Source organism: Juglans microcarpa x Juglans regia, chromosome 5D (genome assembly GCF_004785595.1).
Source record: "Juglans microcarpa x Juglans regia isolate MS1-56 chromosome 5D, Jm3101_v1.0, whole genome shotgun sequence".
Lineage (NCBI taxonomy): Eukaryota > Viridiplantae > Streptophyta > Magnoliopsida > Fagales > Juglandaceae > Juglans > Juglans microcarpa x Juglans regia.
The window spans coordinates 34,526,727-34,587,674 of NC_054602.1; the positions used below are offsets into that span (position 1 = coordinate 34,526,727).

Below are 60,948 nucleotides of genomic sequence, written 5' to 3' on the forward strand. Positions count from 1 at the left end.
GCGGTTGATATTAGGTCATTCTTGTGGGCGGATGTTTTCAAAGGTAAGTATGTTAGGGATAAGCATTTATCCGTTTCGGCGCCTAAAAAGGGCACTCGTGTTTGGAAGTCCATTGTCAATAGTATTCCGGATGTGTTACATAATTCAAAATGGCTTGTGAGGGAGGGTAATCTCTCTTTCTGGTATGATAATTGGGAAGAGGGTGGTCCCCTCCATGTTCACTATCTGGTTATTGATTATCCTATAATGAAGATTAAAGATTGTTGCATTGAGAATGGTTGGGGATATCTCTCTCTTAGAAAGGCTTGTAGGTCAACAAAAAACTAATGATGTGTACCAGCTTTTGGCAAGAAGGAAGGAGGGGCACGATGTGTTAGTTTGGTTAAAGGAGAATGATGGTAGTTTTTCTACTAAAAGTGCTTGGGATTGCATTAGGATTCAGGCGCCTCCTCTTACTTGGGCCCATTGGATTTGGCACAATAATATCCCTAAAAAAATGTTTATTATGATGTGGAAGGCCTCCAATAATTGCCTGAGTGTGGATGCTAAGACTAAAATGGCTGGGATTCCGATGGTGTCTAAGTGTAATTGTTGTGCTTCAGGACATTTGGAGGATCTTAATCATATTCTTTGTACTGGTTATTTTGCTAGACAACTCTAGCGTATGGTGGTCGTTTAGTTAGGTGTGCATATGGGTGTTTTTCGTACTTGGCAGGAACAAATTGATTTCTGGTTCCGTCGGGCTGTTAAATCTTCTCAAGTTAGGACTATTTTTGGATTGCTACCTTCCATTGCTTCTTGGAAGCTTTGGGAGGGGCATTGTAAAGCTAGGTATGATGGTCATTTGGATATAGTTGAGACAGTTTGGCATGCTATTAAAAGTTGGATTTGTAGAATCATGCACTTGAATAAGAATCATATGAGACTTCCTAGTCAAGATGTTGCCATTTTGAAGAGATTGGATATCTCAGTTTTACTTCCTAAAGTTAAGAAGGTCTCTGTGGTGAAGTGGACCCCGCCCCAACGGGATAGGGTCAAGCTTAATACTGATGGGAGTAGTATGGGTAATCCTGGTTCAGCTGGGGCTGGGGGTGTCATTCGTGATGTCGGTGGTAAGATGTGTGCGGCTTTTTCTGTTTCCTTAGGTTAGGGCTCTAATAATTTTGCTGAACTGAAAAGTTTGTTGGAAAGTGACAGGAGGTGTTGCCAACTTGGTTTCTTTCGGGTGGATATAGAGATAGACTCTCAAATTCTAGTTAACTGGATTAAAAAGGGAAATTGTCACCTTTGGTATCTTGAGGATTATTGGGACGAGCCTCAAGTTTGTCTTGACTGCCTGGATTATAGAGTAAGTCATGTATTTCGTGAGGGTAATGTCGTTGCTGATTTCCTTGCTGAACTTGGAGCTGAGGGTTTGAATATGGATTGGTTTGAGGATCGAGGTACTTTGCCTGGAAAGTTAAGAGGTTTTCTATGCATGGATAAAATTGGCCTTCCCTACTTGCGTATATTGTAGTGAGGTATTTTCTTATTACAGTTGCCCTTTCTTTATTACTCTATTATCCGTTTGAGCTGATTTTTTCTTGCAGGTGGTCTTTTAGGTTGATTGTCTTGAGTTTTATGTATTTTCTTTTCAACTTGAAATTTAGTTTGATGTCTAGGGTTTTTTTTATGCCTGGATTTTGGTCTTTTTTTGAATATGTGTAACCCCCAGGTTTCTGGTTTGTAACCACGGTTTTCCTCTGCTACAAGTTAGGGCTTTTTAATAAAATTGGGGTACCGTCCTCTTCTTAAAAAAAAAAAAAAGTTTGCCTCTCGTGGATAGTAAACAACCTTTCCACCCAACTGTTTTCTTCCTGATTTTGTTCAAAATAGAGTCAAAAACATATATGTGAGGTTTTTTATAGGAGGGGAGCACCAAGATAAACAATAGAAAATTTACCCTCATTAAAATCCCTGGCAACTTTAATGATATTTTTCCTAGTGTTTGGGGCATTTTTATGCACCATAAACGCAACGAGTGATTGATCTTTTGGTCCGAGATGTTCTCAAATTGAGAAATGAAAACCATAAGATTTTGGAGGCTTTGTTGGAGCCATTTGTGAAAACTAAAAAATCATCAATAAAGAGGATGTGAGTGATAGGTTGGCAGCTAGGAGGTATAACATAAGGAGCAGTATGGCCATTAATCATCAACTGATGGAGACCCTACTTAACGGCTCTTCACTAAGAATAAAAAAAAAATAGAATAAATGGTCCCTTTGTCTAAGTCCTTTGCTAACTGTAAAATAGCCGACATGAGTACCATTGAGGCAGATGGAAAAAGTAGACTCCAAAAAACAAGCCTGAAAAAGAGAGAGTGCATAAGCATTGAAACCAAACGTTCAACGTTAAAATGTTTTATTTATAATATTTTTTTTCATTCATCTACATCAAAATGATTAAATATAACCCATTTAAATAAAGTTTGATGTTAGTGTCAAACAAATTTAATATTATTATCAATTGCAATCAAATGATGGATACCTTAATAAATGGCACCAAATGTTGGAAAAATTAGATCACGATACATAGCAAAAGCTGATGCAATTGTTTCACTATGAAAAAATTCATAGTGGCTGGACTTACAAATTTACGAAAGAGGAACGGGTGTCCACACTCCTTAATTACTTATATTATTCAAATATAAATATATGAGAAATAATATTTATAGTTATAAAATATACAAGAATAGTGCATTTTATTTGTAAAAAAAAATTAATTTTTTAATGATATATCTTACTCTTTTTCAAAATAAGTGAGAGACGCTTATACAACTCATGACTGTACTTAGCATTAGTATATTTAGATGGTTATGCTTGTAAATTCAGCTCAAGTTCGTAAGAAATCTTCATCGCGTTTATATAATCAAGTCGGTGGGAAAATATAGAGAGAGAGAGGAGCGGATTGAAGTTTTGCAGGGGAGGTAACCAAAAGAATTCTTCTAAGAGCAGGTACGTACAAGTTAAAGAACCTTTATGATCATTCATCCTTCTCCTTTGTTTTCTGTGTTCTTCTTTTACAACGTCAACCATTATGGGGAACTATCTAAAGCTTAAAAAAAATGTCCTCAAATCGCTATAAAAAAAAAAAAAAAAATGGAAATGCAACTTACTCTTGCTTATTCCAGTCCCTAATATTACACAGCTTATCCTCTAAGAGAATAGACCTAAAAAAAAAAATTGAAAAAATAAAAACAAATTGAATTGGTTGGTCTGTTTTCCTTCTATTGCAAAGTTAGTAATCCTCAGAAAAGAATGACTCGAGGAACGTGTTTCGCCCTTCCGAGCGTTGTGTCTGATCCATGTAGGCAGCTTGATTTTGGTTTGTGTAACCTGAAAATGGGACACCTCCTTGGCCCTGCAACATTTGTAAGGTATATGTTGATTGACTTGCAGATGTTGGCAACCTTGTGTTCTGGAAAGAATCGGAGTAACTAGTCTGGTTAATATGGGTGGGCATGGCTGAGGGCCTTATGGGCATGGGTACGTAGCTGCTGCTATTGGCATTGGATTGAGGTCTATTCACAGCATAATTGCCACTGCCACGAGCTGCCGGAACATCATGATTGTGTTTCCCTTCATAAGTGGTGATCACCGCCCTCATGTCTTGAGATGCTCTCTCAACATGTTTCCTCACTGGACAGCCTATGAATGTACATTTGTAGTAGCTCCTACAGATATAGAGAGACAAATTGCAAGAGTTAACAGCCAAGTTCAAACAGTTCCCTTTTAATTAAACCATCATGAAATGATCAACAAGATTATAGTAATCCTTAAAGAAAAACTCTATTTGCAAGCTGACGGTGGAGTTTAACTTGTATAGCAAATCAATTTTTTTCATGTCAGGCGCAGAAGATCATCGTAGCAATTCAATATATATATATATATATATATATATATATATATATATATATATATATATATATATATATATATATATATATATACCTTGGATTTGGATTTCCCTTGACTACTTTCTGTCCATATTTCCTCCATCTGTACCCATCATCAAGAATATCAATTTCACTTGTTGTTTGAACTACAACTCTAGGTTCTCTCACAGTCCTACTCCCAGAAGCTGAAATCCCCTCGTTTTCATTTTCTCTCTTCCTGCAAAATAGAGATGATCATTAGTATCATGTAGAACCGAATCCAAAATTTCATCTTCAAAAACAAATTCAAGACCAACAGACTAATTACCATCTTTTGGCCTCAGGCTCATTCTCATCGTCATCTCCAGCCGAATTACTCGTTGGAGACCTTTGATCAAACTCGTCCTCTCCAACTGAGGCTGAAGAATCCTCCTCATGTGCTGTGACAGACGCCATTTGTGTATTTCCAACTGTTACAGCTGAATGATCAGGAATTCCCATATTAGTGCAGGATGAAGATTGGATTGATTGAGAAGATGATCTCCTATTGAACTGAGGCTTGGGATGATTATGGCTTCCTTTGTATACTATTTCAGTAATCTGTCCATCCAAAGATGTCTCAACTTTTTTCTTCATGGGACAGCCTCGAAACGAGCACTTGTAATAACTACGCGGGTTTTCACTTCCTTTCACATTTTTTTGTCCATATTTCCTCCAGTTGTATCCATCATCTGTTTTCCTTTGCTCTCTGATATATTGAGGTGGTCGAGTATATTGATCGTGGCTGGACAAAGGAGCGGAACTACTCTGCATTTTTTCTTGGGTTGTAGCCATTTCTGAAGTTCTGAAGCTCTTCATGGGTGCAAACTCTGATTTTACTTCAACTATCTCCAATGAAAATTCAGTTTGATTTGTAGGTTTGTTGAAATTCCATGCTTCCTGTTGTCTTTTCATGGATTCCTCCTGTTCAAGGAGAATCGTGTTTAGTTCTCAAGAAACAAAGATGAATTTCCATCATGAATGCATAGAAGGATCTGAAACAGTTGGTAAACTTGTTTAGTGTCATACTCGACCAGAAACAAAGATGAATTTCCTGTAATCCATGTTGTCTTTTCATGGATAAGAAACACTCGACAAGAAACAAAGATGAATTTCCATCATGAATATAACATATTGACAAGAAACCAAGTTTGTTTCTACTTTTCGGTAGGAGAATGACATAACTCCACATACGACATGTAATGATGTAAATAATGTTTTTTTAATAGAATTACAATATATATTACATTCTCATCGAACTTATTCTTGCCTATAAACCATTAATAGGATCAATTTTTATTTTTAAAATAAAAAAAATTAATTTAAAATTGATAGATAATAACACATTAGCTCAACATGATAAAAATTAGTGAATTTGAAAAATAACAATTTATTTTTAAAAAAATAAAAAAGTCATCTCAGATCTCAAATGGGCGATCAAGCAAAAGATGTGGCCTTGAAAATAGTGAATCACAAGGAAACCTGTATCGTCGTTTGAACTTCATAGATCGAGTGAAATATAAAAAATGTAATGAAGCTTTAAGTTCGTCACGAATATAATCTATCCTGGTGACAGCAAACTAAAAGTCGCCTTAAAAAGTACTTTCCCAAAGGTCAGTTTGGAGATTCGATTCGTACGATGCTATCGCGACAAGAACTTCTCGCCTTTTTAACAGCCGAAAAGATTGACCGAGTCGTCCATTCGTCTTATCGTAACCCGCTCTATACGAAGTTTCTTATAGTCGTGAGCAGTGACGCCTGGACAATCTAAAAGTCGCCTCAATAACCTGATATACGCGCAACAAAACGGATTCCAGATTTCAATGGATGGCCATATTAATTGCACTTTTCAATTTGTGTATATATATATATAAGACATCCAAAACAGCGTCACTTTGGCATTTTTCAGTTGTCGCCTTCCGGAATTAACAAATGGAAGAAATTCGCGGTGTTCGTCTTTCGAGCAGAAAAATAATAAGAGAAATAGGAGAAAAATAAAAGTCAAAGGTTGTTCTAAATTCCCCCCCCCCCCCCCCCAAAAAAAAAAAAACAAAAAAATAAAAAAAAATAAAACTATACGAAAGAACCAAATTGAAATGAGTTTATGTCACATACCACTGCGAAAGAAGACTGGAAGATGGATGATGATATTGCAGCAGGCTTTGTTTCTGGTTGAAAAGAGAAATCAGAACTAAATTTGTTTTCCTCCTTCATTCCTAGCTGCTGGTTGTGATTAGCAGAATCGCTCATGTAGTGGAATGCTTGACCAGCAAAAGCCCCAGTAGTCGGAGATGGCAGATTCTGCGCAAGAAAATCACATTAATAAAGACCCATCATTCAGTTAAGGAATCTGCAGGATAGATAGATATCATGTATAATACAACCTAGCTAGGAACTAGTCATAACTAAGCAATGATTTTTTAGCTCAAAACTTACAGCATAATTCATGGAAGAAAACAGAGGCGAGCTCAAGAAATCAGTTGGGCTTAAACCAGGTGGGATAGCCAGATAAGAAGAGGGAGAAACTGGAGGAGGCGATAGAGGCAATGAAGAAGGTGGGAATGATCTGAACTTGGGTATTTCACTGCCATTGCCATTTCTATCAGAATATCCCCAGCTTACTGCTGTGTTATTATTCAGTACCCTATCTTGGCTTTTACTGTCCATGTTGTTTTTCTTCTTGTTGGAGGTCATGAATTTGGTTTTGAAAGAGAGAAAGAAGTTGGGAGTCAGAATTTATAGGAGTTTTAAAACTGTCTGAGAAAAGACAAGGATTAAGAAGGGGATCAACTGGTACATGTATATGTTTCTTGGTTTTTTTTCCTTATTTTTGCTAAAGAAACACCACACGCCATGCATCTTCGAAGAAAGTAAAGAAGTTTGACCGTAGAAAACCATCACCAGTCAGTCAAAGCTTGTGGGTTTGACTTGACTCGGTCGCAAATGTAGATTGGAGGCGGCTAAGCCAGCATCATTGTCTGGCCACGTGTTCGAGAATCTGCTTGCCATTTGCTCGGTTATAAGCATGATATGAATCCATTATTTATTGGGCCGCCTTATTTAACCTTAGCCCGTCGATTTAAAGACTTTAGTCAAAGCCCAAAATCTGACTATTTTTACTTCTAGAGAGATTTTTTTTATGAGCTGTCATAGTTAAATGTGGTTGCCGTCAAGATGAGGCTGAGAGTTGAACTGGTCTAGCGGAGCGTGGCGGTCACTCACTAGGTGGTAAGGGTTGCCGGTGGTCATGGGTGGACGGTGGCACCACCAATAGTAAGGACTGTGTGGTCAATTGATGGACCAAAAACTCTAGCTCTAGCCTTCATTAAGTTGAAGAAAAGGGAAGAAGATTCTGTACCAATTTGTACTCTGGAAGTCGAGAGTCTGTTTGAAAACACAAATATTTATTCACAAATTATTCACTTCTATTCTCACAATTATTTACAGATGATCTAAGATACTCTTAGCTCTGATTTGGATTGAGAGTTCAACTCAACTCATCTCATCTCGTATGATAAAGTGATCTTCAATCCAAACAGCAATTACTTCCTCTTCAGAGATGTTTTCACATGGATTTACTAAGGACAAAAGAGGTGTTATGTTTTTCACTTTTCAGTCTGATTTTGCAGATGAAAGAGGAAACTCATTTACAAATCAACTCATCTCAATCTCAATCTCAATCATCTCAATCTCAATCTCAATCTCAATCTCAATCTCAATCCAAACGGGGTCTTAATCCGCCCAGCCCAGCAACCTTGCTTGACTTCCGGTGAGACCTACTGGACATGTTAGTCTTATTTAATTTTTTCTAACCTACTCTTGTTGAATAGATTTTTGTGACCCCGTCATATATGAAAGCGACAAAGCTTTTGCTTGCTTAAAGGGCAAGAAGGCTAGATGGTGTTTCTACATGGGCCGCTAAAAACATGATGGATCACCATCAATTGTAGCAAAGCCCTCGTAGTACGTCGAAAGTTAAGCTCGAGGAACAGGCACATCTCAAAACCAGTGTACACTATATTTAGCCCTTTGGCCCAAAGACTCCGGGAAATTTAACAGTGCCTAGCCTGATCAATGGCAGCTAGGACTTACCCCATACAATTCCTTGTTTTTTGTTTTTTTTTTCTCAGGTACTCAGCTTTCGAGTTAATCCAAACAACACAAAATCGGTTCTTACATTCTTAAACGGAATTAGTAACGTTGTAATACCAAGAGAGAAACAATTACAACGATATATTTTCTAGGCCTTTTGGTGACTGTCACCTTGCTTCAAAGAGCCGCCGAAGATTTCCAATAAGCTATGGACAGCAACTTTTGCATGGAAACTTCTCAACCTCAAGCTCAAGGACATTCAGAAAACCCTATTGCACCATATCTTCCAACCTTAGTTTCCAACACTGGGGATCTAATTCAGCCTGTCAATCATTAGCAAATCAAGTTCAATACCATAATCAAGTAAATTTAATTAACTTAAAATGGGAATCAACCTCATGACCAGTAAACAGACATACCTCAAACACTTTATTTCTCCAGTGGAATGCACAACCGCGAGCTTCCAAATGTTCAAAAAGCCGTTGTGGTAACATGGATTTAAAGGACGCATGGAGCTTCACTTTTGTCAGTCCTCCACAAGCCAACAAGGCAGCTGCCAGCCCCCTGGCTGTCAAACCTTTCAAGTGCAAAATGGTCAAGCTCTGTAGGCAGCTGATGCTGGCAAGAGACAAGAGCCCCACATCTGTAACTGAGCTATACGACAAATTTATCTATATGGAAAGGAAAAAAACAATTAGTCCTAGATATTGATATTTTCTCCTAATTCATTAGGTCCCAACATAAAAGCGAGAGAGGAAGAGTACCTGCTTGAGGTTTTGAGATGAGTAAGCAAGTGAAATCATCCCCGCATCATCAATTTCATAACATTGCTTTACGTCTAACTTGGTTAGTTGCTTGCATCCTGCAGCAATTGCTGCTACCCCTAATGATGTGATATGACATCCTCGACTTTCAATTGTGTTTAGTTTTGAGCATTTTGAGAACGAGACGAAGGAACTATCAGTAATTTCTTTACAGTACGCTATGTTTATCATCTCGATGCCAGGGCATCCTTGAGCAATTGCTAAAATCCCTAAATCAGTTATCCCTGTGCACCTGAACAAAATAGTAAATCCATTCAATCAATTATCAAGGTTTTCTATCAAATGAAATGTACAAATAATTTGGTGAAAAGATTTTTCCTAGGTATGGGGACACAAAATTGTACCAATTCAAAATGAAACTCATGGATTACAAGTTACAAACCTGTACAAATCCAGTTCCTTAAGTCCTGCACATGACATGCCAACATGGGAAAGTCCCTCATCAGTTATGTTTAGACAAATCCCAAGTTTTAAGCTGGAGAGTTTGCAACAAGTGGAGATGGATTTCAAACCTGTAAAAGGAACAAACATAACAACATAAGTATTTGACTCAGTAGAGTAGCACTGTTCTACACGAGATAGGAGCAGGGGGAAAACCTTCATCATCAATTTCATTATCTGTTAAGTCAAGTTCCTCAAGAGAACGGCATCGTCCAATTAAGACAAATACTTCTCTAGGAACAAGGGTACATGATTCCATTCTGAGAGATCTAAGTGATGTGCAAGAATTTGCAATGTGGGAAATAGATACATCAGTTATCTTACGACAACATGTGATATCTAGCTTCTTCAAGTCTTTCTGTTTTGTTACAAGGTAGGACAGGCCATAATCTGTCACTCCTGAACATTTACTTAAGCTGAGATCCCTCAGTGATACACACCAATCTCCAATGGCCCTCAGTCCATCACAGGTAACCGAGCAACCGTCTAATTTGATTGATTGCAACATGGAAAGCTTGTTCAAACTATCAGCAAGATCGAGATTAACCTAAATACCACCACCATGAATTGTCAATGACGAGATAAGACAAAAAATAAAATAATAAAAAAAAAGCTTTAGCTGCCAGAAAGACGTAAAGAAGTGTAGAGACTTACAGAGGAACCATATGCTAAGGTAAGTTGTTCTAGACATCTAGTACAACTGAATACAGAAGACAAGCCAAAAGGAGTAATCTTCTGACAACTTGACATATCAAGTTTCTGTTAAAAAAAGTAAAAACTGAATTTGTCAAATGGATAACCCGCAAGAAACAAAAATAACTTAATGAAAAGTAGGAAGTAGAACCCATGGCTAAAAAGGATTTTTGTTTCATTGAGATCATATATATTTATAAATATTATACAATACACATGTACTTATATTTATAACACCATGTAGATTATACTGCAAACTCTGCTCCTCAAAATGCACCTTGAAAGATTGCAAGACGTGGATCGGTAAAGGGGGACAAAACTACAAGTAGCATTAAATTTATATTCTCCGACCTCATACCCATACAATTTTTTAAGAAACACATTTCTGATTATGATATCTTTGTTATTGATACAAGAAAAGAAATAAGAATAAAGGACACCAGCTAACAATGAATAAATAAAATACCTTTAGCGACTTGCACCCATGCTTAAGGACTGCAAGGTTGTTGTCATCAATACCAAAGCATCCTTCTAATGTCAAATCTTCGAGATGCTGCAGATTCAAGATGCATGGTAAACACTTATCGGTGATCTGCAAGACACCAAAACCGATAAATAATAATCCAAAACACATTCCAACAGTCCAAGAACGGCTTAATCGTCTTCAGCCCAAATTGACATCATTAATACGAATACACTCGAATTGAACAAAGACCATCTCTATATTTATTCATTTCCCCCCTCGAATAAATAGCACCACTTCAATTCATTCCAAAGAAACACACAAGCATGCGTGCAAGACAGAATAATATGAAAAATGACAAAACAAAAAGAAGAGTGGCAGTTGAAGAATTACCGGCAAGTAAGAAAGATCCAAAACACGAATATCTTTACACTTGATAGCAACCAAGCCGACACCCAAATCGCCAACACCCACGCACCACTTCAAGTTCAATAGCCTCAGCTTCCTACATCCCACCGCGATGCATCCGACCCCTATGTCGGTCAGCATCTTGCACCTCCCCATCCACAGCCTCTCCAGGTTCTTCGCCTCCGCCACAACCGCCGCCGACCCGTCCCTCAGCTCGGTCGCGTTCGACAGGTCCATCTCCACCAGATTCTCGCACCTCAGTGCCAGACTCAACAGCCCGGCGCCCGTGAAGAACTTGGACCGGGAGAGATCGATGGAGCGGAGTGTGGTCCCGCACATGCCAGCTATCACAGCCAGCGAACCATCGGTGACCCGCCGGCACAGCGAGAGATCCATGTGGGTCACGTGCGGGTACCTTTTCAGGACCTTGGGTAGGTGCTCGGAACGTAGCGGCTTCAAGGTTCGACGGTGCCTGGCTTCGATGGCGTAGAAAGATTTACATACTAAAGAAAACGACTTCTTGTCAAGCGGGTTTGGTCCGAGGAATTCAAGGATGGACAACACGATCTCCTCAGAAAGGAGATCGAAGTAGCTGTTGAGCGCCTGAGGAAACCTTTGTTTCTTCATGGTTTTACGAGGAACAGCAGGTTGGTTCCTCGGTTCGAGAAGGTTGTGAAGACGATGATGCTTGTTTTGGGGATTTTGAAGAAAGGCGAAGACGATTGTGTATTTGGCTTAGGTTGGATCTGGGGATTAGAGAGCTAACCGTTAACAGAAATTATGGGTTTTTTTCTTCTGTTTTTTTGGTTCGGTGATGGTAGATTTTGTGAGCGAGGGAAGGAGTACTGAGGAAGAAGGAATATACCCAAATTACGTTATTACCCTTTATGTACCTTATTTCCAGCTTCCTTTGATTGCATTTCTTTTTCCCTTGATAGTCTATAATACCCCCCACGTGTTTACGAATCTCATAAATAAATATAAAAAAATTATATTCATTATTTTTATACATTATATATATTTTTCTTATTAAATATATAATATATAGATGATGAATAAAAAAAATTAATTAATTTTAAAAAAAATAAAACTAAAAAAAATTAAAAAATAAAAATAAACTTAATGTATGATTTATAAAAATAATGAGTAACTAACCACAATAATATATATTTATCCCAAGTCTTTTTTAAGAGCAAGTTTGGGATTTTATTTTATATTGTAATTAGATAGGATTGAGCTTTTTTCGGCCATCTCAGTTAAATTTTTTTAATTTTAAGGTTTGTATTTTTATTGAAATTGATGAATTACAAATTATAAAGTTAAAAATAAATAATTGTATTAAAAATTATTGTCGTATCTTCTTCTATAAAGTATGCGTCAAAATTAATGATAGAGCTAGAAAATCTAATCAACTTTTCGTTTTTGTACATTTGGAAAAGTTGGGGGCCTTTTCGTCATTTAGCAGAGACAAAGAAGAGCCCGTACGGGAAAGGACGATAAGGACGAGCGTATAGGAGAGTCGTTGACAGAAGGGTACTTTTGGCATTGAGAAGGTCGCTTTCTTTCCAACTTCATATGGGGGAGGACTATGTGAGGAAGGACAGATTCATGTGCGGACCTGTACGAAACGTATTGACAAAATTACTTTTATATATATATATATATTATACTATCAAATAAATCTGAAGAGCTTTTTTCATGTTTTTAATTTAATTAAGTTTTCCAATTTTATAAAATTTATTTATAATATGTGGCTTTTAAATAATATAAATATTATATTTATGTTATATTTTAGAATAATATTACAAATTCATCCAAATAATATGAAGAATTAAAGAGAAATAGTAATTTGAAATGGAACTGTTTAATTTGAATAAAAATTAGAAAGATGGACAAAAAAAGAAAGATATTGGGTTGGATACTGCCGTACTTATAGGTGTGGCCCAGCGAGCAGCGTATATGGTACCAGCCTTACTCAGATAAGAACGGATTGGACAGAGCAGAAAAAGCAAAGCTCTCTCCTATCATTATTCTGAGAGAGAGAGAGAGAGAGAGAGTCAAAAAAGGAGTTTGGGCAAGTAGAGGAGGTGATGCAGAAGGTGGTAAGCAGGGGAGTTGGCAACTGGGTCACTGTTTTGTGTACAAAAAGATGTCGTGAATTGTGGAATATTCCCTAAAAAAACAAAGAGGGTTTTGGGTGGAGGTGGTTTCCTTTCTGGATGGATATGCACAGTACAGTGTCGTGGAGGGCGGTGTCCTGTTCTTTGTAGCTGTGCCATGTGCGATATGAAAGGATTGGAATCCAAAAATATGATCAGATTTTATTCATGTGCTGGTGGAGGTCCTGCGCGGCTGCCGCCGCCGCCTCCTCCTCCTATTCCCAGCAAGTTTGTAATATCTCATTTCATTTTATTATTATAATTTTATCAAATTTTTGTATAATTTAATTTTTTTAAATTTTAAAATAAAAATAATATTAAAATATATATTCTTATAATATTTTATTTAATTATTATTTAAAATATCTTATCTCATTTAAAAAATATAATTTGTGATGTGTGAGATGATTGATAGAATTTTTCTAAAAAAAATAATACACAATGTTCTTATTAACTCTTAAAAAGAAGTAAAAAGATTACCATGTTGATATATATATATATATATATATATATATATATATATTGGTTAGTAATCACATCCATAAGTGTTAATCATTTCCATTTCCCTCTAATGTTAATTTTATAGTTTAAAAACTATATGTAATAGTTATTAAAAGTTATAACGAAGATATGAAAAACCTTTAAACACTCCTCGAGAGAGTGATGACAAAATAATTTTATAGTTTAAATATTTGTTTTTTTTTATATGAATAGACAGAAATATATAAATGAGAATTACGCACTTCATTTAATTATTTTTTCCAACTTGTTGATCATTCAACGTTAACAGATTCCATGTTGATAAGACGTGCCAAATTTGTTTTCTTAAAAGAAGAAATTCTCGACTAATTATTAATTTATTTCTATTATATATATATATAGGTCAATGAAGACTGGCATCAAAATCTACTCTTTTTTTTTTTTATGAAAAATTCTATTAATCAATCACTATTTATCGATTCACACTTTATATCTTATAAAAATATTCTTATATTATATGAAAAAATTATAAATATAAAGTATAAAAATGAATAATAACTTATATATAATATTTATTTTCTTTTATACTAATTTATAAAAGAATAATAATATTCAGCACGAACTACTTTTTAAGTAATATACAATTTCATACACTCTGAATATAAAATCTCCTACACTCTTTCTTTCGTTTTTTTTTGAGATAAAATCTCATACACTCTTGAGGTATCACAAGAGCTGTGTAAAGAGTTATAAAAAAATATTATAGGTATATATCCGTTTTAGATATACAAAATCATTATTATTTTTTAAAACTCTTACATGAAATATAATAAACAATTTAACTTTTTCAAATTCTAAAATAAAAATTATATTCTAACAATATTTTATTCAACTTTTAACAAAATATCTAATCTCATCTTATTTAAACTGAGTAACTAAACGAGGCTTATTTTCTATTAGGAAGAGGTGCCTTTTGGTTAGTTTTGAAGATATAATTAATAGTTGTTCAAATTCGCCTGAGCTGTAATGTCATTTGTTTAAAAAAACAGTATATAGCTGGGACTAATTCTATTAGTTGGTCAATTTATAATAAATTATAAATATATGCCGCATGAAGAAGTCTATTGCTATATGAATGTGGCTTAAACCTAATCCTCCTTTAATTATTTAAGTCAAGCTGTACGGCAAGGTTGTTTATTTTGTGATGATTATCAAATTGGCAAAAGAAAAACAGTAGAATAGAATCACACAAATATGTGACGTTTTCTGGTCTTGGAAAATAATTAAACAAATCAGATAGATACAATACTGCCACGTACTGGGCCGATGATTATAAGTTTGAATGTCTCCAATGGTCTTAATAATTTGTTGAATAAGCAAGCATTTACGTACAATGAATGAATGCTTTTTTTAAAAAAAATAATAAATAAATGAATGAAACATCCGTGATAAGATCAGGTAGTCACCTCTCAAACTGCAAATTAATTTCATACACTGGATTATATATAGTATCAGTTACATGCGTGCGTGATGATTTGGCTATATATATATATATATATATCCACCTACCCATTGATCTTGGCGAGGTAAAATTTTTCTTTTCTTTTCCTTTTTTAGTAGTTTCAAAGCAATTACAATGATGTAAAATGGAAAGATTAGGTACTGCATGCGGGATTATTTTAAATTAATCAATCCCACTCCCGGCCACAGCCACAGCCACGGCCACGGCCACAGCCACGGATAAGAACGAACGGCTTGAAAAACAGAAAGAGAAAAAGAGGCAAAAAGATAACACCCGGTACTTATTCTGAGAGATTCAGAAAAGGGTTGCACGGGAACAATTGGGACGTTGCCATTTTGGTGGATGAGGTCTGCAACTCATGGAGTTTGCAACTGTTTTGTGTTCTAAAACATTGTTTTTGGAGTACTGGAAGTTTCTTGATTATATTAGTGTTGCGAATGTCCTTTGGGTATTATTTTTGGAGTAGATGTGCCATGCATCAATGTATGCTGTGGATGAGAGGAATGGAATCGCTTCTGCTGGTGGAGGCCATAAATCTTCTGGTTTTGAGTGCTTGTTCTGCTGCTGGAATTTCTTGGTTTTTCTAGCGAAACAAAGAATTTTCTGGACCCAAATTTGAAATTAAAAAAAGGGTCTTTAATTATCCATTATAGGATGGATATACCTACGTACGTACGAGAGTGCTTAAAGGATACACGTTCAATGATTAATAAAAGGAATGTGTGAATGGAGTTCTAACATCATGGCCGTAAAGAGTGTTTGCCAAACAATGATAGCAAAATAAATGCAAAACAATGTAAAAAGAAATGCTCGATCTCTCTGTTTTTTTTGTTTACTTATTTTTGTAATGAAGATATGTTGACCTTGAGAAGAGCTAAACCCTATATAGCCATTAATTCAACGTGATAAGATTGACTTGTTCAGAGAGAGAGAGAAGAAAAGAAAATAACAGACAAATATCATCTTCAGAAACAAAAGGACCTAGCTGATACTTTAAGCATCTATATATTGCCTTACAATTGCATGATATCATTCAGCATAGGACAGTGAAGATCCAAACATAGTCCAGCAAATGCAGTTGCTATGTGACTATCATATGGATAATCTACAGGAATAAGATTTATGTGAGTAATCACGAGAAAAAGACTTTCACCATTTCATATTGAATGTGAATCTTCAGGCGATCCTATCAACCATTTAATCAGCAAAAACAGCTTCTCAAAGTGAAAAAGGTGTTTCCGGACAAGGTACACATATAAAGTATAGAGTAACGCAGCCAATGTCGACACCAAAAAGGATAACAAAATCAACTTCCAGAAATCCTGAAAAACAAGGCAATAACACAAATGGAGTTAAGTTAATCCCAAGCATTAAGGAAGCTTCTATTATAGTACATGCTGCAAAAAGCAATGTTTTGAATTTCGTTTCGTACCGGCTGGTACGGCAGCCGGGTGGTACAGAAAAATATATTGTTTTGTACCAATCAAAATTTCGGCCGATGCAAAATATATATGTGATAAAAAGACATCAGAAATTTATTAATAAACGACTACTGCATTATCAGAGTTAAATTGCCTTGTAGAGAAACTGAGACAGAAAATCAGATCGCACGATAGCCAAAAGATTCACAACAGTACTAATAGCCATTCTCTCTCACTTCACACACACACAACCTGAACTCTTAGATGGAAAGGATGTTTTTAAGTGCTTATTGAGGAGAAGCATGAAATGACCATATTCTAATGCTATTCTATAAAGTAATGAGCCAAAACTAAATTCTAATTAAGGTCACCTTTGGATTCGAGATAATGATTCCCATGACATAAGACATCAAATCCAGAGTAGACTGCAGCGAGTTCTGAACACCTCCCACAACACAACGATCAGATTCAGGAACATGATCCTACAGAGGAAAAGGAAAATGAGCGAGAAGACTTAAAAGTAGAAATTATCAGGAAGAGAATAATAGGATATGTTAAAAAGCGTTGACAAAAATGCATAACTAACTGCCAACTCATCAAGAGGGAGGAGACGTAGAAAATGTTTTATGAGGGGTATAGTACTGCCTTTATCTTACCTGCATTTGTTGGATTACAGCCAAGTCAAACGTCCACAATCCAAGCCGAGATGTTGCTACGCCAGCCATCAGCAAATATGCAGATAACAGGCTTTTATGGACTAATATTGAGGCAACACATACTAGGAGGAAGGTCCACTGCGTGAAAATTACAGGAACACCATAAAACTTAAGAGTAATTCTATGTATAACCGTGAAGTGCATAAACGCCGCATAATCGCTTTGAAAAAAATAATAGTAAACGTATTTTCTAACTATTGAATGACCTATCGATTTCCCTACTGAAGTTTTTACCTGAGACCATATAGACCAGAGTCCAGTTCTAAGTGTTGAAATCCGACTCTGTAAGACTGGGTACACAAATGTTGCACCTATTCCAATCATGGCACTTATTCCGCGCGCTATCCCAATAACAAATGCAGGTACACCTTCCCATTCTAAAGCAGCTGTCATCAAAGTCCCAAAGCTGGAAAGTTAAAATCAGTTAGTGTTTATTCAATACTTAAGATCCAGAACCTAAGCCTTTAGGACACTCTGATAAAAATATACATGAGACTCTAGAGAGGAATTTGAAAGCAATTTGAAGAAAAAAAGTAAAGCTGGAAAGTTATGTATTTCCTTGAACTAGCTTCCAAACAAATCCCACAACATAGTTATTTGTATGTAAATATTCATGTAGAAGCTGCTGATGGGTTATCACCTGAGGACGGTGAAATATAACAGAGCCAGAGCCAGTCCAGGGAGCACAACATCTTGTTGGAAATAAACTTTCCATGCATCAAACCAAGGGACCCATTCAAATATATTCATTAGCCAGGTTTTTCGTGGTAATGCAGAATTGCCTTCATCATTAGAAAGCAAGCTTTCTCTCTCCTGGGAAGTTGATGAACTCTCTCCCACAACACTCGAGGAAAGCCTTGAGATCCTCCTTTGGCTGCTTTCACCTAAAGCTGGTATCCCATTATATACAGAGATAAAAAGCCAATATTCTACCCAGACAGATATAGCATTCCAGAGTGCCAAAGTCAAAGCAGATGCTGTTAGCGATACGAAGCTGATAATGAAGCCAGTTATAACAGGAGCAAATAGCTTGCTTATTAAATCAATTCGTCTGATAATTGAATTGATGTTAGTCAGAATTTCTGGAGGACGACCTTCTGATATCACGACCACCCTGTACATTAGAAATAAATATAGTTTAATCACATAGAGGTATGAGCCTTTTGCAACATTGCTAATTTCTTATGTACTGTAAAGCCTATATTCAATTACCATTCCCTTTCAATCAAAATGGTACCAGCAAGAGTTGAAAGCACTGCAACTGCTCCAGAGATGTTGGTTAGTACCACAAGTGAGATGAATGCTGTAAAATTCGAGGATTTCAAGGTTGAGAATTCCACTAACGCTATCACTGTAGCTCCAGCAATTATGAAAGAGAGATTCTGCGCTGCCAACCAAAGTCGGAGAACCTGCCAATAGAAAATTAAGACATAAATCCATATAAATCACCAAGTTTAAACTATTGAATGGTAGTTTCTTCATGTCACATCCCTTAGACAAAGACAAGGTCGTTCAAGCAAATCAAATGGTGGACAGCTTATCTGACTTATTTGTTCTGTTTCTTTGTTTAAAATTCTAATTCATAAGGGATAAAGATCTAAGAAGCATTGAGAAGAGACCGGTGGAATTTTAAGATGCTACAAATTAATAAATTGAAGCATAAGACCTGGAGATTGTCTCTGACCCACCCAATTTTCTCCCTTCTCACTCAGAACTTTGATAATCAAGTCCACCCAGTAGTCATGAAGAGCGTTGATGATCAAGGATTAAAAAGAATATTATAATCCACCCCAACTAAGAAATTATCCACTAACACATTTTCATGTGCTGCAATAACATAAAGAGCTGGGAAGGAGCGTCTGAAAGGCATTGTAAGCAGCCTAAATATGCCAAAAAAGGAACTTGCAAACCATCTCAAATATCCTTATTGAAGTTAGTCCTCGTTATAAATTGTTAAGAAGCACTAAATACAAGTTGGAATTTTGCGCTGAGGGTGAAGAGAATCCATAAGCACTTTTCACTGTGCATATTTTGTTTTTATTTATGTTCAGCAATCACAAATCTTAATTTATTTTCAAATTTCCAAATAACAGATGGTGAGCAAACCTTCACATACGTCAACCTATCCACCCATTGTCCGACAATGGGACCGAAGAGTGCAGTAGAGGCAGATTCTACCACACCATAGATAGCAGCAAAGAGTAAAGAGTCAGGCCAAATGCTGATCATGTATAAACCAACCGAAAATTCCCACATCCTGCAAAAAGGAGAGACCTCAATAACAACTTAATCCCAAACAGTAGATATAGGGGAAGCACAGGGGGGTGAAAAGCAACCCAATTTTTCATTGTTGAACAAGGATAGGCAGAGTATCAAAAGACTATGGCCTTCATCATCCATAAAATCAGTGTGCCTGAATAGGTTAGAAGGTTTATAATCCATGAATTCAGGTTGATCTCTACGACAAATGTATAGGGGAAAAATAAATTCGGGTTGACTTGTTGAAAACAAATCGCTTTGAACAGTAAATGAATTAGTATAAAGGGGAAAAAGGGCAAAAGCTATCCATAATCAATGTTAGAATGGCCTAATCTGTAAAATCCACTCAGACTTTTAAAAAAATCTACAGTTTTGGGAAAATAAAAGAGAAAATGGCTAATTATTAAACCTTATAGACGAAAAAATTGCCACACGGAACAAACGAAATGCGAATAGTAAAAAAAAAAAAAAAACCCTTCGGGTAACCTAACCACACATCAATCTATCGTGAATAACTTCAAATTCATGAACCTCAGCAAAGTCAATGATCATGGCGCAAGAGACAAACCTGGCACCCCATCTGGCCAAAAAGTGGCCAACGTACAAGTAAGTTAAAAGAGAAGGAAGAGAATCGTCTTGAGAAGAGGGTTGTTGATCTTGCTGGCCAAGAAGCGGCTCTCTCACCATCAGTACTTCTTCTATCTCCTCAGCAGACTCTTTCTTTCTACCTCGGATTATGTTCATTTGTCAATGTCCTTCTATGGATATAATTATTATGACAACTACAATCATGAATGCGAGTTGTATATCATGAGCTCTATTTTGATTATTATGATAATAACGATGATGATATGATTGCAGGTATTCATCATCATCATCATCATCATCTTAAAAAAACAGCCATATGAGTTGTGGCTTATGCACAACCTCTGAACAATATGGCCACTGATACTGCAGACTTGCTGTTTAGATTCTCTTTTTCTTTCATTTTCTTCTCCAAAATATATAAAAATGTTAAATAGAAATCAAAGCAGCGGCTAAAGTCTTATGAGTTAAAGAAAGAAGTTCAGACGTTGCAATCCATCTACAACTCATGTACGAGTCAGAAGCGTATGTTAATTTATATGAAATGATACATACATACCTACTACATACATAATTTCGTATAAAATAGGAGAGAGTATATGATTTTATTAGGTTTTGTAAACAAATAATACTATTAAAAAGATATTTCCGAGTGACTTTTTTTTTATAAAATAAAAATTATAAATAATAAAGGGAAGTGCCTTTACAACAGCTGAAAACAACCAAACATTAAAGTTAAGGGCCCGACCAAAACACGTACCATGTGAGTGCTGAATCTTAAAACAAGACCTTCGCTATCAAGTGTCAGATCAAGACTTGATTTATAGTCGACGTAATAACTACAAAATAAATCATTGTCAAACTTGGATTTGTTTTATTGTGTGTGAGGTAAGACCTATTTCAATTAGACCTTCTCTGTCAGGTGTCAGATCAACTGTTGGTTTTCTAAATAAAAAAATAAAAAATAAAAATAAAAACATATATAATCAAACTTTGATTTGTTTTTGAGCAGTAGCACGAGAACTGTTCCGATAAGAATATAAATATTTTTTATTTTTATTTTTTTTCATTCGTTTCTTTTTGTATATCTTTAAACATTTTTTTAAATAATCACAATATTACTAAAATAATATTTTCTCAATCATTAAGTAAAAAAAAATAAAAAATTGCCGAATTCAATGGGAACCCAACATTGCCTAGCATTTTTGTTTGTTTTTTGGTGAGTAAGGTAATAACTGTTTCACTCACCTTAAAAAAAATGTTATATCATGAATAATCCCAAATCAAGAAATCAAGATCCATGATGGCAAATCAACTAATCCCCAAATCCAATGTAAAAACAAAACAAAAAAAAAACTAGTCCCCAAATCCATATTCACACACGACACTAATCATCCCACAAATCCAAATCAACACATTGTGCTAATTGGGATCTTAATGGATTTTTTTGTATTTATATCATTGTTACCGATAAGAATTTGAGAAAAATAAAAGAAGCACAATGAATTAGATTTTTTTTTTTGTATTTATATAATTATTACGGGGGAGCAAAACCCGAGTGGGTGGCTACCAAGGTTTGAAAAAACAATTCAATTCATATCGATTCAAATTGAATCGGTTAGAAACCAAACCAGGTTTAGTAAAAAATTTTAATCGTTCACTGAATCGCTTCATTTGATCGATTTATGTCAATTCAGACTAATTTTAGCCAATATTATACCAATTCCAATCGATTCAAAATTATATTTATTTTTAAGTTGTCTAACAACCAAATGTTTTAATTCGTGCACAAAAATATGATAGAACTAAATATATATTAACTTCTTCATCATTGTATTCAATAAGAATCGCAGGAATGTTGAAAGATAAAACATATAGTTCTTTATTTCTTTTAGTTGAATAAAAAAATTATGACATGAATGAGTGTTAATGCCAAAAAGTGCACAACAGATTGGAAGGGAGGAAAGAGTCATCCTTGACCCATGAGATTATTTGAATGTCGATATGGTGTACGTCGCATTCTTCCATATGATAAATAATAAATAAACAAATAAAAATAAATAAAAGAGAGAGTGAGATATATGTGGTTCGGCATAAAAGCCTACGTCCATAGGTTGTTGGGGCAAAATTCACTATAACAGGTGATGATTTTACAACGCCTCATGGCCTCACATATCGCTCAATTTAACGAGAGAATTTAGTTTCAAGATAATCTCTCTAGAGAATTGGTAGAGAGTGCATGGAGAGAGCCTCCCAAGTTTGTGGAGGAGTTGCTCCTTATATAAAGGTTATTTCCTTGGAGTGATAAAGTCTAACTTTACCTGTGATACATTTTTCTTTTAGGAGTCTGAGTCAACTTCTTTGCTTTACCTCTTTTATACATTATCTCTTGGCTTTATCTATTCCCTTAGTAATAGGTTTCTAAAGGGTTTGGCCCAGTCAATTTTGTCCCTAACAAATGCCCTCGATTCTTAAGGTCAACTTGTTTATCAAGAAGGTCTTAAGAATCTTCAAGTCAATCGTGGTGGAGGTAACCTGCAGAAAAAGAAATTCTAGTAGCTAGTTCGTAATTTTTCATTGTTATGCATCGGAGATCTTCATGAGTGGTCCTCAAGAATAACTTGTAAAATTTATAGTGAGGATGGGCCTTTGTGAAGCATGTTTGTAAGAACATTTGGTAGTGATTGTATGTGAATGTTTATCGTTAGTAAAGTGCGTATATTTTCATGCCCGGTGATCTTTTTGGATTTTCAATGGTCTCAGTGGATTTTGCCCCATGCTGTGATTTTTTTTGTTAGTGTTTTTTTCGTTTTGATGTGGATGTAAAAGTTTGTTTGTACTAACCCGCGCTTAAGTGGTCAGGGTGCCTGTCGACTCATTCCTGAGGATACCCACGAGAGGCAATTTATAGAGATTGGAGGCTTATTCCTGAAGGCAACCCGCTAATGGCAGTTATAACGAGTGGAGGCACTCAGATGTGAGTGTAGCGGGAGAATGCCTCGATAACTACGAGGGGGGGGGGGGTGCTCTCCCTGTGTAGCCATGGCGAATAGGAGTAATGGGAGATGCTATCGACCGCGTAACCTTGGCGAGTGGAATGTAGCAGGAGATGCTCTCAACCGCGTAACTCTTGGTGATGGGTGTAATGGGAGAAATGTTTGACCGTATAGTCTTGGCGAATAGGTGTAGTAGGAGATGTCATCGACCACATAACCTTGGCAAGTGGAGTGTAGTAGGAAATTTCCTCGATCGCGTAACTCTTGGCGATGGGTGTAACGGGAGAGATGCTTGACTGTGTAGCCGTGGCAAACATGTGTAGCGGGAGATGCCCTCGATCGCGTAACCTTGGCGAGTGGAGTGTAGCAGGAGATGCCCTCGACCACGTAACTCTTGGCCATGGGTGTAAAGGGAGAGATGCTCGACCATGTAGTCTTGGCAAGGAAAGTGTGGTGGGAGGATGACTCTACCGCGTTGATGTTAAAGTTGAGCTCAACTACTTTGTTGTAGTAGGAGATAAAATGCGACCGCACTCTGTGGCGGGAGGTAGAGCTCTCTTTGTACCAAAATAAAAACCAAACATGTTAGATTAAATAATTCAAATCAGAAGTTTAAGGTTTGCAAACATTAGTTATCTCGCTTGAGTGTGGCGAAGGCTGGTGACACACGGGCGATACCCGCGAGCAGCCATACTTTGGCATTGATGAAGGCGTGGGATGCTCGCGATACAGCAAAAAGGCCCGGGATGCTCGTGATACCGAACGACCTATTTTGTTGAAGATAAATTGAGATGCATCAGTGGAACCCAAGATCCGCTTCATTGTTGGTATTTCATGCCATGCGATTCATTTCTAGTGAAGTATATTCCCACGACATGTAGCAGCCAAGTTTCTTGTGGAACCTTGAAGAGCTTTGTGGGAAAAGTCTTTCAAAAAAATCAACTTCGTTAATAAAAATAAAATAACAAATTTGAAAGAGACAAACATGGGTAATTTGACTGTTGCATCCAATTATTCATTGACTGAAGTTGTTCGCTACCGAGTGATTTTTTTTTCACTACATCTCTGAATAAAATTCATGTCTATATGGCTGGAAAATAGTGTGTATGGCGAGAGACACTTTGTGTTATGCGTACTGGCGAGGAAGGCTCTATGCAGTGCGTAATTGGTGAGAAGTATCCCATAATTAAGCAATTGGCAAGCAGCACCTTGTGGCAAGGAACTGCATATGGAAGCAACTCTTAGAGGCTAGAACCGATGGCGAGAAGCTTCCGTGGCAAGCACTAGTACTGCATGTGGCGAGGAGCACTGACAAACTATGTGGCGAGCAAACTCAGTGGGTGACTACTTTGTTCTGAGCTGCACCTCATTGACGTCTGCAACTTGCAACTTGCCTGAGTGGTTCAGTGATTAGACCTTCACGGCGAGTTATAGTTAAGCGAGCTGCCCGTGGTGCTACTGGCGAGAACAGTGAGGGACTTTGGCGAGCAGCACCATGAGGTGTTTAGACCTCCTTGCTGGCGAGACAAATATCCGGCGAAGTAGGTGGTGGTTGAGCTGGTTCCCTCAGGCAGCTTGCCGTCGTGCTCCCAGCATTCGCACGGTGCACAGCCATCATGGTGTGTTGCTGCGGCAACGACAGGTTGAGAGGAAAGCCACTGTAGTCGGGAATCGTCGCTCCAGTGACAAAAGAGGTCAGCGAAATTGACGATGGTCAGCAACAAGCTCATCAGCGCATGGTTTTGGTGGTTCTTTTGGTGGCTCACATCCAGTGGCATCCTCTACCCACTGCACTATGCAAGGATGTACCTTACCCATGCACCTCCTCCGTCTGCAACGTCGTTGACTTCATGCGTCGAAGAACCACTCCACCGGCAACAGAAATTGCCAGTAGTGCGAGTGGTAGCTGGTGGTGACCTGCTGGCTCACGAACGCTAGTGTGGGAGCCTCCAGCCACTAGTTGAGATCTGCCTGCACTGTGCAAGGCATGCACAGTGCGCCGCTCCAATAAGCGTCCAATGGGGGCTCTGTTGTCGTAGCATCCCCTGCCATGTGGGGTGGCTGGCAACAAACCCCGTCGTACTTTGGGGGTGGTGGCTGGGTTACGGGTCCTACTATTTGCACACAAAAAACTGGGTGCACCTTGTGCACCCGCTACCCACACTGTGCATGCCATGCACTTCACCGGTTTCATTCATTCATTAATTTTTATTTTATTTTATTTTATCTTTGTAGAAATGCGTTAATGAAATAAACAAATAATAAAAAAATAATTGATTTGATGGGGAAAACTTATCTAGCATTTGGAGACAATCTCGTGAGCCAAGGAGTTTGAACTTTTGTAAATGATCTTGCTAGTCGTGAGTCAGAGAATATCCTTCTCCCAATTTCGGTATAGAGAATTAGTCGATCCCACAGACGGCGCCAACTGTTAATGCTAAAAATTGCACAACAGACCGGAATGGAGGAAAGAGTCATCCCCGACCCATGAGATGATTTGGATGTCGATACAGTGCTCTTTGCATTCCTCTATATGATAAATAATAAATAAGCAAATAAAAATAAATAAATAAAAGACAAAAATTTACGTGGTTCGGCATAAAAGTCTACGTCTACGGGTTGTTGGGAACAAAATCCACTATAACAGAAGATGATTTTACAATGTCTCATGACCTCACATATCGCTCAATACAATGGGAGAATTTAGTCTCAAGAGAGTCCCTCTAGAGAATTGGTGGAGAGTGCAAGAAGAGAGCCATTCAAATTTGTGGAGGAGTTGCTCCTTATATAGAGGTTATTTCCTTGAAGTGATAGAGTCAAACTTGAATTATAATACCTTTTCATTTTAGGAGTTTGAGCCAACTTCTTTGCTTTACATATTTCCTATCTTATCTCTTGAATTTATCTCTTCCCTTAGTGATAGATTTTCAAAGGGTTTACCCAATCAATTTAGCCCCTAATAATGAGTATTTTATATTAAATTTGTGATTGTGCATAGAATACTACATGTAGTATATCTCACAATCATCATTGCTCGATTATGACATGAATAACTTAATAGTAGATCTTCTTTGTGTATGAGACAAAAAAATCTCAACAATTGAGGTTAAATACATAAAATTATATGTTTATTAAAACTATTTTGATTCATATTGTATGAGGATTTTCTCCTCAAGACCCAAAAGGTCCTATCAAGCCCGGTCCAGGATATAAGGCCACAAATTCAGCCCATTAGGAGAATCCTATGTACATGACCTGTTGGAGGGATGGTGCTACAAAGAATGAGACTCATCGATCTGAGGCCCCTTCGGGTAGTGTCCAGTCATCGAGTGTCTGCCCACACGACAGGCGTAACACAAGGAGAACCGTTGATCTACTGACAAAGAAGGTATGAACAGACCAGGAGAAGGGCAAACTAAGAGGAGAAGGTTGGAGAACTACGCAGCATTAATGACACCACCACTCGGACAACGCGCTACATTAATGATGTCGTCACAGAGCCACGCCACATTAATGACATAGTCGCAAAGCCACACCGTATTTAAAGATTTTGACAAAAAAAAAATAGTACGAGGAACCCAAACTTCATGAAAGCAGGCATGATCTACTCTTCAATCATGTAGTATAAATAGATGATCTCAGGTACGAGGTGTTGTGAAAAACGATGACAATAAAGTGAATAGAGACACAGGAAAAACAAGCAATCACACACGACACAGTATTTACGTGGTTCGGCAAATTGCCTACATCCACGGGAGCTGCAGAGGATTTTATTTCTTGAGGAATCACAATACAATAGTGTAGAACGGCTACTGTTCACTCTGGTACTGTACAAGTCAAAAAACAACTCAATATATATGTTGTACGGCGGAAACCCTAAATTCAGCAGAATTAATGATGTTCGCTCGAGCGGCGTGTCGAGCCCGTGTCGAGCGAACCTGTTTCCCGCAATCGCTCGAGCCGTGAGTCGAGCGGCTCCTTAAGCGAAGCTCTCTGACTTCCCTCTGCTCGAGCCGTGAGTCGAGCGGTCATCGAGAGAACCTCTCTGACTTGCTTTTGCTCGAGCGGTTTGTCGAGCTCTCTTCGAGCGAAGCTCTCTGACTTGTATTCGCTCGAGCGGCTAGACGCTTCGCTCGAGCGGCGTGAACCAGACTCCAAATACTCAACACGAGGATACTCTCTAATTCTAAAACTCTTACTTATTTACTACACTCCAGGAATATTTACTAACTTTGCCATCGGATGTTCCCCGGTCCTAAGGCAATCCTCTCAGAGCCAGGGCTCGTTTTTTAAAATCTGAGTCGTCGGAGCTTAGCCCAAAGATGTGTAAAATATGACATTAACACATATCATATTTTTATTTAAACTAGTCAATAAATTTATACTTTATACTCTTTTATACATGATATTAAATACTTGAATTGTATATTACATATGATTTTTAATACTTTTTATCAATATTGAAATAACCGATTCAAAATTATTATGAATCGTCCTTACCCGATTTCGATTTTTCGAGCCTTGCCTGCTACCCTTGTTGTGTCTTATTATAGTATCTAAACCAATATCTAACCCAAAGTTTTGAAATCCGTTTCATGACCATTCTGATTTAGTCACTCGGAATATTTCGATACTGGTATGTTTTGGTGTATCGTCTCGGAATAGACATTAAATGTATAAATTATAGATATATATATTATATTCTAAAATAATATTAATACACATCTTAAAAACATACACAATAATATTTTTTAATACAAATTTTAAAAACACATACGTAAAACACACATATTTATTGATATATTTATTTTATTTTTAAAACTATAATACATAAACACATAAATTTAACCTTTGTGACTTTTTGTCCCAATTTTAACAGGTTTGCCAGGCTACTAGATGTTAGATGGAGCTAATTGGAACTTGGTCCATTAGATTAGTTGTTACATACATGGATGATAACATTGACAAGTCAAACGTCAAATTTGAGGAGTATTTTCAATATTTTGGCCTTTTTGGAAATTTCTAGGAGTCTCGGGAAGGGAGAGATCCAAAGATGAGAGTAGTTGACTGGAGCATAAAAATACAATTTTGTCCCTCATTCTTCAACTAATTTACAAAAGGACATTAATTTAACTTCATTCCTGCATTCAACATAATTTTGGACTGAAATGTCAATTCCAGCCAGAATACCAAAATCCGACCGAATTTTGAGCCAATACGAAATAGTGACCTATCCCATGCCTATTACTGTTTTGGTATGAAAAAATTTCAGCCATTCCGACCGAAACAAAATGGATTTCAAAACTTTGATCGAATCTCCTTGCCCCCGCCCATCCCCTAGCAAGACAGACAGACTGGACAAGCAAGTTCGGGTGACCTACCCCGCACTCCCAATTATAATCAAGCACAAAAGCCACGAACTACATATACTTTGGTGCATCTTAATGCCTAGCATGGTTTGCATTTGTTAGGTACTCATTTATTACGTGGTAAAATAGAGTGGAGGAAAATAGACAGGCTGCAAAGGGCTTCAAAGATTTAAAAAAAAAACTAGAAAAATTGGTTTTTGATGATGATAAGCAATTGTACAGTACAATATGTGGGAAAAAACAAATACAAAAACAATCGAACAGAAAAAGTACAAAATCTCGTACAGGCACGTTCAAGTTGAACGGAGAACGGCACAGCTCCAAACAGACCCTACAGAACCAAAAGAAGAAAAAAAATATATTAATCAGCCCAGAAATGCTTAACTGAACAGAAGTTATAAGCGATTAACTCACCCCCCATCTAACTACATATTGTTTTTTTCATGAGTTATAAACTCCATTAAAAAGCTTAAAAGACGTAACGCAGATACCCCCATCTAATGATATGTATGGGCACAAACACACATTCCACCAATAATATGGCAATCCACGACTTCTCTGACTAACTACAACACACTACTGAATATGTAGAACAAATGGTTTTGAGCTCAACGACTACAATCTACTTGACCCTTTCATCTGTTCTACTCGTACAAGCTTTTGTTTTTTCTTTTTTGTCGAAATACAAACAAGTAAATCACAGCTTATCATTAGGGCACTGCTATTCTAAATTCTCTGTCAACCTATTTTCATTTAAGTTGAGCACGGACATCCGTAAGTCCCTGCGTTTACCATTTTTGTTTTCATTTTCACCTTCCTGGTGTCAGTGTAGTTGGTCAACAAACCTATTCTGCTCACTCATCAAATCCCACTCCATTAGCTCGCCCTTCACATGAAAGCATTTCTTTATAAATCTACCCGTCTTCAGCAACTCTTATCTCACAATCATCCTTTTACATGTATGTTCATTGCAGTGATGAACTATTCATTAACTTCTCAGCATTTCTACCATGAACAGGGCTTCTCTTATAGCTAACATATATCCAGTCTCATGTAGAAAAGGAAAGCTTCAATTGATCATTACAACATATATAGAACACTTGGCTAGGTCAGTAATTAGAAGGAAGCATGCCTCAAATTTGGTCAGGAGTATTCAAAATTCAAACCCAATTCCAATTAGGGATATATATTATATAACCTTTGAGAACCCCCCACCACATAATGATCTTAATGAACATATTCAACTACTCTGTGATTTGTGAACCTGGGAGGCACATTATGTCAACTACAATATATACAGTGAAGTGCATTGCCCAATTCATTCGCTAAAGTATCCAACCTGTAACGTTTTACCATGCCATTTCCCTTTTTCACTAAATTGTAACATCAGTGAGGTAAGAGAGAGGTTTAGGGTTAAAAGATGATAGATGATTACGAAAAACAAAGAGAGAAAAAAAAAGTAACAACATTTTCACGAGAACCTAAATTCAGGAAATCAATTTGTAGAAAATAGATCACACTAAGTTATTTTTAATACAGGGCACTTAAAATCCCATTGCAGCAAAATCAAATATTTGTTCAGTTGCCTAATTAATAATTAAGTAAACCAGCGTAACAATCCAAGTGCCCAACCAAATGTTCTGCAGCATGACAGTCTCATTATATCCATATTGCACTTTAAGGAAGAATATTGCAACATGTGAGTTTATACTTAAATCTTTCCACCTAGAACAAGGAAACTTGCCCCATCAAGATCTACCACCACACATTTGCATGAGGACGTTGCCCAGGGGGAATCCTAAGAATAACCATTTCTTTGGACAAGTTGCCTCTGACTGAATTATCGAGTAGAAAAGGCATGCTAGTCAAACACAGAACCTTAAGCACAACTTACTGCCAAATAATTACATATTTGCATGTGATTCCGCAACAATGATTCTAACATAATCAGAGACAAAAGCATATTAAGTGACAGCTGACAAACCAAGATAAACTAGTGATCTTTCTACAAGAATATATGATCACTTTACCAAATTAAGTACAAAGACACGAGAGAAATTTAAAACAATAAGGCCGATAGCAATAAGGTCACCAACTCACATTAGATTGCTTTGGACATGGAGCCTCATAGGGTCTACTTAAGAATCAACCTTTAATTCATCCGAATCCGAATCACTGGCATTATAACCTACGATATGCCATCATACCAACAGATAACTTATTAAAAAAAAAAAAACACAAAAATAACAACAGAGATAAGAAAAAGGGGAGAGACGGAAGTTCAACCTGGGCGCTTATCACTAACTTTCCAAACCGAAGAGCGAGTTCTCGATGCCCTTGTTATCCAAACTCTTCCCTGCAATTCAGAGAAATTAGACAATTCTTGGAGTGGAAAATGCTAGTTAGCATAACATTGACAACCTTTTGACCGGATTTTTAAATTTTATTATTATTTTTTATTATTTTTTAACTTTTAAATTTAAATTTTATTTTTATTTTTCTTCCAATATTTGAATTTTATTAATTAAAGAAAAATCTATCCAACTGACTTTACTTCTGAAAAGAATCGAAATCTACAAAAGAATATACAAATTGGTAAATTCAGTCAAATGGATTGTCATTTGTTATGCACAGTAGCATGATCCGGAAAGGATACTAAGTTAATCCACGGAGAGTACGCGGTAGAGAGACAACAGTTGTAGTAAATCCAATCTCCAACAAATCATGGCTTGAAACCCATGTTACTCATCCAACAGTCTATATGTATGCACGCGCGCGCACACAGAGACGCAAAATTATCTAATACAAGAATCCGAACTATTCAGATAAAGCTAATCCCACCAAACCCTAAACCCCCAAAAACCAAAATAAGAATAATTCTCCGACAATAAGAACTCAGAGAAGAGGGAATAAGAGAAAGAGAATGGACCTTTTGGGCATCTCTAGGGACGCCATAACCGCTATAATACATTTGGCCCACCAATATCTGCATGTTGATATCCCCAGCTTTGGCATCCTTGAGCGTGTCCTTGAACCACCGCTTCACGCACTCCGATACCACCTCCGACAGCGGCAGCCTGTTATTACTACTATTGCTACTATCGTTGTTGTTGCTACTCTCCATCTCCAACTGCTCACTCTCTCTGCGGCGTCGTTCCGGTGGGTCTCTGGGTTTTAGTGCGCTGCGACGCGAACTTCGTGAGCCGGTGAAACCTGATCGAAAAGGAACCGATTTCGCCATAGAAAATGAGAGACAAAAGTTAGACTACTTTTTTCTTAAAAAAGAAAAAAATTGCATAAGTAGAGAGTGTGCCCAAAAAACTTGATAATAAAGATAATATGCAGAGAGGAAATATGGCTGAATCGTTAACCTGTGGGAGCACTATCTGGAGGACATGTTTGGTTACAGGGAAAATTTTCTGTAAAGTGGAGGATCTTTGAAAGTTTGAGGAGGGTCTACGAAGAAGGGGAACGGAAAGTATGGAACTCTGAATGAAAGAAATTTGGCAAAGCGCCCTTTGTTTTGAGGGGACAAAAAAGAGACAGGTATAACTAAAGAAAGTAGAAAATGCCGTCGTTTCTCCTTTACTTTCCTAGTGGGAAATGTAGTTCGCGGTTGCCTTATTTTGGTAAATATGATATTAAATAATTGCAAAACTATTTATCATGGATGATGAGAATACGACAATTAAAATAATAGTGGATGTTATTTTTCATGTTAAATTACATACATAGTCAATGAAAGAAAATGTTATGTATAACACTGTCTCATTTTTTTACATTTTGTTAGTGTGATACCATCTATCTATTATTTGCTAATCACTAACGAGTAATAGGTTGGAGTACTTTAGAATACCATATTACACAACGCTTACACACTGACCACTGCAACTATTATTTATTTTACCAAATTAGGAAAAATCATATTGTTTTAAAATGAGGGAGAGCAACTCAATGCCGAATTACCAGTTTTTGTTATTTCTTTTGAGCTGATCGTTTGAAAACTATAAGATGAGAAAATTAGAATCACGATGCTGTCCAGGATATGAACTCAATGAAAGTGGATATGAACTAAAGCAACCTTTCCAATGCTCCAAATTGTACAACATTATGGAAAGGTAAAAAATTCAATTAAAAAGAATCCACTCATAATTTTATATTTCAAAACCTACTTATCTTATATCCTATCCCAAGTCCTACATAATAATAAACAAATACCTGCCAGTTTCTCAATGGAATTTGACATGCGCACAAAAAAGTTAGTCAAGCACTCCAAATTTGGCTACAGCTATTCCCACATGAGCATAGAGTTAGAACAAATTGTACACAGAAGAATCAACAGTACTAATAGATTTGTACTTGTCGAATATTTTCACACCTCAATTGGGCTGAATTGAACACAAATAAATGGCCAATCATATATTGGCCCAATACTACCAAGGAAAAAATGGGGTCCAGACAAGCACTACATACAGTATTACAAAATTTTATCAACATACACTACGTATCAAGATTATGCCACTCCAACACAATTTTACACCAGCCAAACGCATAAATGATTATACTCAGAATTCTGTTGGTAGAGCACTTGCACACTGAACCTCAGCCGTCATTCTTTAAAGAACACTCGACTCCATACTGATTTTCAGTAGGAAGAGCATGGGTACAGGCCGCTGAATACATCTTCAATGGGAGAGAGGCAAACAAAGAAGTGGGCAGGGAAGGGACTGCTGATGAGGGGAGTATTATACATGAATGTGGAGCAGGAAGAAAGAATGCACCAGAGAATAGAAATTTTCTATTAACTACAGGCGAGAGAATAATATCTCTCAAACCATTTCAAGGTGATGAGCAAAGTAGTAAAATGCCGTAGTATCATACACCTAGCTTTTTCAAGCATCACTCCAATTATCCGTGTCGTCATCTTCATCACTTCCGGCAAATGCCTATTTAAAGAGCCACAGTTTTAATATAGTGCACAAACACCAAAATAAAAAAAATAAAAAATAAAAAAAAACCAGAGAGGGAGAGAGAGAGAGAGACCTGGCGTATTGTCTTTGCTTTCTCCAAGATGGCAGCAACCCTCAGATTGGTTTGCGGACCATGCATGCTGGGTCTTGTCACCACCGCTGGCTTCAAGTTGAAGGACTGAGAAAGCAAACAAGCTCAATCCTCGGTTCATTGAATTGCACAAAAGAGGAAAAGAAAGAGAGGGAAGGGTGTGATGTAAAATACATATAAAACATCTGTTGAATCTAACCTTCGTTCGTATCTGTTCTAGCAAGGAATCTCTTTCATCTATCTTTCGTTCAACACGAGGCCGAACCCGTTCAGCTACCTTTCTCAACTGCAAAAGGTTTAATATCCATAAAGCAATTACTCTCTAAGCAATAAATGAGCAACAAAAAATGTGGAAGATATGGATATCAGAATCGTCATTACCTTGCTCTTGTCATGAGCAGCAACGGCATCAATGAGAGGTTTTGGAGGACGAGGAAGCTTAGTTGCTAGATTTCCATTTGGCTTTCCCACTTCAACGCCTTCTACTTGGGGGGTTTCTCCATCTGAAGTCAATAAAGCACGCTGATGCTGTTCTGCTTCCACAGTTGGTGGTGGCATAGACATGTCAAAAGGATTTTGCAATTCTTCTTCTGAAAAATAGTGCAGAGTGGGTTGAAGTTCTTTATCCACTGACCCTGTTTCTGGTCCTAATTGTTGGGAAGGCTCAATTGGTTTCTCTAGCGAAGATTCAGGATCATGTCTAAAAGTTGTGTATTCAATGGTTGGCATTGGTGTGGATGGGATTGAACTAAGGTGAGCCTTCTCTCCATCCAAGGCAAGGAAACCATATTCAGGTCTCTCATTAGGCTTTGAAGGTGATGTTAAAAATGGGGTTTGTGTCCCCCCTAAAGAGAGGTAATTGGATTGACTATCTGCATCACTAGCTATCGTTTGCAATTGCAAAGAGAATGGGATCAGCTGTGCCAAATTGTCCACTGATTGTTCAGAAACTTGTTGGGATTTCTCATCTTCTACGGTCATGATGGGAAAATATGGGTTCTGATGCTGCAAAATCCGTGTCTGGGATGCTGGAAAACCAAATTGAGCTTTCTCATCAGCAAATGGCTGTAAGGGTGGGAATGAATGCTGACTAGCTTCAATTGAATATCTTGGAGATGCTAGAGAAGCAATTTGAGTCTTTCCCATCCTCCATTGCATAGGAGGTAGAGGTGGCAATGGTGGCACCTCCTCAAGATTTACGTGAGCTGCCTGAGATAGCAGGCCAAAGCTAGGAAGGGCAGACTCCAGTGGATCCATTGCTAGCTTAGAAACACCAAGTTCCAGGCCAGCTGACCGCACCAAGAATTCTGATTCTGAAGGTTGGCATGGAAGGTATTCAGAATGAGATTCAGGAGGAGGAGGATCAACGCACTTTTCTAAGTGATGTAAAGATTGTAATTGTTCACATCTTTCATGATCTGTGTGATTCTGAGATTGTAGCTGCCCAGATTGAAGTCTTGAAGAGTTACAAGTTGCTTCATATTCTTGCAAACTTGCCTCATCAGATTCAAATTGCAATGAATTCGCTTTAGGATCCCCTGGCCCTGGGAGGCCACCAATAGGTAAACACACCTCAGCTTCACTATTCTCTAGAAGATGACTTTGATGGGGAGAATTTGATTCTAAATATTGATCACCGGGTGCTGAATATGTTGGGGCTGGGGTGGCACCTTTGTCACACGAAGTATATTGGGTTTCTTCAGCCAGAGATGATTCATCATCACCAGCAACTGTTTTTAAATTGCAATGGTCAGAAGAGACTAATTTGCATGGCATATCTGCAGGAGAAACTTCCAGCAGATTCACTTTGTCTTGTGCCTCAGTTTCTGTACGATTTTCTGGAGAATCTACCTCCTTACAATCTGTGCCTTTCAGATGGGGATTGGGAAATTCAGAAAGAGGTTCTTGCAATTTTATATGATTCCTGGAAGAAGAACCGGCTAGATCAGGACATGGATGAATGAAGTCATCCGAATCATTGTCTGCACCAGTAACGGCAGCAGCAGACAAAGACACATCTGCTATAACTTGTTCAGTTTCTACAGAATCCAAGTTTATATGATCCTCATGGCATGTGTAATTTGGAAAAGTATATGGAAGTTTGAGGGAACAGCATCACCTCCCACTGCATCCACACAGCAGGTGGATGTACCCATTTCCTCACCATCTGCTGCCCTTGGAATCTTATCAAAATCTGATTGCTCATCAGTATATGGATCATCCAATTCTACAGAAGCAAGTTCAAGTTCTGGAACAATATTTGTTAAATCAGAGAGTTTCTGCTGCTCTAAGTTGTTTGACTTTTGAGTTTCCACCAGAGCAGTTGAGCTTTCCAAGTTAATTCCATTTTCCGTACGAGCATTATCTGCTTTGGAAACTAGTTTATATGGCTCTATACCATCTGAAGAACAAATGGTTGGTATAACATCTGAATGCACTTCTACTTCTGGCAAGAATGAGCAAAGTTGCTTCTTTTCTGTAGGCAAAACACTTAAATTAGGCGAAACACTTAAATTTGTTGTGACAATCTTTCCATCAACCAAATTTTCAGAATACTCTTCATCTGCGGATTCTGTTTGAAGCACTTCATTAGGAAAACGATCAGTTCCTTTATTTTCAGGAGTAATCCCTAAAACATCAGACAAATGCAGCAAAACATTAGAAACAGCATTTGGATCTTCACCATCCAGATGATTTTCAGCAGAACCCACAAAATGAATATCATTCAGAGTCTTGGAGGGACCGTCAGAGCCAAAAGCTTTACCATCGGCTCGATTAGCCCCATTTTCATCTGTGTATGATAACCTCGAACCAACCTTAATAGAATCAGAGGTTGCTTCCTCTACTTCAGGACCCACTAAGACATCTAGTGGTGAGTGTACTCCATGATCTGAAGGCAGCAGGGCAGGACTGGAATCTGTAAGACATGAACTACATGATGCTTCTCCAAGATCAGGGGTCTTGTCTTCCTCAATGCCTGTATCATATGGCACTACAAGCTCATGCGATCTGGTTCCCTGAGACTCATCTGTTAGCCGGCTGGATGGCCTATCCACACCCTTAGCTGCACCAGGTTCTGAAGGCCTATCCACACCCTTAGCTGCACCAGGTTCTGAAGACAAGAATACTTTAGCTGCTCCATCACCGCCAGACGTTGCATTCTCAGCCGAACTGCTTAACGTATCAGAGTCGGAAAAACTGGATCTGTTACATTTGAATGAACCATTCCCATAATCTGATCCAGGGGAGTTTCCAAATGATTGAGAATCAGAAGAGTGAGCTCGGAACTCCAGATTTTCTTCATCTCCATTAGAATTTCTCCCACGGTTTTTGGCAATCAAGAGGCCGTTATTCTTAGTTCTATACTCATTTTCGGTTTCCATTTCTGAATCCATAGTGGTAAGAGCATCCATGTAATTGTCTATCTCACTGGTCAAATCTTCAGAATGGTATCCATCTGCAATGCCTTCTGTTTTGAGTTCACCATCAACTGCTAGTTCCTCTACAAATACTACCTTATGGAGGGTGGAAGAAGAAATATCATTCGCATCACGATCAGCTGGTTCAGGCACCTTCTTGATTTTTCCACCAATGACATCCCCATTAAACTTCTCCCTGTATGGTATTGAAACTACTTCCTTTTCATTAGGGGAGGAACATGCACTTCCCTCTCCTTGGGATGACTTCTTTGCAGGACTAACCACACTGATTTCAAGTATTTCAAGCCCTGGTTCACTAGAATTATCCAGTGTCAATTTCAAGGGTGAAGGGACAGAAATTTCATGAACAACCTTCTGCTTTGGAGTGGAAGGCTCCAGGAATTTCTCCATGTAACTTTTCCCAGCTTTTGAGTCAAATGGAGATCCATTCAAATGCCTTCTCTTTAGTTTCACAAGGCGTGAAGGGTTACCATAACCATTCTCAACACGCTCCTCCAGAAACAACTGTTGCAATCTGCACTATTTGAAAGCAACTTAAGTCACCAATAAATCATCTATACTTAAATAATATGACATGAAATACCACAAGACAGCCAGAATACACCAATATGAGATCAGAGTCCTCACTTGGCATGTGACGGGGGTTGTACTTCAGGTGTTTCTCCATTTCTCCAGCGTGATCCTTTTTTCTACAGAAGTAAGATGAAATTACGTCTTAAACATTGTAATTACATGAGCTCTTATTTCACAGTTATGAGTTCTATATCAGCAAATGAAGCAGCCGATATGTTGATCACAACACCAAAAACAATCATCAGTGAAAAAAGAAGTTTCACGGCCAGTGTCTTAATTAAGAAGAAACAATGATGGGTGGAACAAAATCTTAGCCATTCTTTGCACAATACCAAGTGAATGTCACACTTCCAAAAGGGAGTCTAAAGGTTGCATCTCAAAGCTGATTTCTGAGGCCTCATCAAAAGCCCTATTACTCAAAACCAAAAAGCACTGCAAGTCTCCCTCTTTTTTTTTTTCTTTTTTTTTTTTAACTGCAAGTCAGCTAACTGAACAGAAACAATATGTGGATGGTTATTAATTATTTATAAGAAATCAGGGAAAAATCAGATTATGGAGCCATATGTAATACCACAGATTTAGTATAAGAAGGTGACAAATGAGATCTCACATTGCTTGGGAGGAAAAAGTTCTTACAACTTATAATGACTCTAACTAAGGGGCTCCAACTCTAAACTTGATTAGTCCTATCGGAGTATAGACTCATATGTGTCTTGGACTTTCCTTGAGTCCTCACAAATGGCATATGAGCCATCCCGACCAGAAGTATAAGACTTGAACTATGCCACCCACAACGAAATAGCTTGACAAGAATATTTGGGATTTAACCCAGATTTAGGTCTTGTTTGGATAGTGAGATGAGATGAAACGATCTGTGAATAGTAGTAAAATGGTTTGTGAATATTAGTGAAATATTTGAGTTAATATGTTTTATGGGGTTTTGGAAAAGGAGAGAAAAAATTGAATAAAAATATTATAAAATTAAAAATTATTTTTTAATATTATTTTTGTTTTGAAATTTGAAAAAATTGAATTATTTTTTATATTTTGTTTGGGAAAGTTGTAATAATTAGATGAAGAAGTTAACCCATAGGAGTTGGCTCAAGTGGTAAAGGCCTTGGGCTTGGGGGTATGCTCCCCCCCCCCCCCCCCGGGTCTAAAATTCAAATCTCCTTGGGTGCAAATAATCTCTAGGAGTCATCGGACTGAGGGATTTTCCCCTTGAATTACCCGAGATGCACTTGCGGGAAACTCCTTGCCGAGTGCCTGTGCACCCCCGGGATTAGTCGGGACACTGTTCTTGGACACCCGGTGCCAATAAAAAAAGTTTGATAAGACTTTTTTGCAACAACTACAATCCTCAAAAAAGTCTTATCAAACTTTTTTTACTAGCACCGGGTGTCCAAGAATAGCATCCTGGATTGGGGGATTTTTTCCTTAAATTACCCGAGATGCACTTGCGGAAAACTCCTTGCCGAATGTATACGCACCCCCGAGATTAGTTGGGAAGCTGTTCTTGGACACCCGATACCAATAAAAAAAGTTATTAGATGAAGAAATTGAAGATTTGTAATTGAAAAATATTTGTATTTGTGGTGTTTGAATATTGAGATGAGATGAGATGGGAGGACTTGGGAGGACTTTGCTATCCAAACCAGGCCTTAGTATAAAATGATTCTAAGAGACTCCAAATGTAATCTTCACTTGTTCTTTTTTAACATAGGCTTAGATGTAGCTTCAGTCCTCCTTGGGCTGTGATACATAACCCCATGAATGTTATAAATGGGAAAACAGCAAAAGGATATATCATGACTTCTTTGCCATAGGTCCCAAGTAGATTCCCCCAATCCATAGCGAATTTACATGGCAGCAAACAGATTGGCCTGTAAAAAGTAAGGGCCAATGAAGGTAAAAAGTGGAGAAAAAAGGCCTATTTTGTGTTGCACACAGGTAGACATCACCATGAGAAGTAGGGTGCCACATATAAAACAATCCACAAATTTTCACAAGAGTTGTCCATAATATGATGATCATCTTATCACGGAAATACCTTCACTTTGCGGATTCTTTTTTCCCTCTGACCTTCTGTTTTTGCTGCTCCAAAGGATGCTGACTCCACTTTAAAGAATGATGGATCAGTATAACGCTTTAAGCAGGCTCCAGCCCCCGCAACATCAAACCTGTTAGAAGCCATCTGAACATCTTAAAATTTTAAATTTATAAAATAAATCCTTTAACTTTCTGTTGCAACCACGAATAAAAAACGAAGTCAAAACAAATTGGGCAACCATACTTATCCAGCAGAAATAACCGGGGAGGGCCCCTGCATTCTTCATAAGAGTCCATCACAAAGCGAGGCAAGTCACCCCGAGTTACCAGATTCTGTTCCACATGCAGATTAGGATGCCAATCCACACCTGCAACAGAACATGTATTTATCTATCATTGCACTTTGATCATGCATTCTAGGAGCTAATCTTCTAAAACATGAGAATTCAGGGGTTTTCAAGACTCAAAACTCATTAATAACTTGTGAAGAACCAAACTAGACAAATGCATGAAATGGTATAGCTGTGACTGACTTAGAACATAAACAAATCTTTGGTCTGTTATAGGTCTTCATATTGCAGCATGATATGAGTCCTATCTTGATAACGCGAAATCATAATGCCTGTGTATGCATGCCTAATGATCAAACAAAAATCTACTAGCATTTTTACTTGCTCAAGTCTATTTCTTCTTTCAATCAAACTGACTGGGTTCCATTGACTTGTCAAACGGACAATCTCCAGCAGTCTAACACATATCCAACTGTATTGAACCATTTTACCATAAAGGAGGCCACGGAATTAATATTCTCCAGTAAAAAGGTAATTATAGAAGAGTCCTCTCTTTGCTAAATTCAGGGAGATGATTAGCCATACAGACAAGAAGCCAGGAGGCAGAACAGATATAGCTCTGCAGTTCAGAGACCTCTCTTCCAAAAGCAAACACCGATATTCTAGGACCTAAGATAGCCATTTAAAAAGCATATATCCAGCCACTTTTCAGCAATCGCCATCTAGCATATAACAGAACAATAGAACTAATAGTTTTGATACTCAAGAAATAGAGACAAACATGAATTAGTACCTTATTACTTTAAGAAACATGTTTAAGTATGTTTGATTCATACTTGTAAGCATATAAACATGCACACACTTCAAACTGTTTTATTATTATTATTATTATTATTATTATTATTATATGCAGAATGGGGGAAATCACTGCAAAAAATTTCCAGGCCCTAATAACTGGCTTCAAAAGAATAATTTTAGAAGGCAAAAAAAATTATTGGCATCTGTTTTCTGTCAATATATTAACGTTTTACAGCATCACAATAAGAGCAAGAAATAAGGTCCAACTAATTGTCACCAAAAGTAAACTCAAATCTCATACAAATTTAGCATGAAAAAATAAAACAAAAGTAACTATTTGGCACAAAATCTAACCTGCATTCGAAAAGAATAATGAATGACTTGTTTGTGACAGAAACGCCTTCTCAATGGAAGGAACTTCTGCCTCAAGCTGTTGAACCCGAACCATAAGACCATGGCCTCTTGCAGCAGTTGCCATTACTTCTTCATGCAAGTCATGGAATATCTCAGCAGCAAACCTTTTAGCAACCACAGGAAAAACAAGTAACTACATGTAGCTATTATGTGAGAGCTTTAGATGGTAATAAGAGAATCAAAACATGGTCATAGGGAGATGAGGGTTTGCGTCACATAGGACAAATGAAAGTGCCCTTCTTTATTTCAACTAAGAAACACCTTTGTTTCATCTCATTCAAGTTCATTTGCCAATTAGAACAGCCTACCTCAAGCCCAATATTATAAAGCTGTTACTCAACAATCTTAATAAATCAGAGTCAGCTCATGCCAATAAAAATTTAAAAAAAAGCGCATGAAGATCAACCAAAAAAACAGATTAGAAACTCAATTTTGCCAAAAAAAAAAAACATTCTTTTGAGTTTAGCAGCAAATTCAAGAAACACAAGAAATTGTCCGTCCACGAATCAAACTTCCATAGCTCTAGAGGATTCAACCTTAGTTCCAAAAAAATAAAAATAAAAACCAATTCAGCATCTAACTCAAATACTTGAAGGCAAAATTCAAAATCTCAATCCTGATCATTTTGCATTCTGCTCACTTCCAAACTGAAATACCTAATCCTACTAAAGAATCACAGATTATTAAAATAAATCAACAATCTCACACGGCGATGCTCTAGTATAAAATAAATTTAATTAAATCACAAGTCACTCAGTTGCAATTTTAAGTTGGAAACTCAACAATCTCCATTCCATAAGGTCAATCGGATCATAAGCTTGAATCAAAGTCAAAATTCCAAACAACCTCCCCCCCCCCCCCCCCCCCCCCCCCCCCCCCCCCCCCCCCCCCCCCCCACCTCCCGCGAAAAAAAAAACCGACGCGCGCTCGAATCATCAACACAGGAAAACATTCTGAAACCTCAAATTCAAAACCTAGTGGCCCAGCATTTCTTCCCATCACCGCAACTCACAGCCAAAACCACTTAAATAAAAAAATACACACAACAGAAAAGAAGAAGCGCAAGAACTAAAAGGAGAAAAGGAACTCACTCGGCAAGGTCACCGAGCTGGCGCAAGACACCGACGAGGCCGGCCATGGCCACGCCTTCCAAGAGAGCCTCTGGATCATCTCTATCGGCCGCTCCGTAGAGCTCTGGATCCGCCAAGCTGTACTCGTCCCTAATCTGGTACCTCGTCAACGGCATTTCTCCTGCTTCTTCTTCTTCTTCTTCGTCCCCAAATTCAAAACCCTAATACACAGGTATATGCATTTCCACCTCGAGAGTAGCTTAGCGTTAGAGATACCAGATTTTCTTCTTGGGGTTGAGGAAAAACGAGTGAATTAGTCGTCGAAAGAATGAATGTGCTCGGTGCTCAGAGCATCGGAGACGTGGAGAGAGAGAGAGAGAGAGAGAGAGAGAGAGGGTATTTTCGAAACGGTGCGTATTTTAATATCTCAGAGATTGTGCGGTGTGCCGGTTTATAATGCGCTCGTCTCGTCGTATTGGATCGTGTTATTTCTAGTTTCTACTCTAATTTTTAATTTCTTATGTTTCTTACAAAGGTTGCAATCGTGTGTTTCCGTGACCATTTGATGCGAAAAAACTTTCTTCGAGTTCTTTTCATAGTCCTCAATTCAATTCTTGTAAATAAATTGAGACCAAAAAAAATTAATTTTTTTAATAATAGAATATATTTCTTTTTTAAAATGAGTATGCAAAATTTCACAATTTAAAAGTTTATTTAACATTACTCTTATCCATAATTTAATAAAAAAATAATACTAATATATAAACATAATGTAATAGGAACATAATGTGAATATAAGATATAATATCTATTATCTTTTAGTAATTTTAAATAAAGTATTAAAGTGCACAAGTCTCACACATTCAATTAAAAAAAATTAAGGTTCACTGCTAAAAAGTGAGCATTTTCATGTAGATTTTAAATTTGTCTAATTTTTTTAAAGAGAGTGCACGAGACTTGTACACCTTAAAATTGTACATCATTTTTCATTATTTTCATTAATGTTGCAAAATGAGTTTAAATTAAACTCACAAATGATATTAATTTATTTCAAATTAAAACACATCTCATCCATCTTGGTTTGAAATATAATAAATTTAGTAAGAAAATAAATAAATAATATTTCCCAAATATTTTTAATAATCATCATAACCAAAATACATAAAAGAGAGGGCAATTTCATTCTCTAAAAATTTGTGGTTTGACTCTTTATTTGCTGCGAAGTGTATGATGCCGCTAAGAAGATAACAAGTTTTTCATTTGTAAGTGTTAAATCACCGATTATCCAAACAAAGTCTAAACAAATAAGAAGCTAACAAACATAAACAATTTGTTATTGAGAAAAGATATTTACAACTATGAATTGTGCAATCGTCGCTTAATCGTTTTGAAAAAAGTAAATAAAATATGAGATTCATACAAAAAAAATTAATTTTTTAATATTAGACTTCAATTATTTTTAAAATGATTACACGGCGGTTACATAATTTACAATTGTATATAGAATTATTCTTTATTATTAAGTTTCACGTATCAAAGTTGCTAAATCACAAAAGTAATATAACATTTTAATTAGTAGGTTAAGTATGATGAATCCAAGAAGTTATTTAATAATATCAAGAAAAGCAATGGTGGTCAACAACATCAAGAGTTTGAGTGGTTAGCATGGACCTGAAAGCAGGAGATTATAGCCAAGTGGCCTATTATTATTATTATTTTAACTAGAGCACCGATGACCAAACACCACCAATTAACGAACGAAGCAATAACTGTAGCTGATATGATAATTTGGGAGATATTGACCGTTGAGGAAACGTAAACGGTCGGGGTAGTGGGACCCAGTACAGTAGTATGACATATTTTGGATAATCGCTGTCATGGTCCACATGTAGTATGAACTATGAATACGTCTGTCTTCTTACGTATTTGGAAGGACACGGGTATCACAATTAACGTGGGTACATGCAGCGGAAGAGATGGGAGCGGCGGAGGTAAAGGGGTTTGAGGTCAAAAATCACAAATACAAGGGAAAAGTAAAACCCCTCCTTGTCAAACCAAAAGCAAAAGCAAAACATTATCAGTTAGCAGCACACCTTAGATATGGGAACTTCAACCTCAACGAAAAATTCTATTCATCATCTCTATATATTATATATCACACTTTTTTTTTAATTTTTTTCTCTTATTAAATATGTAATATATAGATAATGAGTAGAATATTTTAATAAATTTAAAAAGAATAGAATAAAAAAAATTTAAAAATATAAACAAATATAGTGTATAATACGTAAGAATAATGAGTAGCAAAACTCCCTCAACGTATTATAAAGATAAATTGAAATGCAGTCATAGCTAATGCTCATTGCAAAATAGGAATTGGAGTCGTTGCACGTAATTGGAAAGGTATTGGCCACAATGAGGATGAACAAAAGTTTATTCCCTTGAGCAATGCTACATACTGTCCTCAAATGGGGATTGCATTGCAAGTCTAGTTAATTTTATTTTTAAATTTTTTTTAAATTATAATAATATCATTATCAAAATGGTATTTTTTCTATTTAATAAAGAGCTTGCACATACAATTTCCATTTGAAGTCTGCAAATATAATTTCTCTATTTCCTTACCCTCTTATTGCATAAGCTTTTGGGGCTCTCCAAACTATCATTTTTGCTCTTGATTTGGGATTATCAAATATTATACTTGAAGGGGATTCACTTTAGGTGACTCATGCTATAGAAACCAAGATGAAGGGTGAACTAGTGCAGGCATGGTGATAGGTGATATTAAGCAAAAGCTCAAGAATTTCTCCTAAAGGACTGTGAACCACATACTTTGGCTAAAAATGTAGTAGCACTTAGGCTAAAAATGCTTTACATGTTTTATGATGTAATTGTGGACTTGGAGGATTGCCCTCCATGTATTCTTTCTTTCCTATAAAGGAAATGATCATTAAAACAATCTTTTTCTAAAAGAAAAAAGAAAAAATCTAGAACCGTAGTCTGTACAGACCCTATTTTGAAACTTGATTTTATTTTAGAACGAAATAAAAAATATCAATTTATAATTTCTTTTATAATTATTTTACAATTCTATGTTAAATAATGAGTAGTTTTATAAAATTGAAATGCATTTTTAATGGAACGGCATATATGTTTCATTTTTACGGACCCTCACGATACGCTTCGTTTCATTTCACAAGTCTTTCTTCACACCTTCATTTCATATTTTTTTTTTTAATAATTGTAAAATGAATTATAAAATAGTTATAAAAGAATTTAAGAGTATCGTTACCCATCTCAATAAATGATCGATCAACCCGTTCCAATAAAAAAACCAATTGGCTCTAGTCCATATGGATTGGTAAGATTGATCTCGATTTGTTTTGTTAGTACACCCTTATCATTGTCTGTTATATACTTAAAAGTACTAAATTTTAGATTAATGCTTAACCACGAAAGAGCTAGTAAAATCATCAACAAATCTATCTGAGACTCTCATGCACCTGAAATAAGTTGTAAAATTTTCAAATAACCATCAACTCCTAAAAATCCAACCAAAACCCAAGACCCTTTCATTCCCATTTCATGAGGTATTATACAAACCAAATCTACATAAAGTCTTCAAATGAAAATTACTCATACAAGATTATACAGTTATGTTAAAAAAAATATATAATTACAAAAATATCATTTTTAAAATAATATTTTTTTTCCTTCTATCTCATTTGTTAATGGGACTGTACATTCAATCTCTTACTAAAGATTGCAAATAGAATTTCTTAAAAATATTTTAAAAAAAATTTATTTCTTGAAATAATTTCCCTAACCCTAGAAAGTTTGAAAATCCCCATGCATGGTCCCTACAAAAATCTAAAAGAAGATACATATAGGGGATTTTTCCCTAAAACTTAAAAATTGAATAGTTTCTTATTAAAATTTTAGATGCAAAAATTATAAAAGGAAAAGGTTGAGTGCTCAAAGTCAGTCAACAATATATTCCTTTTCTCCGGTTATTATCCTTTTGTCCCTTCAACGCATTTCTTTCTAAAATCATGACCCATTAGAGCCTCTCATTTCTTTTCCCTTCTCAACCTGCTTCCCCTTTTCTGTGGGGAAAAAGCTGATCTCCCATGGTCGGCTGACTCGGCTCAAGCTTCTCCCATCCTTCTCCTTCCACTCATCAAATTAAGACTAATCTCCTCTCTCTCCTCTTATTCTCCCTTCTCGATCTCCTTACTTTTTCCCCCCATCATTTTCTTAGTTTTCTCGAATAAAACCACCAACCATAACATTTACAAGTACCCCCACAAATAAAACCACCGCCTCCCACTTTTCCATGCATGGACGGTCGATTAAGCCGCTCTCATTCCACATAAGCGTGGCCGCCTCTATACTGCCTCCACCTTTGTACTTTTTCAGCCCTTTAATTAAAGAGCTAACCTCCTCCTTAATTTGGGACTAGCTTCTCTTCTTTTCTCGTCCCGAATTTTTATGTTTTATTTTATTTGACTTTTGTGTTTTCTTTATGGTTGGGGGAGATTATATTTGCAGTACTTTTTTAAAGAATAATATTAGGTACAAATGAGCACACCACCGATATTGCGGCATCAGGATATGTCATGCAATTGTTAAATTATAAAATAAATAATAAAATCTATTAATTTTCATCGGTTTAACTTTAGACAAATAGTAATTTTATATGATATTAGAGTAAAAGTCTTAAGTTTAAATTCTGAATCTACACTCTATCTCATTTTATTAAATATTTCACGTATTGAATTATCTATTGAAGGAGAGTCTGGTCCACACATGAAAGAAAGTATTAAGATATAAAATAAATAATAAAATCTATTAATTTTTATAAATTTAAATTTTTGAGACAAGTGATGATTTTATAATAATTTCAAATAGGACATCATTCTATCGACACGTGCGGCGCAAGCTCTATCACTTTCATTAGCTTGCACCCGGCCCCTCCAAAGGCGTTCCAAGTCTCACATTCTCCGTCCTCTTGCGTGAGACTAGGTGTCTTTCTTGTTGGAAGCTTTCTCCCTAATCTGTGGGTGTGAAAGAGGAGATTCCGTACTCAAACATCTCGAAACAAAAAAAATCTTAATACTCATTCTATTATAGTGAGTTTAGATCCAAACTCATTTCAACTCATTTCAACTTATTATTATAATTTTTTTAAATCTCAATATAAAATATAATAAGTAATTTAACTTTTTCAAATTTTAAAATAATAATAATATTAAAAAATAATATTTTAACAATATTTTATCATCTCAACTCAACTCAATTTAACATCTAAACGCAGCCTTATTGTTGGATCCTCACTCAATAGAAAATTCTATCCTCAAGATGACCTATTTCTCGACTTTAAACTCGAGAAATATGGGGACTAGAATCGTTGCATTTTATTTTTTTTATTTTTGTTTCTTTCCTTTTAAAAAACAAATGCTGTACTGTAATGTATGCCATTCCCTTTCTATTGTAGTTTCAATATTAGCTAATTTTGTTCACATTAAATAAAGTTTATCATTCATATCTAAAGTCTGAACTTCCATAAAAGAGGAGCAATCAATGTTACTTTTCTCTTACTGTCATTTTTAGCTACACTTACTGATATAGTATACTTTAAATATTGGTTTTATATTCATTTACTTAATTGGTATATGCTTAAAATATATCATATAGTATACGTGATTGGAAGTAACAAAATGTAAGATAAAAATAATATTTTTCATAAAAGATTACTGGATAACCGCTAGCTTGCTACTGTTAGGGTGGATTCTAGACGTACGCTTCATTGGGTATCTACAGAACCAGAAAAGTTTACAACTGAGGTCACAATGGACTTTGTTTATGATGTTACCATGATGATGATAGTACCTGAATTTCTTTCCCCCATTTTGTTGATTTTAAAGAGAGAAGAAACAGAGGTTAAAAGTTTGTCTGGTAGTTATTGGTAGTTATTGATTTTAAAGACAGAAGAAACATAGGGATAATTGATGGCCTCACATAATATCAAAGTAGAAGTTTTAAATTTGAATTATGATTCTATACTATACTTCTATTTAATTAAATATTCAACAGCTGAAAATAAAATAAAGTCTATTTTTTTATCAGTTTAAATTTTTGAGATAAGTGATAATAATTTCACAATTATAAGTATTATTAGTACTGAGGTCTCCCACGTACCTACCTAGCTTTTATAGAATTAGGTTGTATTTAGATGTTGAGTTAAGTTATGAATATTATTATTTTGTAGGTCTTATAGAGATGAATTTAATTTTTTATATTGAGATGAGTTTAAATTTTTTATAAGAAGTTAAAAAAATAGTAAATTCAATCAATGATTAATTTGAGATGAGTTGAGTTACGTTCATGTTGCAAACACAACTTAAGGCCTTGTTTAAATATATAGATGGTTTCATCTCATCTTATCATTATAATTTTTTTAAATTTTTACACAAAATATAATAAATAATTTAATTTTTTTAAATCTTAAAATAATAATATAATATTAAAAAATAATATTCTAATAAAATTTTACTCATCTCATTTATGGAAACCATCTCTTAATGTTTTTTTTTTTAAGAAGGACTAAACAATTTTTCTCTTTCTGCTTTGGGAACCTATGTCTGTAATTTTATAACCGACCAAGGCTGATACTGAATTTACATGGAATTGTGTTCTTGTCTCTATTCAATTGTAGGGATTGGTGGTTTGCGAGCAATCATTATAAATTTAATATACATTAAATAATTAAAAAAAATACCCAAAAATAAAAAAAAAAATATATATATATATATATGTGGCATGCAAAGAATTGGGCTCCACACTATTATTGTTTGTCTAGTGGCATCAAAGACGGCTTGTTAGATGGATGCACGTCATTTATCATCACAAATTATATATAATTATATTATATGCAAACCCATTAATTATATCATACAGTACTACAGTGACAGGTAATGCTTGTCATCATGCATTTCTAGAGAAAAAAATTTGGTCATATGTAAAGGAATAATTAGTAGTGAAGTAATTTATCTTATTAATTAGTATTTTATATGGAGTTAAGTAGGCAGGCATCCTTAAAAAATCAGAAAGCTGGTCATATATATATATATATATATATATATATATATATATATATAGGAGTGCGGATACAATCATGTAATCTTTCTTAGCTTTAAAGTTAATTTGGTTCATCGGTGGGTGGTTTTTCAACCATATACAACACTTGCCAAGATTATTATCAAAGCCATGCCAACAACAAACTCAATGGACAACGCGGGAACTAGTTAATGCAGAAATTAAGCATGCATGATTCGATGATGATCTGTAGAAATTCCACCATTTCATTTATACTGATCATCTGTCGACATAATCTCTTGCGGCCAGCCAAGCAAATTCGGTGTATTAATTACTTTGTATTCTATATCACAGAGCAATGGAAAAGACCAACTGATCTTAAAAAGAAAGAAAAAACTTGTTGTATATATATGCTCCTTTAATTTAAGATTAAACCATTGCGACTGTGCCATTTTTTGATAGATCATGACGGTGATAATTATAAAAAATTAATGGTGGTGATTCAAGATAGCAAAAATCTAGTTTTATTTGCATGCATAATTCACCATTAATGGGCGGTTTCGGTACAATAAAGGAATGAAAAGTCTTATTGCAAGCGAGTTCGTGTACTAAATCGCGTATCGATACTAACATGTAATGCATCCGTTAATAAAATATTGTAAATTGAAGACGAAAATTATTTTTATAAGAAAGAAGACTTTATTCTTCTCTCAAAGTTTTTTTTCTTTTTTTTAATAAAAAAAAATCTTGTCAACATCATTACAAAATTTGATGGACCAAACCGTTTGTGTCAAGGCTCATAAAGCAAAATCTTCTTTTTCCTCCTATTTTGAGGACCACCGGCCATGGAGACGTGTAAAAGGAAAAGGAATGGCTCAGGAAGATTTTCGAGGCATTGATAGAACTTTAAAAACAAATTAAGATCTTCAAGACTCTGACAGTTATTTTTCAGGCTATATATGGCCCCCAACTGTAGTAGTGGGTGCCAACTGATCAGTCCATTAATTTCAGGATCTTGTATACATATATAGACGTTGTATGAACATCACACAAGCAAGAGAGGCCCTGGGGCCCCGAGAATCAAGCCACCAGCTGCTGGCTCAAACTCTGCCCACCAGCTTATAATAGGCTTAGCGGAGGCCCAAAAGTATGAGTTTGGGACGACGTGATCTCTGATTCATGATCGCTTAATTTCGAATGCCACTATCAAATCTTGAATATTCAGCTCATAGCAAATATGCTTGTTATACCTACGCCAAGAGAGCATGAGAAGCCAAGAAAAAAAGAGCATGGATTAGAACTGATTGCACCATCGCATGCATGAACCAGCAAGTCCGGCGCCGTGGGTTCCGGACTTCGGAAGCCCCTTCTAATTATGTTCATTTTCAACTAAATTTCCAATTAAATAGTGGGGGCCGGAGTAGTACTACTCCACCTGGCTAATTAGATAGGTCTTCTCAAGTACCTTATCTCCAATTTATATAGGAATCATGCATGTGAAGTAAATCAAGAGTAGCATCATTAATGAACTTAGAAAGAGGCTTAATTAAGGAGTTAGTGATGAAGGACACGAGCTAATTAGTTGAGTTAACGTGGCAACATATTTGAATTTCTTCTGAAAGATAGCTGAAGATGAAAGATGCTAGGATAAGCATTGACAAAGTTATACTTTGAATCTTGCAAATTGTCATTTTAAGTGCTGATTTTTCTTGTAGTAATTTTAGTTAGACAGCAAATTGATTTATTTCCTACTTATTTTGTCGTTACTTTCCAATTGAAAAGCAATCTCTTTACTGTCTTGAGCCATTATATATTGACCTCCATTGTAGGAGTGCAGGGATCATTGATGATATTATAATAAAAGTCGTGTTGCCTTTAACAAGTTGTCTATCTCTGGAAGACACAGCTCTTCCTCTATATCTTCCGCTACGTCAGTTAGTCTCCTACAGCTAATTAATGATCATGCACTGACCTTCTCTAGTAGTACTAGAAGCCTCGTAAAGTTAGCAGTACTCTTGGAGATCAAGAAACACCAAATTTAATTGGGTGCATTTCTTGCTAGCCATAGTTCCCATAGTATATATGGAAGGAGATCAAGCAAGCTCATGACTTGATTAAATTTTGCAAAATAGAGCTACGTACCAAGAAGATGTCAGTTCTTAATTTCTTATAACTATGCATGGGAGATTACCAGTGCAGCAGCCAAAAACAGGAGAAAAATGCGGCCAGAAACCTATATATATATATATATATGTGTGTGTGTGTTTTTATATAATTTATTGAAATTAATGATCTCTGAGATGTTTAGAGTTTTCGAAACTCCATGGATTGGTTTTTCGTACCAAGAGAAAATTAAGTCACATACTAGAGATCACGTGCATGCAGTTGATGTTGGGTCTGTGGAGTTGTGTCGGCTCGATTTGATAACCCGACCTAGATAAGGATATGTTATAGTTTTTTGACAGATTTTCATGGAGGCTTGATTCATGGAGTGCAAGCTTGGCCATTGACTCCAAAGAAAATGTTTGGTACTATATGCAGTCAGAAAAAGTGTAGTTCAGTCAAATCACACTCGAGGTATGCTCCATACTCCATACTCAACTAAAGCACGAAATGATATTATAAATATGTACTTAATGAATAATTTAGTACTTCTGAATATATATAAACAGTAAAATTTCACTTCAAAATATATTTTATAATTCTCAATATAATAAAATATTCTGACATAAGTACATTATCAAATCACATTAATTTAGTGTCAAATTATTTATTATTGTTTATTTATTTATGTTTGCATTCACTTGTCATTCTTGTTGTTTTTCACAACAGTTGTCATGATTATTATATATTAATCTGAATGTCTTGTCATGATTAGTATACAGCCACCTAGCTTCAATATAATTATATGAATGTCTTGTTAATTTTGATATTCTGAGCACGAGACGTCTTCAGCTTTTTTGGGTCAAAGGAAAAATTTGGGCATTGTTTGCAATAAAATAAAAATTGCAAAGAAAAAAGATTTCTCAACGTTCGCGTGACAAATAGTTCGAGCAAAATTTAAATAGAGAACTCGCTTGAATCTTACTCAAGTTAACATCAAATAGAGATCTCATTTAAGGTGCACTCGACACTTTATTCAAGTTAATAATATAGAAAAGTAAAAATTTGAGTTTCTGTTGTGACACTATAAATATATATATACTTAATAAACAATTTAATATGCTTTGAGTGTTCTGAACAGTGAGATTTTACCTAAAGTGTATATTGTGATTCTTCAATATAATAAAAAATTCTGCAATTTTGTGGTCGTAAGTATGTTGCCGAACTATTTTAATTTTATGTCGTGTGATTAATTGGCTTGTGTTTGCTTTGTTTTGTCTATCGTTGTTTTTCACAACACAAAGATCAAGAGCGAAGATACATGCTTGGAGTACGCAAGCATGCATGATGCATATCATTATGCAAATTAATGATCTTGCAAAGAAAAATTTATAAGAGGAATGTTAATTTAATTAGTTGCGATGTGATCACCACATTCGAAATCAAATTCCAACTTGCAGATCACTGAAAAGAAACTAATTAACATGGGATACAAATTCAGCCGATCGAATATTATCAATATCTTCTCAAAATACTAAAGAAATCTTGACAGGTGATCAATTCGATCAATCAGCTTATAATTACAGGGAATATAATAAAAATCAATTAAAAACACATATATGCATGGAACAATTTAAGAAAAATTCAACCTTCTCGCAATCTTCCGATGAATTCGGGCAGGATATACTGAGGATTTCGATGAATATATATATATATATATATAGATACACCCACGCACGCTGAATTTGATGTATTTTTTGTTTTTTGACTGTGATCATCATCATGTCATATAGATGCCTACGCCGCAACAATCTAATGGAGTTCGAGAACGTACGTATGACAAAATTCTCCCTCGCTTTTTTCAGCTGAAGCTAGGCCTTGATCATGATCTTCCTATATATTAAATTTCTAACATTTTTCTTGTTTGCTTGATTTCCTGCATTGAAAAAGAGACTTTTGGAGTTTTTGAGCATCGAGATAAATTAGATGCTATATATATATATATATATATATATATATAATCGGTACTTACTTCTCTAAAGACAGGTACTTGAAATATTTGATCTATAAATATCTTTAGTTTTATATATATATATATATATATATGTATGTGTGTGATGAATCTGATAATAACAACAGAAATATTGCATTCATGCGGACTGAGTATTAAAAAAGTTAAAAGATTTGTGAGTGAAGATATTCTGGATCACTATGTTAGATGATACATGTATTCGTATTTCTTTGAAAAAATGCTAGAGGGAGGCATGGCTCGGGCCTCCGCGCGGACGACTTCCTACGTGGACTCAAGACGCACCGTTTTGGAGTAAATAAAACGGTGCGTTTTTAGTCCACTTATATGCATGCCTTCGACCCCAAAACACACCGTTTTGCACTTTTTCTCAGTTTTGGTTTTTGGTTCTCCTTCCCCAGAGAGCTCTGTTCTCCTTCATTTCTCCCCGGATTGAAGCCATCGCAGGTTCGTTTCTCTTCCTCTCTCTTGGTTTCTCTTGGTTTCTTGATCTTTCTTCTCATCTATCCTTTTTTGTTTCTCTTCGTTTCTCCTTCCAGGTATCTCTCCCCTGCCCGATCTCTCTCCCAAACCTAAATCTAACCCTAACGCAGTTGTGCGACGCCGAGGAAGAGAGATTCGCACTCCAGTTATTCACCAAGCGAGCGGTGCCATCCTAGGTAAATTTCCCAACCCTATAACCCAATAGAAATTCCTTAATTTTTAAGAATGTAGAAAATGGGTTGCAAATTGAATGGCATTGGATATGTTAAATCATAGGCATCGATAAACCGATTATTTATTCAGTATACATTATTGTAATTCCTTAATTTTTATGAATCTAGGAAATGGGTTGGAAATTGAATGGTATTGGATATGTTTCCAAAAATTGAAGGCATCGATATATATCGATTATTTATCCGGTATATATTAGTGTAATTCCTCAATTTTTATGAATCTAGAGATGTTCCTTGAAGAGTTGTTGATAACATGCAATGCTGGCCTAATGTCATATTGAGATTGATTGCTATGTATTTTTACTCAATATATACAAGTCAAGTGGTCATGGCAGAGAAGCCAGAACTTTTTGAACTATCTTACCTTTGTACTACAGATGTTTAAGTTTATGACAGTACTCTATGGATTGACATTGTATATGCAAGTTTGTTTTCCCTATTCAGCAAAATCTCATTTCAGAGGAAAACATGGTTTTTTTTGTTTTTTTTCTCCCTCAATTTTATTGAAGGCATTCTCATTGGCTGTGTGATAGGAACTGCTTGCCTTCTTTCTCACAAAATAATGCCATTATTGGGCCAAACATGCACAAAAAGTTGGAACAGGGCAGCTCATGAACACTCAATCTTGGCTCTTTTTATCAAATCACTGTAATCTCTTATTTGAGGTTTTAAACCCCTTTGCACAATGTGCTTTAACTATAGTGTAAGCAACTTTTTCCAAATTGACTTTCAATTCTCAAGAGAAAGTAGTAACTCATTCTGAGTAGTTCCACCAAATTTGATTTCATCATGAATATCCCACGCGATTTCATCATGAATAGTGATATGCAAAGTTGAGTTCATCGTCATAGATTGTCAAATAAGGAACTGCATACAAAATGGTTCAAGGTACCAATGGCCATTTTACACCTTGGAAAATCATGGTTGTTTTCAAATTCCAACACATTGTTAATCATGAATGCAAACATTGATTGTGGCACTTCCATTGTTTTAATTACACCTGGTTCTCTACATTTTTTCGCAGCTGCTATATATTGTCCAGCTGCTATATATTGTACTTAGAAAAAAATCTGCTATATATAGAGGCAAATGTATTGTTATGAATGCTGTTGTACTTAGAATACTTGGATATGCCATGTAACAGCCTTATATGTCTTTCTTAGAAAACAAAGTGTCTTTTATGTATCTTGCTATGCGGAGAGGATTTTATGGATGTGTTGGAGGTGATGTTGTACTTAGATTATATTGTTGGATGTGCTATGTACAACCTTATACAAACTCACTGAATATATTGTTGGAGGTGTTGTTGTATTTCGTTGACAGATTTAAAATGTCGTCATCAGTTGCGTCAACATCGTTGCTTAATCATACATTGAGTGACGCCCCAATGTGCAGCTGTGGGAAACAAGTTGTACTTAGAATATCAAATACTCGAAGAAATCTGGGGCGAGCATTCTTTGGGTGTCCACTCTACAACAAAGAGGTAGACGCAGTTAATAGTAATTCCGTGTTTTTGTTTTCATATTAATGTTTTATTCAAAATTTTGATGTCAGACATACGTCTACATTTATTTATGTATAATCAGGGGTTACCGGACTGCAAGTTTTTCAAGTGGTCAGATAGTAGTGAATACAAAGAGCAAGACTTTGTAAAGAGAGAAGCAGAATTATTAAGGAAAGAGGAAGAACTTAAAAAGAGAGAAGCAGAATTAAGGAAAGATGAAGAACTTAAAAACAGAGAAGCAGAAGTATTAAGAAAAGATGAAGAGCTTAAAAAGAGAGAAGAAGAGATTGAGAAGAGGGAGTTGGCACTCCATAATCATCAAGCCGAGTTTCGCATTCAAGAAGCCGACATGCGGCATGCACGCAAACTATTTCGTATATTTTGGCTAATAGCCATAATTATTTACTTGTATTTGATACTCTCACTGGGTTGACGACTTTGTATCTGTATTTGAAGAAAACTTAGCGTTTGTAAGTCGAGACTTAACAATATATATATTTTAGACTTTAATCTGATTTGTATTTGATCTTCAATCTCGAGACTTTAGTATGTTTTAACGTGACAATGCTTATTAAAAGAGTATATATATGGCATGAAAATAACTTACCAGCCTGATATCATTTTGTCAGAATATTTGACAAGACTAAATTACAGGTTTATTGATTACCTTTTTTTCACTTGGACATAAGAAGCAATATCAAATACAGTATAATCTCAACTTATAAACTAATGCCACATAAATTGAATACTTGGATACAAACTCACAGGGGCATAAATACTATATTTGGATACAAAATGTGCAAAACGTGGGTTCAAATACTAAGATACGATACAAAACGTATATTTGCACCACTAATACATAACATACTTACTCCAATATACCAACACCAACACGCAAATTACCCCTAACACACAAATGCATACAAACCACATCCAACACTAATTCCAACAAATCACCACCATTAACACACAACATAAGTAGGTATAATGGATCTATAAAGTCTTGCTACAAGAAGCTGCTTGGCTGCATTCCATCTGCAGTCTCCGGCTGCGTTCCATCTGCCATTTCCGGCTGCGTTCCATCCATTTCTAATTACATCTGTGAACATAATAACAGCCAAAGTAAGACCCATATAAAATTAAATGAGTTTAACCAATAAAATGAATTCAAGTGGTAATCGTACGCTTTCTTGTGTCCCTATCACTGGAGTTTGTTGTCCACTTTCTTGATCCACCATTATGGAAGTTTGTACATTTTCTTGCACCCTCATTTCCGATATCCCGAGTTGGTTTCCACTACTTTCCAATAGTTCAGTATCCAATCTACGCCTCTGACAACATAAAAAATAATTAGAGTTCACAAGTGAAAATAATAGCATATTATCAAATACTTATAGATGATCATCAGGATACTATGCTCTCACCGGTCTATTTTTTTCCTTATCTTTTTTCTTATTCACAGCCTTAGTTTTAATTTTCTTCAATTGTTCCTCCATCGTTGACATCCTCCTCTTACACGGGGGTCTTCCCTTGCCTCTGACAACATGGGACTTAGCACCTTTTTGGAACTTCCTTCTGTGGCTGCATTCACGGTACTTCCTCCAACATTAGAATCTATGTCCTTGGGGTTCGAAGTGCGCCATACCTCATTCATCGCATATAACTTCGAAATCATTTCCTCAGTATGCCCATCGCACGAAACTGCATTTGTTACTACCTCATTGAAAGTTTTCAATATACGTTTATACCTAACAGTTTCGGGTCTCTGATCAGCAATGTCATAACTTCTCGAAATAAACGTATACTTACGTTTTATGTCTTTTCTCCACCGGTCCAATATGTACTTTTCCGGCAACTCACGAACTTTCTTAGCTGAAAAGATGGCAAGAATATGTCTACAAATGATCCCTCGCATCTCAAACAACCCACAAACACACTTCGCCTCACATTCGGTCTCATTAAAGTAAAGAGTGTAAGTAACCTCCTTGATGAAATCTTCAGCCTTAACTTGATCATCGACCGAGTAAGTTGCGATTACTCCATCCATTTTCTCGAAACGATAATGACAATATATCATTCCCATTATCTCTTGTTGAACCTCCCTAAATTTTGAATTTGTGTATACATCTTGAAACTTCTTCTCAAAAGCCAAGTGTGATATGCAAGGAACCGTGAAGTTAAATGAATTGAAGTCAGCTTGGTTTTCGTTCTCAATTTTTTTCTTCAATGCATTGTCGAACTGATCAACAAACTCTTTAAGGTTTGTCCTGGCATGCACGTAACCATCAAAGAAAGCATTCATACTCTCACTGCGTTAAGTTGTACTCATTCCAGCCCAAAACGAGTTCTTTAAATATACCGGCACCCAAAACTCTCTTTCCGCATATAAGTTTTGCAACCATGCATTTTCATGTAAATTGAAAGTATCCTTCAGGCTGTTCCAAGAATTCTCAAACTCCTCGATTGTAAGAGAGTCATAGACACAAGATAGTAGCTTACTTTTCAGGCCACATTTGTATTGAGCATGGGAACCAAGCTTCTCAGGCACCTTTCGCAATATGTGCCACAAGCAATATCTATGCCGCGTGTTGGGAAAGACAATAGCTATCGCATTTTTCATTGCGCGATCTTGATCTGTTATGATAGTATTCGGCGCTTTTCCATCCATGCAATCAAGCCAAGTTTTAAATAACCAAACAAACGATTCTGTATCCTCACTTGAAATAAGGCCTGCACCCAAAAGGATTGACTGTCCATGATGGTTTACACCCACAAAAGGTGCAAATGGCATTCCATACCTATTTGTCAGGTATGTGGTATCGAATGTTACTACATCTCCAAAGTAGTTGTAGGCCCCTCTACTACGGGCGTCCGCCCAAAGTACACTTTTCAGTCTATCATCATCATCCAATTCTATGAGGCTGAAAAAACCATCATTCTTGAATTGCATCTTTCTAAAATACTCAAACAGCGCTTGAGCACCACCTTTACCAAGGCGCAAGTGTCGTGCCTTGTCAATATAATTACGACAATCTTTTTCTCCAAATGGTACGTTCTCAAACCCACCCACCTCAGTCACAAGAGCATGGAAACTTTTATTCATCCGTATACCAGCCTCATCATTAGTATCCAACACCCTCTTAACAGACTCATTAACTTCTCTGTTGCATCTGAAAAATCTGGATTTTCTTGGACTAAGCCCATGATTGTGTGTGTTAAATACGGATGTGACACACAGCTTCCCATCCTTTAACATGACATTCATCCTTACCTTGTAGTCTGTCTTGCTTGTTGGCCGAGGCTTGGAGACGTTTGACGCCCTATTTCGTGCCTTGCCACCCCGAGCACATCCCACAGTGACATATTTCACAGTCTCATCTTTCTCCCTTTTACTCCTTTGTGTCATTACGCCAAAACCACATCGTTTTCCGTAATGTTTATAGTAATTAATCAACTCATTCTCCGACTCAAAAGTCATCCCTAGCTTTGGCTCCTCAGTGGTATCACCCCCATCAGTGCTAGCCTCTTTGGTATCAGCTGTATTACCCAAAGAGGCAGTAGATTGCGCTTCAACTTCTATTGAGTCTGATGTGGCCTCACTAATTTCTTCAATAGAGTTACTTTGCTGCACTTTATTTTCCTGTAAATTAGGAGAAAAAAGTATGGCATGAAAAAGTATGTTCTAGATAATGTAAAAGAAACTGCATGTGGAGAATCAAAAACATCACCACACTGTCACATGGATATGGGTTGGTAGAAGTTGGAGGAACAAATGCTGGTAAAGCTGAACAAGAGCTTGAAGCGACGCTAGCGCTGCTCTGTACACTAGAACTCGCAGCTACACTAGAGCTGACACTACTTGCAGAACTAGACATGGGAGTAGAAGTAGAGATCCATGGGTGTTGCTGCAGTTTTCCAAATAAAATGTAAACATAAATAGTTATACCAAATATTCAAGTACAACATTAACTACAAATGCATACTCTAAAAAATGATTACCTGGTTGTTCCATGGATATGGGTACGTATTTAGAAGAGGTCCCATCATTGGCATGACAGAACTATACAAGGCAGCAGAACTACTTAGGGCAGTAGTACTTGACGTTGCAGCGGCAGTAGAGCTCCATGGGTGTTGCTGCAGTTCTCCAACAAAAATTAAACATAAATAGTTAGACCAAATATTCAAGTACAACATTAACTACAAAGACATACTAAAAAATGATTACCTGGTTGCTCCATAGATATGGGTTGGCATTTGGAGGAGGCACAAAAGGTGGTAACCACGCATGAGACATTGGATCGTAGTAACTTGGCATGTAATTTGAAAAAGTTGGATACAGTGGTCTTGATATGTTGTCCTAACATATAGCAACATAATGTTAATCAACCCAACTGGACAAGGACTACACATAAAATAAACACACACCAACTGTTGAAAGATGTTTACAATACCTGGATTGATGGATTGGTGATAGGAACTGTTATGCGGGATGCATCTTCTTTCTCTTTCTCCATCTATCTCACCGATGAAAACAAGATGCCACGCACCTACAATATTATATTGAAATCTTTTAGTTGGGCACTTATATATATTCACGGTACTTTTTACTATATTTTGGACTCAACATATTTTGACACAAACTGAATGCAAATCTTTACAATCAAAATAGGCACTTTTTCAAACTGAATGTAAATGTTAATCTCGAACAAAAATCTCCCTCTCAGATGCAAGATGTAGGACAACGCTAACTTTCCTATTAAAAATTAACAAGAAGGAAAAATAGACTAAAAACCAGAATATTCTTAATAAAATCAGTTTCTTCTTTTCATTTTTTCCAAACAACAAGTAAATTGATGCAAATGCTAACCTCGAACAAAAATCTCCCTTTCAAATGCAAGATGCAGGACGTATGCTAATTTTCTTATTAAAACTTAACAATAAGAAAAAATATACTAAAAAAGCAGAAGTATTCTTAATAAAATCAGTTTCTTTTTTCCATTTTTTCCAAACAACAAGTAAATTGATGCAAATGCTCATCTCGAACCAACTGTGTACCTTTCAGATGCAAGATGCAAGACGTATGTAACTTTCCTATTAAAACTTAACAATAAGAAAAAATAGACTAAAAAACTAGAATATTCTTAATAAAATCAGTTTCTTTTTTCCATTTTTTCCAAACAACAAATAACTTGATGGAAATGGATTGCAAGAACTAGATTTCCAGAATTACCAGTTTCAAATGTACTATAGATTTCCAGAACTGGCCGTTTCTTCCACAGATGGCAGATGGGATGGAACGTAAATGCTCACTCACGGTGGAGACTCACGGCAGATGGTCACGCACGGCAGATCCCCTTCCACAGACGGCAGATGGAACGTAAATACTGGTGAGTTTTGGTTTGGCGTTGGTTCCCGAATTTTTT

The 60,948-nt window shown here is 36.3% G+C and overlaps 8 protein-coding genes across 9 annotated transcripts; 1 reads left to right on the forward strand and 7 right to left on the reverse strand.

The window, feature by feature from the left end:
• Positions 1 to 3,140: 3,140 nt before the first annotated feature.
• LOC121266524 (probable WRKY transcription factor 33) lies at positions 3,141 to 6,681 on the reverse strand. The gene is made up of 5 exons (XM_041170376.1): positions 6,389 to 6,681; positions 6,068 to 6,253; positions 4,242 to 4,876; positions 3,990 to 4,151; positions 3,141 to 3,712 (listed from the first exon to the last, which is right to left on the reverse strand). The coding sequence occupies exons 1-5, from the start codon at positions 6,644 to 6,646 to the stop codon at positions 3,277 to 3,279; spliced, it is 1,677 nt and encodes a 558-aa protein (XP_041026310.1). The 5' UTR covers positions 6,647 to 6,681; the 3' UTR covers positions 3,141 to 3,276.
• Positions 6,682 to 8,098: 1,417 nt separating this feature from the next.
• Positions 8,099 to 11,764, reverse strand: LOC121266237 (F-box/LRR-repeat protein 3). The gene is made up of 9 exons (XM_041170011.1): positions 11,639 to 11,764; positions 10,859 to 11,600; positions 10,469 to 10,594; positions 9,964 to 10,068; positions 9,466 to 9,856; positions 9,251 to 9,380; positions 8,809 to 9,100; positions 8,464 to 8,715; positions 8,099 to 8,367 (listed from the first exon to the last, which is right to left on the reverse strand). The coding sequence occupies exons 2-9, from the start codon at positions 11,498 to 11,500 to the stop codon at positions 8,314 to 8,316; spliced, it is 1,992 nt and encodes a 663-aa protein (XP_041025945.1). The 5' UTR covers positions 11,501 to 11,600; positions 11,639 to 11,764; the 3' UTR covers positions 8,099 to 8,313.
• A 4,259-nt stretch (positions 11,765 to 16,023) lies between these two features.
• Positions 16,024 to 20,428, reverse strand: LOC121266457 (solute carrier family 40 member 2-like). Its single transcript, XM_041170275.1, has 8 exons — positions 19,999 to 20,428; positions 19,278 to 19,428; positions 18,384 to 18,580; positions 17,812 to 18,285; positions 17,406 to 17,577; positions 17,112 to 17,249; positions 16,827 to 16,937; positions 16,024 to 16,356 (listed from the first exon to the last, which is right to left on the reverse strand). The coding sequence occupies exons 1-8, from the start codon at positions 20,172 to 20,174 to the stop codon at positions 16,192 to 16,194; spliced, it is 1,584 nt and encodes a 527-aa protein (XP_041026209.1). The 5' UTR covers positions 20,175 to 20,428; the 3' UTR covers positions 16,024 to 16,191.
• An 8,120-nt stretch (positions 20,429 to 28,548) lies between these two features.
• On the reverse strand, positions 28,549 to 31,917 carry LOC121264103. The gene is made up of 5 exons (XM_041167158.1): positions 31,752 to 31,917; positions 31,310 to 31,593; positions 30,667 to 30,736; positions 30,481 to 30,568; positions 28,549 to 28,711 (listed from the first exon to the last, which is right to left on the reverse strand). Exons 2-4 carry the CDS (start codon positions 31,502 to 31,504, stop codon positions 30,519 to 30,521), a joined length of 315 nt encoding a protein of 104 aa, XP_041023092.1. The 5' UTR covers positions 31,505 to 31,593; positions 31,752 to 31,917; the 3' UTR covers positions 28,549 to 28,711; positions 30,481 to 30,518.
• An 800-nt stretch (positions 31,918 to 32,717) lies between these two features.
• LOC121264104 (protein SCAR2-like) lies at positions 32,718 to 42,517 on the reverse strand. Its single transcript, XM_041167159.1, is given in 10 exon segments — positions 32,718 to 33,326; positions 33,424 to 33,528; positions 33,641 to 33,727; positions 33,823 to 35,499; positions 35,502 to 37,395; positions 37,509 to 37,570; positions 39,505 to 39,634; positions 39,748 to 39,871; positions 40,946 to 41,109; positions 42,097 to 42,517. Coding segments are annotated over 10 exon segments (4,452 nt in total). The 5' UTR covers positions 42,252 to 42,517; the 3' UTR covers positions 32,718 to 33,272.
• Positions 42,518 to 55,351: 12,834 nt separating this feature from the next.
• On the forward strand, positions 55,352 to 55,958 carry LOC121265928 (golgin subfamily A member 6-like protein 7). Its single transcript, XM_041169586.1, has 2 exons — positions 55,352 to 55,504; positions 55,608 to 55,958. The coding sequence occupies exons 1-2, from the start codon at positions 55,352 to 55,354 to the stop codon at positions 55,956 to 55,958; spliced, it is 504 nt and encodes a 167-aa protein (XP_041025520.1).
• A 573-nt stretch (positions 55,959 to 56,531) lies between these two features.
• Positions 56,532 to 57,827, reverse strand: LOC121265930 (protein FAR-RED IMPAIRED RESPONSE 1-like). The gene is made up of 3 exons (XM_041169587.1): positions 57,042 to 57,827; positions 56,710 to 56,856; positions 56,532 to 56,597 (listed from the first exon to the last, which is right to left on the reverse strand). Exons 1-3 carry the CDS (start codon positions 57,825 to 57,827, stop codon positions 56,532 to 56,534), a joined length of 999 nt encoding a protein of 332 aa, XP_041025521.1.
• On the reverse strand, positions 56,718 to 60,061 carry LOC121264464 (protein FAR1-RELATED SEQUENCE 5-like). 2 transcript variants are annotated; one of them, XM_041167642.1, is made up of 5 exons: positions 59,977 to 60,061; positions 59,751 to 59,882; positions 59,525 to 59,659; positions 56,950 to 59,430; positions 56,718 to 56,856 (listed from the first exon to the last, which is right to left on the reverse strand). In XM_041167642.1, exon 4 carries the CDS (start codon positions 59,001 to 59,003, stop codon positions 57,840 to 57,842), a length of 1,164 nt encoding a protein of 387 aa, XP_041023576.1. In that variant the 5' UTR covers positions 59,004 to 59,430; positions 59,525 to 59,659; positions 59,751 to 59,882; positions 59,977 to 60,061; the 3' UTR covers positions 56,718 to 56,856; positions 56,950 to 57,839. Both variants share the same exon structure in this region, with proteins under 2 accessions (XP_041023576.1, XP_041023577.1).
• Between the last annotated feature and the right edge of the window lie 887 nt (positions 60,062 to 60,948).

What these genes read in the sequence shown, in the direction of transcription:
- LOC121266237 (XM_041170011.1), bottom strand. Translation starts at nt 11,500, where the DNA reads ATGAAGAAACAAAGGTTTCCTCAGGCGCTCAACAGCTACTTCGATCTC. An exon ending in TGGATCTTTCTTACTTGCCG is followed by an intron (nt 10,595 to 10,858) that starts GTAATTCTTCAA and finishes GGTGTCTTGCAG; the next exon opens with ATCACCGATAAGTGTTTACC. An exon ending in CATCTCAAAACCTCAAGCAG is followed by an intron (nt 8,716 to 8,808) that starts GTACTCTTCCTC and finishes CTTTCCATATAG; the next exon opens with ATAAATTTGTCGTATAGCTC.
- LOC121266524 (XM_041170376.1), bottom strand. Translation starts at nt 6,646, where the DNA reads ATGACCTCCAACAAGAAGAAAAACAACATGGACAGTAAAAGCCAAGAT. An exon ending in TCCAGTCTTCTTTCGCAGTG is followed by an intron (nt 4,877 to 6,067) that starts GTATGTGACATA and finishes CTCCTTGAACAG; the next exon opens with GAGGAATCCATGAAAAGACA. An exon ending in AAGGGAAATCCAAATCCAAG is followed by an intron (nt 3,713 to 3,989) that starts GTATATATATAT and finishes CTATATCTGTAG; the next exon opens with GAGCTACTACAAATGTACAT.
- LOC121265928 (XM_041169586.1), top strand. Translation starts at nt 55,352, where the DNA reads ATGTCGTCATCAGTTGCGTCAACATCGTTGCTTAATCATACATTGAGT. An exon ending in GTCCACTCTACAACAAAGAG is followed by an intron (nt 55,505 to 55,607) that starts GTAGACGCAGTT and finishes ATGTATAATCAG; the next exon opens with GGGTTACCGGACTGCAAGTT.
- LOC121265930 (XM_041169587.1), bottom strand. Translation starts at nt 57,827, where the DNA reads ATGAATGCTTTCTTTGATGGTTACGTGCATGCCAGGACAAACCTTAAA. An exon ending in AGGCAAGGGAAGACCCCCGT is followed by an intron (nt 56,857 to 57,041) that starts GTAAGAGGAGGA and finishes TTATGTTGTCAG; the next exon opens with AGGCGTAGATTGGATACTGA. An exon ending in TGATAGGGACACAAGAAAGC is followed by an intron (nt 56,598 to 56,709) that starts GTACGATTACCA and finishes GATGGAACGCAG; the next exon opens with CCGGAAATGGCAGATGGAAC.
- LOC121264464 (XM_041167642.1), bottom strand. Translation starts at nt 59,003, where the DNA reads ATGACTTTTGAGTCGGAGAATGAGTTGATTAATTACTATAAACATTAC.
- LOC121264103 (XM_041167158.1), bottom strand. Translation starts at nt 31,504, where the DNA reads ATGGAGAGTAGCAACAACAACGATAGTAGCAATAGTAGTAATAACAGG. An exon ending in TCCCTAGAGATGCCCAAAAG is followed by an intron (nt 30,737 to 31,309) that starts GTCCATTCTCTT and finishes TCTGAATTGCAG; the next exon opens with GGAAGAGTTTGGATAACAAG. An exon ending in AGTTAGTGATAAGCGCCCAG is followed by an intron (nt 30,569 to 30,666) that starts GTTGAACTTCCG and finishes GGCATATCGTAG; the next exon opens with GTTATAATGCCAGTGATTCG.
- LOC121266457 (XM_041170275.1), bottom strand. Translation starts at nt 20,174, where the DNA reads ATGAACATAATCCGAGGTAGAAAGAAAGAGTCTGCTGAGGAGATAGAA. An exon ending in TTGGCCAGATGGGGTGCCAG is followed by an intron (nt 19,429 to 19,998) that starts GTTTGTCTCTTG and finishes TCCTTTTTGCAG; the next exon opens with GATGTGGGAATTTTCGGTTG. An exon ending in ATAGGTTGACGTATGTGAAG is followed by an intron (nt 18,581 to 19,277) that starts GTTTGCTCACCA and finishes TTCTATTGGCAG; the next exon opens with GTTCTCCGACTTTGGTTGGC.